The sequence below is a fragment of the Hevea brasiliensis genome, chromosome 10 (genome assembly GCF_030052815.1).
Source record: "Hevea brasiliensis isolate MT/VB/25A 57/8 chromosome 10, ASM3005281v1, whole genome shotgun sequence".
Lineage (NCBI taxonomy): Eukaryota > Viridiplantae > Streptophyta > Magnoliopsida > Malpighiales > Euphorbiaceae > Hevea > Hevea brasiliensis.
Genome location: NC_079502.1, coordinates 87,366,793 through 87,438,881, shown reverse-complemented (window position 1 = coordinate 87,438,881; position 72,089 = coordinate 87,366,793). Strand labels below are relative to the sequence as shown.

Genomic DNA, 72,089 nt, shown 5'->3' with positions numbered 1-72,089 from the left:
CTAAACACCAACACGAGGTTCATTGTATCAGGCTATTAAATTACACATTTTTCCTCAACTACTTAAGCCACATATATTCATCATTCATCTTAAGCTCTAACTTTTGCTTATACCATACAATTTTGCCTGTCCATCTTCATACAAAACCAATAACCAACTAGTTGTGTCACCACTACTTGTCCTATACATTTTCATTAAACATACAACGTTTCTTGTAACATCTCTATGATAGATTTGGAAATTGGTCATGGATAAAACTGAAACAAAGCAGTGGGATTTGCAGTCGTCATTGACCTACAAAAGTAACCTAACACAGAATACTGAAACCGCCAAAACTATGAATTTTCGATACCAATGTACATTACTAAAATATATGTATCATTATCAGTGAGCATTTGGTTGTTTTGGTTTATTTAGTTCAAAATTTAGAAAAACTGAATAAACCATAATTTCTTGAGAGGAAAAACTGATCTGAACCTACTATGAACCAAACTAAACCAAATAATAAATAATTCAGTTTGGTTCATTTTTAATAATAATGATAATATGTTATTTATAATATTCATAAAAAAATATACTATTTCAATCAATTTTATTAATTTTTTTTATTATGAAAACTAAACCTTGAAAACTAAAAACCTAACCAAATTATGATAATAATCTAACAAAAAAAAAAGTATTGTTCAGTTTGGGTTTTGGTTTAAACCAAATAATGCTAAGCATCATCCAAAAGAGAGTCATTTATTACTGCTCACTTTCATTCCAACTACGTATTAAGTCTAGCCACCTAAACATGTATAAATTTGTATCTAGGATCTTCAAAATGCTCTTTCTCTAATTCTTTTAAAACATTTTTCATTTAACACCATGTCAATTATAGTACAAGACTAAAGAGCATTCCTAAGCAATAAGCTATAATCTAAAACCTTAAACTACAGACTGTGTCAATTATAGTACAAAACTAAAGAGCATTTCTCTAAAAAGTTGCAGACATTCTACAAAGCACTTAAGCAATAAGCTATAATCTAAAACTTTAAACTAAAACAAAAGAGCATTCCTAACAAAAGCACTAAAGCATCAAACTGACTTTCAAATTGAAATTCACAATTGTTTATTTAGAATGTCATCCCTAAGCATTTGTGCTTCTATGCAAATTACAAACCTAGATTACATGATACATGCATATTTATTCAAATAAAGTGAATGTCTACCATGAATCTATAAATGCAGCAGTAACAAGTAAAACTTCAACAAAATAACATTTCACATCTCATGAAGAGAGAATTCACATGCAGGTGTTGTTCTCAAAGCAAGTAAAGATGAGGGCAGCAATGAGAGGGAAAGAGCCAGTAGCAAATGGCAATCACTCAGAACATGAGGTAAGCCACAAAACAACAAAAACAGAGATCATGACCCTGAAAGAAGAACTTGAGAATGTGAATGCACAGATGGCCAAACTGCAAACAGACTACTCTAAGCTGCAATATGAATATGCAAAGCTAAACAACAAGCATAGAAATTTCTTGGGCTGGAGTCTCAGTTGGAAAAAGATCAGGAAAACAGCTTTTTTCAATAGAAAAATAGATGGGCCTGAATCCAGTGAAGCACAGCAGATATCTAATCCACTGGCCTCCAAAGTCAACTTTAGAAGACAAACTATGTCATAGATTTATAATAATAAATAAAAAAGATAAATCAAAGTCTCAATTGTGATCAAGTCCATTTAATTCCATATTTACACTGTTTTCTTAAGGTGAGAAATTAAGAAAGTATATAAATCCTTAGTTCACATGTAGATAGGACAATTTGCAGCACCCTGCTTATTAAAGTTCTGATGAAATTCTCATAGTTTCCAAAAGCTAGAGAAAACGGAAAATGATATAAAAGTTTTTCCAATCTTAATTATTTTCTTATGGAATCAAAGCACTCCTAATGTTAATGGCACTTTTGCTAAGGATGTGCATCAAGCGAGACATGCACTAGGCGCAGGGGACAACACCAGCTCCCATAAAAGGTAATGTTAATGGCAGTGTTGTTAAAGGCTCAGGGGAAAGCACCTTTGGAGGCAGGCAAGCTGGAAGTCGAAGAAGAAGAAGAAGAAGAACCCTCTCTTCTTCTCGTGCTTTCCCTCTCTCCATCTCTATCTCCATCTCCTCCCACCCATTTGGGTTTTCTTTTTCAAAGTAAAAAGTATGCCGCTCCCATCTCTGTCTCTCTCTCCCCCCCAACCACATGGGTTTTCTGTTTTTCTGTTTCTTTGTAAAAACACCATTGCTGCCTGCTGCTATCTAAGTAGAGGGAAGACAGCTGTAACGTGGGTTTTTCTTTTGAATTTGCAGCTACAGCCTTCTTCACCTCACATTCAATTTTCATCTGTTGTTGAACCTGTGGCTGTGGGCAATCTCTTTACTAATATAAAACATCTCATCCCTTCATTCTGAGCTTCACTTTTATTCTTTTGCCCTTCTTAAGTCTAAAATATAAGAAAAAGCATAACAGATCTAGAGAATGACAGATTAGCAGCAAAAATAAATGATAAGAAGAAACCTAACATCTTGTGAAACAAAGCTTAACGATCCCATTCCCAAGTCACTTAATCAGAGGAACTAGTGAGCGAGCAGTACCCACAATTTCTTCTCTATCTACTTAAGTCAGCAACAGGTTCATACCTAAACTTAAAACTAGTGCATGAAGATTAAAGCAAAAATACACACAAAATTGCTATTAAAAAAAGAAAAGAAAATAAAAAGAGAGCAACTTCTGAAGAAAAACTCTTCACTCAAGGTTCAACAAGCTTAACAAAAACATCAAATCAAACTAAAATTTCTCTGCGTCATAATTAAAAAAAAAATGAAAAGGAAAACGCTACCTGTTATGCTTTTCATACCCAATCCTTTCTTCCTTCTTCCCATCAAGCCAATGCTTTTTCCCTTCACCATCTTCCATAACACTAGACCTCTTCTGCTTGTTCATTCTCTCCTCCTCCTCCTCCTCCTCCCCCTCCCCAACAATCATCAACGGAAACATATCTGGAGATATTTAAATAAGCCTTTTATAGTCAGGTTTAGCGATTAGTAATCCGCCAAATGTCCTCTTCTTGCCTTCCATGTTAAGAGTACGGACCTCGCCGACCTCGAAGACTCGAAGACGCGCTTGATATCGATCTTGGAGGCGGAGGGGATGGGCTTCGAGGCAACTTCTTTGATGTTGTTGAAGGTTGTAGGAATTAGGAGCTTTGATCGAGAGGATTGCTAAGTGAATTACTCTGCACCCCAGTCTGCTCGTCATCTGTTTGTGCTTTTCTCCTTCTGGCTTCAGCTGTTCAAATAAAATCGAGAAAATGTAACTTCCAAACCCATTAATTTATTAGTTGATTAAAAGGTGAGATTTTTGGAGGTTTTGTCTTACCTTTAAAATTCTTCCATACAAATAAATTTTTCCTCTTTTAAAACACTAGTTACAAGTTACTTTTAGGGTGGCAATAAAATACCGTAAAAATCATCTTAAAAATCATTTTATTATAACTCAAATTTAATTATTATTTTTAAAATTTAAATTCACTTTAAATTTAATTATTATTATTTGAAAAAAATTTAAATTCATTTAAATTTTTTATATTTTTATTAATAATTTATGTAAAAATTATTTTGATTAATAATTTATATTTTAAAATTTTAATAATTTCATAAAATATTTAAATTCAATTTTATATAAAATAAAATATATAAAAATTTATAAATATTTGATAAAAAAATATATATATATTATATTTAATTAAGTATTTATATAAATGGATTCGGATAATGGATACCGAACAAATAAAATTCGAACTCGACCCAAATTATATACTATTAAACACATCGTATTAGGATTAGGATTCGATCAGATTGAGTATTATCAAAATTTGACTCATTCTCATCTCTAATCACTTTAAAAAAATTAATAGCTTGCATCAATCCTTCAACCACATTGTCACGATCTAAATTATGAGCTAGACCGGTACTAAGACTTGAGTCAGTATAAGGCCCCCAAAACCTATAGTAAGCCTAACTAATCTCTAACCCATCCATGAAGCTTATATTTTGAACCAAATTTTAGGAAATTAACTGGGCAGAGTCCGGTCATAACATGAACCATCCAACGGGGAGTTCTTAACTCACTCGACCTGTAATCTCAAAATAAAACTATTTGGGGAGCTGAGCTCAGCCTTAAAATCATCCATAATTCAATATAAAATCAAATGGGAGTCCAACTCCTCATCCAATAAGCCTTTCATCCACACATTTACACATATATAGATTAATAAATTTACAACCCCAAAATAATTAATCTTATAATCCCAAGCTAAATAAAATGGTTCTACACATGCAGAGATCTAGAATTCAAATTTAATAATACAAATTATGGAAATAGAAATTAATGGACTTGCGAGGAAGAAAACAGGTTAAACACAAGAATAAGCTCTCCTATAACAGGAGTGAACAGGAGTGAGTGTTCGACTCATAGAGTAAGATATTGATTTTACTTATAATTTCTATAACAATCTAAGTCTAGTGCATCATAAGAGTGAAATGCATCATCTTCACACATTTCCAAGAAATGAATTCATAATCACATTAAAGACAATCTTGAGTACTCACACACCCGTGTGTCACATCCATACTCACACACATATATATGGGAGCTGATCCCCTACACAGCTTTCTTAGTTCCAACCTCTGCTAGCGAGACCAACTCAAACCCAAACTTTCACTTAATATCAAAATGTGGGGGCTAGCGAGATCAACTCAAAGCCATGGCTACCCCAACTTATTCATAATAAGGATCGGGTCTTAGCGAGTCAACTCCAACCGCGTCTACTCATTATACCCATATCCATATACACACCAACTCACACACACAGCTCCAGATCGCCATAAAATAACAATTATAGCAATATCATCAAGAACAAATGCAATATAAGGCATGTCTAATTTTTACTATACACATATATGTATAAGTGATGCATGGGCATCCCTTGAATATATAATAATATTGAAATTATAAATAAAATCAATATCTACTCACAAATTAACCAATAGTCATTACGGTAGCTGGGCGAAGGAGGAAGGCTGACCTGGCTTACCTAAACATTATATTAAAAATTTTATTAATATTTACTTAAAATAAAATTTTAAAGAATCAAGGGATAATCCTAAATTTTTGTTGAAAATCTGACAGAGTTTCCCCTATATCTAAGACCTACTCAACCTGCAAAAAGATCCAAACAACACTTTTAAATATCAAATTTCCACAACCACATCTCATCAACATCATATTGCTCCTCCTGGGCCCTCAAAAACAATTAATACTCGCAAATTTGGAAAATTATATTTTAATCCCTATAACTAACATTTTATTATAAATCATTCAAACGAGCTCTAAAATTTCTAAAATTTTGCCCTGCAGCCCTTAGCAATATTACAAAGCTAATACAAAGGTAAATATAATTTTCTAACCTCCCACCAATATTTTATGGATTTTTAATCTAAACTCGACACTAGATAATTGAAGAAACTTAGGGTTTAGGTTTACCTACGTCAATTCTGATGCTTGGAACACATCCAAGGCATCTAAAAATGGTGGGATAGCCTATAACTTTGACCCGGTTCTGAAGTAATTCCAGCAGCTTATTTACTCGGCTCGAAATTACAGATCCGGGCGAAAGGTCGATTTTCCACAAAATGAAAGTATCTACGTGAACCTCACAACACCAGGGGTTAGAATAAAATATTTACAAAATTATTTAAGCTCATTAAAAGCTCAAAAAATCACTGCGAATTTTGTGGGACCCACCAAAATTTTGATATCAAAAAATTTTAAAATTTATACTGCCTCGAAGCTCTTATTGTGTGGAGCACACCAGTACTCTCAGAATTCTCGTGCGGTTCTCGGTTTAGGAGAAATTTAGCCCAAAAATCGAAATAGGTTAAAACTTCTCGAGCAAAAATTAGACAAATCACTCAATGAAAATTGGTGTTCTTTATGGAAAGCTCTCAAGGTGTAGATGAGTTTTTGGGCAAGACCCGGTCCAATTGATGGCCAAATCGGCTGAATTTTGGTCAGGAAGGTGAACGGTTGGCGCTGCGCGTGAAAGAGTTTCAAGCTAGATTTTTAGGTGTTTGGGCCGCGGTCGGCAGTAGGGGAGGTATCAGGAGGTGTGCCAGTGAGCTGGGGAGGGTGGGTTGGCGGCTGGCCAGCGAGGAAAGGAGGAAGGAGAGAGAAAACGAGAGAGAGAGGGAGAATGCTAGGGCACAAGGGAAGAAGGGAAAGAAAAAGAAAAATGGGCCTGTTTGATTCATCCGATCCGATCTGATCCGGTTTAATTAGGTCGGCTCGATTCAGAATATCTGAAATTAAATTTTTACTCTGCATTGGGACAAAAAAACAAGGCCCAAAATTTCAAAAAAAAATTTCAGAAAACTCAAAAAAATATTTGGAGTCCAAATATATTTTTAATTTTTCCATATAGTCTTTAAATTAATTTTTAAAAATCAACAAAGTTAATTGTCTTAGAAAATAAACCCGATTTTAAAAATTTTAAAAATTTTTAAATAAATTTCCATAATATTTAACATAATAAAATATTAATATTTACATATAAAATAATTATTTGAAAATTGGGGATGTTACATTCTCCCCCCTTATTGAAAATTCATCCTCGAATTTTATACAAAGCAAAATAAAGAATTATAAGATTACACAGTGAACAAGTACGGGTACTTGTTGCACATGTTCTGCTCTGACTCCTAGGTACACTCTTCTACTGATTGCCTCCTTCACAAAACTTTAATCATAGGAATCTGTTTTAACCTTAGCCGCCTCATCTGAAAGTTCACTATGGCTACTGGCTGCTCCTCGAAAGTTAGTTTTCATTCAACTCCACTATATCAGGTTGTAACATAAGGGAAGGATCAGGTATATACTTCCTAAGCATGGATTGTGGAACACTGGATGGACATGAGAAAGGCATGGTGGTAACTCCAACAGATAGGCCACTGCTCTAACTCTATCAGTAATCTCAAAAGGCCCTATGTATCAGGGTGTTAGTTTACCTTTCTTCCCGAATCTCATAACTCCCTTCATAGGGGAGACCTTCAGAAATATATAATCACCCAATGCAAACTCTACATCCTTTCGCCTAGGGTATGCATAACTCTTCTACTTGCTGAAAGCTATTTTTAGACGTTCTCTGATCATAGGAATCATTTTTTATTTATACTGCACTAGGTCTACCTCATGTACCTTTACCTCTCCAACTTCTGTCCAACACAGAAAGGATCTACACTTCCTGCCATATAGCGCCTCATAAGGTGTCATCCCAATGCTATAATTATAGCTGTTATTATAGGCAAACTTTATCAAGGGCAGCTGATCATCTCATTATCCCCCAAAGTCTAGGACACACATACGAAGCATATCTTAGAGTGTCCGAATTGTTCTCTTTGACTGTCCATCTATTTGAGGGTGGAAGGCTGTACTGAAGTTCAACTGTGTGCCAAGTGCCTCCTGCAGCTTTTTCCAAAACTGAAAAGTGAACTGGTGCCCCCTATCAGATATTATAGAGGCAGAAACTCCATGTAATCTGACTATTTCATGAATATATAGCCTGGAATATTGAGCAATAGAGTAGGTGATCCGTACAGGTAAGAAATGAGCCGACTTGGTCAAGTGATCCACTATCACTCATTTTGAGTCATATCTACATGTAGTACAAGGCAACCCAGTCACAAAATCTATAGTAATCATTTCCCACTTCCACTCTGGAATAGGGATCTCATGCAACTTCCCTGATGGCCTCTGATATTTAAACTTTACCTTCTGACAAGTCAAGCACTTGGATACAAAATCTGCTATGTCTCTCTTCATGACATTCCACCAATACCTATCCTTCACATCATGGTACATCTTGGTGGAGCCTGGGTGGACATTGTAGGGTGTGTAGTGCACCTCTTGCATGATCTTTGCTCTAAGTTTGTCCACATCTGGCACACATGTCCTGAAGCCTTGCATTAGAGCAGCATCTACACCAAACCCAAATTCACAATCTTCTCCCTGTTGTACCCTTTTTACAATTCTCATTAATTAGGGGTCTCTATGCTTGGAAACTTTGATTTTGTCTCGCAAGTCTAGCCTCACCCTAAAGTGGGCTAACAAAGCACCCTCATCTGAAATATCCAGAATCAGAACTTGATCTATTAACTCCTGTATCTCCCGAATCAATGGTCTCCTTTCCACTGATATATGGACTAAACTGCCAGAAGACTTTCTGCTCAAGGCATCTGTCACTACATTTGCCTTTCCAAAATGGTACTGAATGGTGCAGTCATAATACTTTAGAAGTTTCATCCATTTCCTTTGCCTTAGATTTAAGTCCCTCTACTAAAAAATGTACTTTAGGTTTTTGTGATTAGTGTATATCTCACACACTTCACCATACAAATAGTACCTCCAAATCTTTAATACAAAGATTGCAGACGCTATTTCTAAATTATGGGTAGGGTAATTCTGCTCATGCCTCTTTAGTTACCTTGAAGTATAGGCCACTACCTTTCCATGCTGCATTAAGATACACCTAACTCAACACTAGAAGCATCACAGTATACTGTATATCCTTTACCACTTACCCGCAATGTCAACACAGAGGCTGTAGTTAGACATTCTTTAAGCTTCTGGATGCTTTCCTCACACTCGTTTGACCAGAGGAATAGGACATTCAATGAGGCTGCTATTCTGGAGAAATTTTTCACAAAACGTCTGTAGTAGCCTGCTAGGCCTAAAAAACTTCGCACCTCAATGACTATTGTAGGTCTAAACCAGTCAGTTACTGCCTCAATTTTCTTAAGATCCACTTGAATACCTTCACTAGAGACCACATGTCCCAAGAATGAGATGCTCTCTAGCCAAAACTCACATTTTGAAAATTTAACATATAACCGGTGCTCCCTTAAAGTTTGCAACACCATCCTCAGATGCCATACATGCTCTTCCTCAGTCCAAGAATATACCATAATGTCATCCATGAATACAATGATAAAATGGTCCAGGAAAGGCCTAAACACCCTGTTCATCAAGTTCATGAAGGTCGTTGGTGTGTTAGTGAGTCCAAAAGACATCATTAGGAACTCATAATGATCATATCTAGTCCTAAATGCTGTCTTTGGTGCATCCTCTCTTCAAATTCTCAGCTAGTGATAACCCCACTGCAAGTCTATTTTTGAAAAGTACCTTGCTCCTTGTAGTTGATCCAATAGGTCATCAATCCGAGGAAGTGGATATTTATTCTTAACCATCACTTTATTTAACTGTCTATAATCAATACACAACCTCAGAGATCCATCCTTCTTCCTCACAAATAGAATAGGAGCACCTCAGGGTGAAGTATTTAGACGAATGAAACCTTTGTCTAGAAGCTTTTATAGCTACTTCTTCAATTCTTTCAACTCTGCTAATGCCATTCTGTAAGGTGGCATAGAAATGGGAATGGTACTTGGCAAAATGTCTATACAGAACTCTATTTCCCTCTCTAGTGGTAACCCTAAAAGCTCCTCAGGAAACACATCCATGAATTCCCTGAAAACAGGAATATCTATACTTATACCTTCTGCAAATGTGTCCCTTACTAGTGCTAAATAACCTTGACATCTACACCTCAACATTTTCTTAGCACTGATCACTGACACCAGATTATATGGAGCCGTGCGTCTGTTACCATCGAAAATAAACTCTTCTACCCTAAGTATATAGAAATACACCTTTTAATTTCTGCAATCTAGGGTGGAATAATGAGTTGACAGCCAATCCATCCATAAGATTACATCAAAGTCCATTACTGGTAAAGAAACTAAGTCTGCTGGAAGGATCTTTCCATTTACTACCACTGAGCTACTTGAAAAAACCATATCTACATCAATGTTATCACTAAGGCGTAGCTACAAATAAAGGACACTTAGAGTTGTAGAATTCCTACCCAATCTCAGGGCAAAAACAGGGAAAATAAATGAGTGTGTAGCACTCAAATCTATCAAAACACGTGCCTCAAAAGAACAGACTGAAAGAATACCTACCACTACTGCATTTGAAGCTTAGGCATCCTAATGAGTCAAAGTGAAAACTTAGACTTGATCCCTACCTTGAGCTGCAGAACCTTAAAGTTGACTCCTACCTCCTGATCTGCCTCTAAATCCATGTCCTCCTTGTCCACGGCCTTGATGGCCACTGTACTGACTACCCGCTATGCTGTATGTGCTAGGGTGCATCTGACGGGGCACATTACCAATAGAACCTTGTGACCCCATCATGTGCTCGCTGAACATGGGACATTCCCTGGCAAAGTGGCTCTATTGGCCACACCTGAAGCATACGCCAGAGCTCATCAAATAAGGCCCCAGGTGTGATCTGTCATATTATGTGCATGGTGCCAAGGAAGAACCTAAACCAGACTCAGAACTGCTGTAGCCTGAACTCTAACCACTGCTTAAACCATAACCTTGTATGAATCCCCTGGCTCTATATTTGTAGCTTGCTTTCTTATTCCCCCTAATCCTTCTGCTGTGGTGGCTCTGCCTACCACCCATGGTGTGCATCTGTAGAAAATTGGATGACCCTTCAACTCGGTTTTTCTTTACTTTGCTTCTCTCATCTCCCATGTAGCTAATTTCAATTTATCTAGCCCTACCCACCACTACATCAAAGGGTTGATTTGACAGTATAGCCAGATTTGCATACTTTCTGTCTAGCCCCTTTAGGAATCTCTTTACCTTCATGCTTTCTATAGCCACAGCTGTAGGGGCATACCTACTTAGCTCCAAGAATTCTGAAGCATACTAATCCACAGATCTACCATTTTGTCTTAAGGCCTCAAAGGCCTACTACTTTTAGTCTCTGAAGCTTTCTGGTATGAATCTATTGATAAACAATTCCACAAACTGCATCCAAGATAACCCCTCAATATGGGGAAGCACATAGTCAGACATCCATTGTCTAGGAATAAGCCCCAATACATACTGCACGCATTCTATTAACCTCCTATCAGTTAGTTGCAACTCCATCCCTACCTGTCTATAGGAGTCTAAAAATTTATAGGCATTATCTGTCACGTCATAAGTACCAAGCACTAACTTCTTAAAATTTATAATTTGCTTATAAGGTTTTACAATTTGTTATGTGGGCTGCTGCTATTGTAGAGGCTGGACTATGTACTATGCCATCATATCAGTGGTCCTCTGCAGAGTAGCTAAAGTAGCTGCCATTGGATCCATAGGACCTTGGGCTATAAAAGACTATTCCTGAACTGTTGGCTACTGCTCTTCTACTTGAGCAGCTCTAGGTCTCCTACTTCCCCTCATTGGGGCAAGTACCTCATCCTGCACTTCCTATTCTAGCGTTATGGCAGCTCTTCTACTTCTACGCATTTTTCCTGAAATTTAGCAGCATTAGCCCACAAAAATCCAAAACAATATGCTACACATCTCTACAAACTCATAATCACATATAGGTATATGAAGCAGAAACTAGATGCAAGGATGACAGTGCAAGGACGAATATGGACCCTATGCTCCGCATGTGACTCCTAACCAAACTCTTCTTAAGGCCTCAGACATGTATTTCCCATGCATCTGGAGCCTAAGCTCTGATACCATATTTTTCAAGACCCAAATTATAGGCCGAATCGGCATTAGGACTTGGGTTAGCATAAGGGCCCCGAAGCCTATAGTAAGCCTAACTAATCTCTAACTCATCCATAAAGCCCATATTTTGAGCATAGTTTTAAGAAATCAACAGGATAGAGTTTGGCCATAATGTGGACAATTCAACGGGGAGTTTGTAACTCACCGACCGGTAATCTCAAAATAAAACTATTTGGGGAGCTCAGCTCACCCTTATAATCATCCATAATTCAATATAAAATCAAATGAGAGTCTAACTCTCTTATCCAACAAGCCATTCATCCACACATTTATACATACATAGATTAATAAGTTAACAATCCCAAAATAATTAATCTTATAATCCCAAGCTAAATAAAATAGTTCTACATATGTGGAGATCTAGAATTCAAATTTAGCAATGTTAATTATGAAATAAGAAATTAATGTACCTGCGAGAAAAAAAGCAAGTTAAACACAATAATAAACTCTCCTGTAGCCTAGAAAAATAGGGTGAACAGGAGTAAGCATTTGACTCATAGAGTAAGATATTGATTTTACTTACAATTTCTATAACTATATAAGTCTAGTGCATCCTAAAAGTGAAATGCATCATCTTCACACATTTCCAAGAAAATTAAGTCATAATCACATCAAAGGCAATCTAGAGCACTCATACAACCGTGTGTCACATTCATACTTTCACATATATATATATATGGGAGCTGAACCCCTATAAAGCTCTCTTAGTTCCAACCTCTGCTAGTAAGATCGACTCAAAGCCGAACTTTCTCTTAACATCCATACTCACAAATTAACCGATAGTCACTGCAGTGGCTGGGCGAAGGAGGAAGGCTGACCCGGCTCATCTAAACATTATATCAAAAATTTTATCAATATTTACTTAAAATAAAATTTTAAAGAATCAAGGGACAATCCTAAATTTTTACTGAAAATCAGGCAGAATTTTCTCTATACCTAAGACCTACCCAATCTGCAAAAAGATCCAAATAATACTTCTAAATCTCAAATTCCCACAACTACATCTTATCAATATCATATCGCTCCTCCTGGGTCCTCTAAAATAGTCAATACTCACAATTTTAAAAAAATTATATTTTAGTCCATATAACTAACATTTTATTATAAATCATTCAAAAGAGCTCTAAAATTTCTAAAATTTTGCTTTGCAGTCCTTAGCAATATTACAAAGCTAATACAAAAAGAATTATAATTTTTAAACCTTCCATAAATATTTTATGGATTTTTAATATAAACCTAGCACTAGAGAAACTGAAGAAACTTAGGGTTTGGGTTTACGTACTCTAATTTTGATCTTGAAACACATTCGAGGGGTCTAAGAATGGTAGGATAGCCTTTAACTTTGACCCGATTTCAAAATGGTTCCAACAGCTTATCTGCTCAGCCTGAAATTGTAAATCCGGACGACGGTCGAATTTCTACGAAACAAAAGTACCTACGCAAAGCCCACAACACCGGGGATTAGAATAAAATATTTATAAAATTATTTAAGCTTATTTAAAGCTTGAAATATCACTACGAAGTTCGTGGGACCCATTAAAATTTTGATATCAAAAAATTTTGAAATTTATATTGCCTCGAAGTTTTCATCGTGTGGAGCATGCCAGCACTCTCAGAATTCATGTGGGGTTCTCAGTTTGAGAGAAATTTTGCCCAAAAATTGAAATGAGCTAAAACTTTTCAGGCAAAAATTGGATAAACCACTCAGCTAGTGAGCTAGGGAAGGAGGGGTGGTGGCTGCCTGGAGAGGAGAGGAGGAAGGAGAGAGAAAATGAGAGAGAGAGAGAGGGAGAGTGTTGGGGAGCAGGGGAAGAAGGGAAAGAAAAAGAAAAATGAGCCGGTTGATTGATTAGGCCGGTCTAATTCAGGATATCCGAAATTGAATTTTTACTATGCCTTGGGACTAAAAACGAGGCCCAAAATTTCAAGAAAAAAATTTAGAAAACTCAGAAAAATATTTGAAGTACAAATATATTTTTAATTTTTTCACCTGATTTTTAAATTAATTTTTAAAAATCGACAAAGTTTATTGTCTTTAAAAATCAAATTCAATTTTAAAAATTTCAAAAAAATTCCAAATAAATTTCTATAATATTTAATACAATAAAATACTAATATTTACATATAAAATAATTATTTAAAAATTAGAAATGTTACATATATAGTGTGCATTATTCTATTATAATTAAATTAAATTTATGAAATTTAGTTATTATAGCGAAAATAATTTGATTTGATTCGAATTTTAAGTAATAAATTATAAAAATTTTAAGTTTTATTATTGAATTTATTACCTTTGATTTAATAATTTAATTGACTAAAATAATTAAATTTCTATTAATTTATATATTAATAATAATTTTATTAATAATATATTATTTATAATTTTATGATTGTTATAATAATATTTAACTTATAATAAATCTCTAATTAATATTAAATAATATTTATTATTTTTTTTAATAAAAAATATAAATATAATTAATTAATTAATTAATAATATAAAATATATTTTGTATTTTTTATTAATTCAATTAATAATTAAATTTTTTTTTTATTTCAGTTAATTTTAAATTTCTATAAATGTTGATTAGACTTGGTTAATACTTTTAGAGTTAATTTATAACTCTGTTAATTGAAATTTTAATTCGGTTGGATTACGTTAAACTCTGTTCGGCGCGTTTGCTTTCCCTACTAAATGAGCCATGAACATGGGCTTTGGAGCTTTGCGTTCCGCTCAGGTCATGATAATGAGTTAGCATGAAATCACTTAGCTTTTGTTTAATTCCTTTGTTATGCAACAAAAATAAAATAAATTAAATAAAAAATTATTTTTTATTATAGAGAAAGTTGGTAAAAATAAGAGCTTGCAATGCCTATTTTTACTATGTAACAATCGGCTCTTATTAATACTCGACTCAAGGCCTTACATGATTCTAATACTATTAAATTAAAGTTTAGTAGTAATTTTAATATTTATAATTTTTTTTAATTTTTTTAATTTTTTCTTTTTACTTTAAATTAATGAAATTTTTTTGAAGATTTAGAAAGAAATTAAAAAAAAATTAATTTGATTATTCTTTCTTTTTTTCTTCCTCTAATTATTGTCCAAATAAAAAATATTTTTTTTTTAAAGTGTCAATGTTATTATTAATTGTAAATATTCTCAAAATTAATTTAATTTAAAAGAGTATTAGTACTATCAAAATTTTAATTCAGAAGAGGTTTTGTTTTCAAATTTATTAATAACCCATGACACATATACATAAGTTTAATGCATAACTAATTATGGCACGAAGATAGTTTTAAGGTAGTATTTAATATTCTGACTTTAGTTAAAATATTATTTTTTTTCTATTTATATTGTCTAATAAAATAATATTTATACTAATATTTAAAGATTAAAAAATAATTTATAAAAATTTATCTCTCTTAGTTTTTAGAGGTTGAGAAAATATTTTGATTAAGGTCAACAAAATAATACTATTATTTTTATATTTAATAATTAATTCAATAACTATTTTTACCTAATAGTTATGGTTTAAATCACTATATAAATATCTAACAATTAACAATTAATATTTAATAGTTATTAAAATAAATAACAATTAATAGAATAGCTAATATTATCGAATAAGGCCTATATATATTTTCATTTTTGAACAAACTTATTTTCTTAATTAAGTTTAAAGCCATTTTAAAATCAAATTTCCTTGAATTATTACTCTTCAATTATGAATTTCCAATTTCAGTTAATTACTTGTTTAAACACTTTTTTTACAATAATTTTATATATGTAATATGTGTGCACATGAAATTTAAGAAAATAAAACATTAGGTTTTGAATACAAATTTTTAAAATATTCAAAATTCTCTTTGATACATAAAAAATAGACAAAGAATAAAAAAGGCTAACCACAAAGGGTGCATAATAGCTTTGATTTTGTGATTTTATTTGCAATTGTATGGAAACAGCTTTATAAGATAATGGAATTTTTCTATTTTTTTTTTTAAATTATGGATTTATTTTTGATTTTTAAATTAAGTTTTAATTTTTTTTTTGAGAAATTCTAAAATTTTGTATTTTTATATCAACTAAATTAATGAGTTGAGAAAAACTTCTCTTCAAAATTTTAAAAATAATTTAAAAATTTTACTTATTCTTAAACATTAAAATATTATGGAATTTAAAATTAAAAAAAAAGAAGTAAATTTTGAAATTTTTTAGCATTTTTTAACTTATAAAAAATACTTTCTTTTATTATTCTCTTAAAAAATTTTATTTGAAAATGATAGATTTAAAATTTGTTGTGAAAAGCATTTTTTTTATAGTTTTTATTTTTTCTCTAAATAAAAAAATAAAAAATAATATTTATTTTTATATCTCTTCTTATTTGTTCTTTTTTACTAAATAAGAAAAAAAAATCATATCCTTTTTATTTTTCTCAAATTATTTTCATTTCTCTTATTTTCCTTATATAAGACTGGTGAAATGTAAGCCATGCAAAATATAAATGCCAGCCCTTATATCAAAGGGTCCATAGTTCTAAATAATTAAAAGAATTTTTAATTTAATTCAAATGTAAATTTTTACTTATTAAAAAATTTTTATATAATTAATATTTTCAAAATATTTGTTATTAGTGAAATATAATAATTTATCAAATTTAATTTCATTTTATTGATAAGTTACATTTTATAATTTCTTACTAAAAGGAATTATTTTCATAGTATTTATTTCCTCTTAGAAAGTGTCATCAATTTGTATAATTTACCTTATTTAATAAGTATTTCCATTTAATTATTTAATAATATTTACATTATTTAATCATCATTTATTATATTTAATATTAAATAAAAATTTATTTATTTTTTAATTCAGTTAATTATATTCTCAACTTGTATGAAATTATATAATTTCACCTTAAATTTTATTTATATATTTATTTTTCACATTAAACAATACAATTGTATCAACAGAGTAAAATTAAACTGATATCAATAGTTTAGAGTATAATTATTAAAAAAAATAATTATAAAAATTATTAAAATTTGAAATTTTTTGTCATTTCTTTATAAAGTATAAATAAAAACAATTATATAAAAAAAAACTCAACATAAGAATCTATTTAATATTACTATTAAAGTTAATAAATTATCAAGGAAAAAATATATATATTTTTAAATATATTAATTAAATAATATTTAAAATTAAATTTTAACTTTTAAAACACTAAACCAATAAAAATAATTTTAACATTGAAAATGAGTTTTTTAGGTGGTTTTAACGTTTGAAACCTCAACGCCAAACGCCACTTATTTCTTAACCGATCGCCAGTCCATAGATTCCAGACCAGACCGGACCCGCCGCCCACCCACCAACACGAATCTTTGAACCAAACCCTAATAAAATTAATAAAAAAAAGGAAAATCAGAAACTCAAGGAATCTTTTTTAAATTTTGGTCAGAGTCTACGGCCGTGATTGATCTCCCACTATAAAGCCTTCTATTCGTTTCTATTCATTTCAGCAGCCTCCATTGTATTCATTCTCCTTCTTTCTGCTTTCTGCTTTCTGCTTCCAGCTCCTCTCTGAGACTCAGCGGGAGGGAGAGAGAGATAGAGAGAGAGAGAGAGAGCCATGTGTGGAATACTCGCAGTCTTTGGTTGCATAGACAACTCACAAGCTAAACGCTCCCGCATCATCGAATTGTCTCGAAGGTCAAATTTCTTAATTTTCCCTCTTTTTCATTTTTTCTTGCTCGTTCTTTGTTTCTTTTCTTCAACTTTACATTTCGCATTTACTCTGAATCTCATTCAATTTACTCTTTGTTTTTCATTTCTCTTGCATTTCTCTTGCATTTCATACTTTGATGCTCTGTTTGGATCATGGAAAAAAATGGATAATTATGAAATTGCATGAGAAAATTGGCTTTTTTTGTCAGAGTAGATTATCTAATTGAAATTGTTTTTCTCCTGTTCTATTGATTTGGGAAGTATAGGTTAAGGCATAGAGGTCCTGATTGGAGTGGCTTGCATTGTCATGAAGACTGTTATCTTGCTCATCAAAGATTGGCTATTGTAGACCCTACTTCTGGAGATCAGCCACTTTACAATGAGGACAAGACTGTCGTTGTCACGGTATTTTTCTAATTATTATATTTTGTGGGGTTGGCTGAATTTCACTTTTAGAGGTTATAAGAATTTGTATTTAGATACTATATATTTGGAGTTAGTATGATTAATGCTGTTATCATAATTGTGGAGAGATATGAGATTGTAGATGGTGATCCATAGTGGAGGATCTCTACTTAAAAAATTGAGCTGGATAAAATAAGTGTATTAGATGGTAGGAGAGCGTATGAAGCCAGAATAGGTAAGTGTGGACGTTGGATGCAGTTTATTCATGGTTTTGAACTTCCATATTGAAGCTCTTTGACAACTGTAAACTTAAACCTTTTGATATGGCTTTGTCTTGGCAAATGCAATGACATGTAGTGTTGGGCTTTAATTATTAGCACAATGATGAATGGCCATTGCCTTTATAGTTTGAAATAACGTAGGACTTAAATGAGATTGATTTTCACCTCGATAAATTTCCCACATTTTGCTAGATCATTGATTTTATATTTTCTTTTAATGTTATATCATAAAGACAGCCCATTCACATTGAAATCAGCTAAAGGAACTCCTTTTTGAGTCTTCCTGAAGCAGAATCCCACAAGGGGCCAGAAAAATTGTTTTATCCCATAGCAATTGTAAAGATAAAATCTGATTTTAAAGATATGAGAATTTCCTCCAAGCAATAATTAAAGTTACAGCAAAAACGGGAAAATGATAAAATGATATGGACTTTGTCTTGAGTTTGATTCATGGAGCTCCATTTTTCAGGTTAATGGAGAGATATATAACCATAAGCAATTGCGGGAAAAATTGAAGTCTCATCAGTTCCGAACTGGTAGTGACTGTGAAGTGATTGCCCATCTTGTAAGTACCTCAATATTTATAAAGATTACTTTGTATATTTTCTATTCGTGGATTGCTGATGCAGTCCGAGGGTCACACAAACAAGCAAAATAACATATAAGACCTAAGTCACGTCATCTGCATCTTGGAAATTTTCATTTATATCATTTGATGCTTTTGTGTTTTGCCCTAACCTTTTAAACTGAGTTGCACATTATGCAAACCAAACCAAACATATGCAAGTGCAAGGGCTTAAGAAATTACCAAGGTAGTCATTATTCTTTTGTGTTTTTAAGTCATTGCACATGAAATGGATTGTGCTATCTCTCCTCCCCTCCCTCACCCACCACCTTCCCCCCTCTGCCCCCGCCCCCCCCGCGGCCCCCCGCTTCTCTCTCTCTCTCCCTCTCTCTCTCTCTCTCTCCTTCCTTCTAGCCTTTACTTCCCACTTAACCTTTGTCACTTATCTTTGCCAGTACGAAGAATATGGAGAAAGTTTTGTGCACATGTTAGATGGCATGTTCTCCTTTGTCCTTCTTGACACCCGTGACAAAAGTTTCATTGCAGCTCGGGATGCCATTGGTATTACCCCACTTTATTTGGGCTGGGGTCTTGATGGTATGTTAAGTTGCCTTGTTATATGTGCTTCAATTTGCTTTGTTTGCTACTCTAAGAACTTGTCTGGAAGATTTATTCTTTTCATTAATGTTATTGTGTGCTATATGTTGAGTGACACAACTAATAACCAACCATACTGGGACAATAATGCAATGAAAATCTTGGCTTTTTGTGCTATGTAAATTGCAAATTGATAATTTAAAGCTGAAACACCTGAATTGTTAAATCATCATTCCTCAAAATGTAGGAAGGAATAATAAAATGAGATCCTAATGTATCTCAGCTTGTTTTTATCTCATTGATGAATTGTTGGCATGGTTGCTGATGGAAGAGCAGGTCTTTGATGTCCCCTTTTTAAGAATTGGGGCCTCACAATTATGGTTAATATGCTTTTCTCTTATGCCTTTGTAATCATTTATTATTTTTCTTTTTGCTTTATGTAAATTTTTAACGTCTTTTGAGAGATGTTGGGACTGCATCAATGCTAATATTTATTATTCTTCTTTTAAGTGTTACCATCAGTTTGCTTTTGTGAAGGCATGGATGGCATTTTGTCTATTTATTTATGTTATGTGTTGGATATTTCTAAGTTTTTTGTGACTTAAAACCAAGTAGCTGATTAGATTACTGAGGTGATTGATGGCACATGAGTTCTGTTTTAGGTGGATTAATATGCCTATTGGTAGGTATTGTGATGCTTTACCAGGAATATGGATTGGTTTATACTAGAATATAATTTTGTCAACAATACCAAAGATTGAAAGTAAACTTCCTTTTCCCCCTTTTCCTTTAATATTTCATCAAATTATAGGCTTCTTAATCATTTGGTTGCTTTAATAGTTGAAGCAGGGAAGAAGTGAGTTATATATATGCTTGTACAGATACCATGGGGTAGCTTGGTCATTTGGAATTTCAAGATGCACTTAAAGAAGGATAGCTTTAAGAGCTATAGTGTGAATAGGATTTGAAGGTTAAGGGGAAAAATTAACCTGGTAGCTGCAATTCTAAAAGATCTGGTTGCAGATTTCTTATGGCATTGATAAAATAATGAATTATGATTTGTTTTAACTGGTCTAATTGGTAGAGATCATTTTGATAAATATTTGGGAATATGCATATTTCTATATTCATTTAATTATTACTTACTTTTCAGGATCTGTATGGTTTGCTTCAGAAATGAAAGCATTGAGTGATGATTGTGAACGATTCATGTCTTTCCCTCCGGGGCATTTATATTCAAGCAAAGAAGGTTTGTATATGTTGTTAATTTGGGTTGATTGTAAGATTCCTATCGTAGCATGGTCTGTGCTGTTAAATCTGTTCAAGGTTCTTGTGAAGATGAAAGTTTTGAATTTGATAAAATCTTTTTTTTTTTATTACTCCACATTTTTCTGTTTGCGCAATTTGACGCTGATAGAACTGGTTATAGATGCAGACAAATGATAAAGCGACCAGAAGAAAATTTCTGTAAAAAGAATATGTGATAAATGGAACAATCCATGTGTATAATTTAAATTTGTGTCCCCTTACTCACCCTCTCCTAGGAAAGGTGAAAAGGAGGGAAAAGCTTGGGAGGAATGCTTCAAACTTTAGTGATAGGCTAATGGTTTGGGAGACTTTTGTTATAGGATAATGTATTTATTCTGTTTCAAGTATCCTGATCCCGCATTTTTTAATTTATATATTCAATGCCATTACATTTTGTGTTTGTCGGACATCCTTGCAGGAGGACTTAGGAGGTGGTATAACCCACCGTGGTATTCAGAGCAAATACCTTCAGCGCCATATGATCCCCTAGTTTTACGGGAGGCCTTTGAGAAGGCATGTTTTGTACACTCCTCTTTTTTTTAACCTCTTTCTTTCTTTATCTCTCTACATAAACTTGTAATTATTTTGAAAACATGTTGCCTTTCTGGGCAGGGACAAAGCTAGGATTTGTAGGTAAGGGGCATCTTTTTTTTTTAAAAGATAATATAGGTTATATATTAAGTACTCCCACTGTCCCATTTCAAATGTCTTTTAAGGTTTTTGCGCAAAGATCAAGGAAATGATTGGATAACCTCATTTTTCATAAAAAAATACTAATAATTGACTAAGGTACCCTTGTATTTAATTAAGATAGAAAAGGTGATAAAGAGGAGATAAATGCATTGAAGATAATAATAGACAAGGGTAAAATTGGAAAAAAATAATTAATGCTTCCTTAATTTTCTAAAATGGCAAATAGAATGGTAGGAAAAAAATTTCTAAAACAACGCTTGAAATGGGATGGAGGGAGTATTTAATTTTTGCTGAAATAATATCTATCTTGAATAATATTTTTCTTAGGAAGTTAGCAGAAGAAATATTTGTAAAGAATCTATGTGACTATATTCTCGATTTTACATTTATCTATAAAAAACCTCAATTTTAATCTTTGTGATTAAGTCAAATAAATTTATTGCAGAATCATATTTGAAAGTGCATATATTTGACAACTTAAAAAGCACAAAGTAATTTAGAACTATGTGACTCGAAAAATAAAATAGGCATCCAAATAAAATTATTAATGATAATCTAATTTAGCATCCAACAAAAGGAAATACTATTATAAAATTACGAAGAGAATTCATTGGCTATTCAGAAGAATTAAAATATGCAAAACAAATATAAATAACTGAATGCATGATTCATAAAGGAAAAAAGATAAAGTGTTTGACAAGTAAACCATCATAACTTTTATCTATAGAGAAAACAATAAAAAGAATATAGCATGAACACATGCATCTTGGAATGATCCTATCTTATGCTGCCCAACATAATGAATGAGGAGTTATTAACTTAATATCATTTGTCACCATATAATTTAATGTTTTGTAGGACTTCAGTATTCTTTTTATTCTTTCTCTTTTTTTTTCCCCTTTTCAAAGTCCTATTCCTCTTCCCCACCCATCTTTATTTTTCCCCTTTTTGTGTATTTATGTGGTTAGATGATAATATGGGTTAGCTTTAAACATTGTACCAAGTTCATCTCCCCATCTCATTCAAAATTAGATCACAACAAATAAAATCTCTCTTGGGTTTGGCCCTTCAAATAAAACTTTGGGTAGAAGTTCAATTTTATCTTTTGATAGAAGTTTTTATAATAGGTGCGATATTAAGTTTTAGGATAATTAGTAAATGTAATAAAAGGAAAAAGAAAATCTATACTCTCTTCCCATCAACATTGCTTCACCACTTTTTATGGGTTGGGCCGTGAATATTATTTTATGGACATGTTAGCTCCTCCATAATTTTATGGATGCATAATTATTGTGTTTGATTATTTGTAGAATGGGGGGCTTGTAATTATTTTTCTTATTTTATTGGGTTTCACTATAATGCTCTTTCTATTTTAACATATATAGTCTATGATAAATGGACATGGACATGGACATGGGGTGAATTTTACCTATCGTCCCTGAACTTAGCTCTTGGTTCTTTAATCCCTTTAACTTTTTTTTGGAATATGTGGAAGGAAAGGAATAAGAGAGTTTGTGAAGGTGTGGTTATAAGATATTCATTTGTGACAAATGTGTTTGTCCTTCTCACCGTCTCTTGTGATTCCAAAAATTATTATTATTGACAGATTTTGGGAAGGGAAAAAAATGATTTTTCTTATTCATTAATGTTACTAACCAAATATTACTCTCTTTTAATCTATTTCAATTGGTAGGTGATATCCTTCGGCCTATATCTTTATCTAGTACTTTTAAGTTTCTAGGTTCATATAGTTTCTTCTTCCTGCCAATTCCATGCAGGCTGTGATCAAGAGACTTATGACAGATGTACCATTTGGTGTACTTCTATCTGGAGGACTGGACTCATCACTTGTTGCAGCTGTGACTTGTCGTCATCTGGCTGATTCAGAAGCTGCTTGCCAGTGGGGATCACAATTACATACCTTTTGCATTGGTTTGAAGGTCTTGACATTAACTTTAGTATCACTTAGCGGCCTTATGTTGCACATCCCTTTAAATATTTAGGGTGGTTGGCATTTGAAACTGCTTTATTATATTTTTCTAATGTGAGATTTCCAGGAATATAAGATAAGTAAGAGTCCGGTATGTTGTCATGCTCATAGTGACACTGATTACTGTGATAATTTTTATGCAGTATCTTCTAAATGTTACCTTGACCTTCAATGATTAATTATCCACATGATGAGGACATTAACATGGCCTTTGGTATTCAACCTCTATAAGTTGCCAACTCTAAAACATTGAAAGAAAAATTGAATTGACATGACTGTTGATGCATTACAATGTTTTGCAATTGATGGCACTGGTATGTATTAGAAAATAGGGCTACTAGAATCTAAAAATGCCAATATGGTGAGCTACACGTTCACTTGGGGCAGTTGAATGAGATATGAGATAGAAGATTGTGACAGCCTTATGTCCTTATTATGTGGTCTTTCTGCAATTTCCCCAATATTGTTAATTTGTTATGTGCTCTGTATGTTTTTCTTGTCCAAGAAATTGTCTCTGTCCATTCATTTTCTTTTCGTTTCTGCCATTCAGGGTTCTCCTGATCTGAAAGCTGCAAGGGAGGTAGCAGACTATCTCCAAACTCGTCACCATGAGTTTCACTTTACTGTGCAGGTAATGAGTGCCTTTTTTTGCTTGAAAACAAGAATGCATACCTTGCATTTACATTAATTGTTGGTTTTCTTCATCATGTCAGGAAGGAATTGATGCTCTTGAGGAAGTCATTTACCATATTGAAACATATGATGTGACGACTATTAGGGCCAGCACTCCAATGTTTCTTATGTCACGAAAAATCAAATCCTTAGGAGTTAAAATGGTTATTTCTGGGGAAGGTTCAGATGAAATCTTTGGAGGTTACTTGTATTTTCACAAGGCACCTAACAAGGAAGAGTTTCACCAAGAGACATGTCGGAAGGTACTGTTTTTTGTTATTTTTATTTTTTTTTCTCGATTATGAGTGCAGAAGTATGTATGGCCAAGTTATCATATATACTGAATGGGTATGCTTCCTGAAGTATTGTTTTAAGTTGTTGTTTGCGTCTTTGATAATTAAACAGATCAAGGCTCTTCATCTTTATGATTGCTTGAGGGCAAATAAATCGACTTCAGCATGGGGTGTTGAGGCTCGTGTACCCTTTTTGGACAAAGAGTTCATCAACATTGCAATGAGCATAGATCCAGAGTGGAAAATGGTATAACCCTATTGACCTGGGGCTTACATAATGTGCTTTAATGTTTAATCCTTGAGAAAGTACTTTATTATATAATAAGCTCTTATAACTACTAACAGAACAAAATATAATAAAGTAATATAACCTAGTCATTACATGAGCAAGTGCTGAATAAAACCAGACCAAAAGAATTTCTCACCCATCCCATCTAGGGAGGGTGATACAAATATTGAAAAACTCGTAGTCAGGCACAACCTTTTCAAAATGATATATAATCTTACGCATAAGTATATGCATGATCTCATCTTTCATATTCAGGGCTTAAATAATATCGCTTCTGTGGTTTGTTTGTTTTCTAATTTGGCACTTGATGGAAGGTTGCATGCTGTAAAATGTCAGGCATGTTGGGAACTGTTTTGACACTTTACACTATATGCTACTGCTTTAGTAATTTTATTTGCATAAAAATCAAAACTATGTCAATAGAATTGTTGTTGTGCTTTAAAATTGGCAAGTCTTTACTGTCTGTTCATGAATGCTGACAAATTGTTTAGAAGGTTAAATGTTTGAGATTCTCTTCCATTGGTTATTATGATATTACAAAAGTTACTTGCATTTATAATAATCACAGATCAGGCCTGATCTTAAAAGGATAGAGAAGTGGGTCTTGCGCAATGCATTTGATGATGAGAAGAATCCGTACCTTCCAAAGGTTTATATAACTTTCCTCTTCTCCTTTGTTTTATACCATTTAGCAAATTATCTCCTGCTGTTTAGTATCCTAGCATAATTTCTATGGAAGAATTCCTAAAATGTTCTTTTTTTTTTTCACTTGTTCTTAGCACATATTGTACAGGCAGAAGGAACAGTTCAGTGATGGAGTTGGGTATAGCTGGATTGATGGTCTGAGAGACCATGCAAACAAACAAGTATGTGTACCTGGATCTTGTGGAGGGTTTTCATTTTGGATTCTTTATCTCAATTGTGTTGCTGTATTTTTGTTTTTGTAGTATATACTGTCTGTTTCAGTTTGCAGTATATAACTAGTTTATTTACGCCTACCCTTAATGCATGTGACTGATTACTACTTCTATAAATCAACAGGTCACAGATGCAATGTTGATGAATGCTAGCTTTATTTACCCTGAAAATACTCCTACCACAAAGGAGGCATACTACTACAGAACCATCTTTGAGAAATTCTTCCCTAAGGTGTATCACTGTCTTCTGAGTCTATGGGCTTTTATTCTTTACTGGTTCTCTGCAATCTATTGAACACCATTCATTTTCCAGATTGTATTTTATGTGTTTCATTATGCTTCCTTTGTTCTTTCTGTTCAACTCTCAAGATGCTAATTAATTTCCCATTTATGAGAAGAATGCTGCAAGGTCGACAGTTCCTGGAGGACCAAGTGTTGCGTGCAGTACTGCAAAAGCAGTGGAATGGGATGCAGCATGGGCCAAAAATCCTGACCCTTCTGGTCGTGCTGCTCTTGGTGTTCATTCAGCTGCATACAAGGAAACAGTGGATGCCAAGACTGGAAATCTGATGAATGGTTCCCCTCAGACACTAAAAGAAGGGATTGTAGAGAAGACTGCAACAGTTGCTTAATTGAGAACTTCTCAGCAGATGTTGGGATCATATTGACAGTAAAGATGGTGATGACAGAGGTACTCTTTCATTTCTACTTTGTTTCAAGGAGGAGGGTGATCTTGGGCTATGAGCTGGCTGCGCATATTTATATCTAAATAGCCTTTGTAAAGTTCCTCGTTGTTAGAACCAAATCTATGTTTTGCTAGTTTCTTATGTTTATCATATTTGACTTTTAAGGGTAATAAATTTATTTAATGTTATGACTTTGATTTGAGTTTCTTTTTCCATTTTCTTCCGCTCCAAACAAACTTCAAATCATTCACTTCCCTTGTTGTCAATACATATGTGTTATTAAACAAGTTGATTAGATCTCTGCAGTCGACTTTAGCTTACATCGAACCTGAAGATCCATTTTTCTTTGTTATGCAGCTACATTCCATGCTTTGAATGCTAAACCTGAAACTTTGCGTTTCAAGTCCAATATTCCTTTTACGCAGCACCACAATCATAAGTCTCAAAGTCTTGGTATGCTTGTACTATTAGCCACTTCACCGTCAACATCGAAGTTACTTCCAATACTTTCAACGCTTTATCATGTATACAAATACAGGCTCTATGTACATTTTTTAATATTATACATGTAGGGGGAGGGAAGAGTTGAACCGGATCTCCCAGGTCTAATATATATATAGAGCTACTACTGGACTGTGTCTACTGCTACACAGGCTCTATGTATGAGTAAACGTGAATGAAAGATGCCTTTTAACAAATGGGTCTACGTTAAACCAGCTGGTCCACATTGACAATCATAAAATCAGCCATATGCTTGAATATTTACCACCGGCGTATCCCACGAGCCTCTGTTCTGCTTAAAGCAACTATTTCCTCATTACTGAAATACCATAAAAAAATGAAATACCATAAAAAAAATGAAAAGGTTAACCTTTTCCTTTTTCTAATAAAAACTATTACTGAAAGCAAAAAAGCACTCCAGTATTGGTCAACTGCGTTAAATATCATGTGTGCACAGAGAAATTATTCTACACTGAATTTTGTGTTATTTTCTCAAATTCATATGGAATTCACTTGAAAATGTGGAAAGTAGGCCCTATAAGAATTTGATAGTGAGTACATTATAGGGTAAATATTACTCTACTTATGAATATTTTCATAAAAGTTATTAAACTTTAATTTCTTTCATTAAACTTATTGAATTTCAATTTAATTTCATAAAAGTTACCGTAATAAAAAATTAAAGGTTTTTCAAGTTAACTACTGACCTATCAATTATTTTACAAATAAAATTACTTTATTTTATTAATTTCTTAAAAAAAAAAATAGGATGCATAAAACGCATCCAACTACCCTCTAATGCCGTTAAATTCCTCCTTTTTTTTTTCCTACCAACCACCAGTTAGATAATTTTATTTATAAAATACTTAACAAGTTAGTAAGTTAATCTAAAAATATTTAATTTTCTATCATAGTGTCTTTTGTTAAATCAAATTGAAGTCAGTAAGTTTTATGAAAGAAATTAAAATTTGATAATTTTCATGAAAATATTGAGTGACTGCGTGTGATAATTACTCGTACATTTGTGTATCTAATTTCCCTTGTGCATAAGGAAGTAGCACTGTGCATACCTCAACTTCTTTAACTTCAAAGTCTGCAGAATGTGCAAGACAAGGGTTCCCATAGGTCTCTGAGACTGAGCTTGATCCATTTAATCTATGATGGAATAAACAATTATCAATAACCAGTACAGTTGTGGATGTCTAGAAGTGAATCCGCCAAGTCAAATCACTCAAATGGTTGCAGAACAAGTGCATAACAATAATAGAGAAGTATGGGCTCACAGATCTCCATCCAAGTAGAGTGCAAAGGGGCCACCCCCACCCATTGCCAGAAAATCAGTAGAGCACAAAGTGAAATGGCGATTTGCACCTCTTTCAACACTGCCATTAGTGAACAGCAAAAATGAAAGATTCTAAACGACATGTTCAACCCTTCAACTCGTACTCAGCACCCTTTCGGGGAAAAACCTGGGGCAGGCCCCTTGTGTTTGTATGTACCACACTTTTTACTGTTTCTGTTCTTCAATTAAGTTTCCACATATTTTAGATATCCATAAATGTCTTATTGAATTATCAGTTAACATCATGCACTGATTAGATGCTTGAACTGGTATCTTCAAACCAATCTATGTCATGAATTGAATTGAACTTGATCTAAATGTGATGTTCAGACATGACTTATATTCAAGCATTTCCAAGCACTAAAAAGAGAAGTACTGAGGAAAAATATTTTGGACAATAGAAGATCTAGCATCTAGGACAATAATTTATACTGTCCTTCTATAGAAGGATTAGCATCATTTCATGTTGCAACTGAATATCCTATGTCCTTCATGTTGCAGCCATTGGGATCTTAAAGATACAGGGCTGGAAGTATACTATGTGCTTGCAGCTGTGTGCAGTATTTACATCATCGAAAAAAAAACCATGAATGTAAAATACATTTTTGGTCCTTCAAAAAATGCTACCACAAAGGCATTTTAGCCAATCAATTTCCTTTTCATTCACAAAGAAGTAAGAACAATATCAGCAGGGAACACCGATTTTAATCCATTTGCCAATGGAATATACTTGCATGACAACACATCAATGGCTCCTATGACGGATCTTTCAATGTAAGGAATAACATTTTAATACATGGACAAGATCAAAATCAATAATTTTCCATCACAAATCAGAAATCAAATTTGTTGCCTAGGGGCATAGAGATGAAATACCTGCGGGGCGGAATTACCTTGGGAATCAAAGACCAATCATAAATTATTGCAGAGTAACTGTATGACAAGATGTTCCTCAGATAACATGCAAATAGTATAGCTGGCCCCAACTAATTTGGGATTAAGGCTTAGTTGTTGTTGTAAGACAAAAAGGTAATTAAAAAAATTACCAGCAGACTTGGTCCAGGGCAAGCATGCTTCTTCTATATAATGTTGATAGTGATATCCCATGCCTCCACGTACTGCAAAGAACACACACGAGCGCACACACACACACAGAGTGAAAGAGATTCATAAAGACTACCATATTAGTAACTATTAGGAGCAAGCTGTTTGCATTTAAAAAGCTGAGATTCATTTTCAATTTAAAAGTAAACGTTTTTAAACTTGTAAAGCAATTACCAATTCCTCCCTTGTGCAAGTGCTGGACGTGAAGCATAAAGGGCACTTCTTGCTCTCTCTGAAAGAAGCAATGAAGGCTCAGAAACACTTGGAAGATCTCCCAACTCAACGGGCTCTTTCAAAATCTGCGTATGTTTTATTTCCAGTCCATCAAAATTATCATTACTCTCATCACCTAATTTCAAGTCAGATTCACCCTTGCACCCTTGACTTTGATATCCACCAGTTATACCAGCTTGGTAAATAGCTCTAAGAGATTGTTTACCCCTAGAAAGTAAGCCCTTCCTTGTGACACTCTCCTTCCTTACAATTTCAGATGACTGGCCAACCATTTCTGGTGTATTATCCTTTTTCTCATCTGAATTTGAATTATCTCCAGAATCTGAAGATGACAATAAAGAATAAAGGAATGCAGTAAAGGAAGAAGTATCTGACCCATCAACTAAATCCTCATTTTCCTCTTCGTTAATCGACTCTAGCTGACTCCTTTTTGGCTCACTCAGGTCTTCCTATGCAAATAATAAATAAAGAGCCATAGTTTGGCAACTTTCAACAGTATAAACTTATCATTATTACATTAAAATGCTCAAATAAATGGAAGAACACCAAGACTACTTGAATAAGAGTATAATTTATTAAGCTATCTGTCGACACCATATTTTGGTCGATCACCGAAGTCAATGAACTTTGAAAATTGACCCCCAACTGGCATTCTTTGGTTACAAGCAACTTGATTAGGAAATAAACCGATCTCGCATCTAATCGAATGCTTTTCGATCTCTCAACAAAGGAGATCACGCCAATATCAGGTCCCCATGCCATTCAATCTCATTTCCGATCTCTCGTCAAAGGAAATCAAACCAATATCAGGTCTCTGTGCCATCCAGTCTTGTTTCCAATCTCTCCTTTATAAATATTGTGGAAAATCGTTTAATAAAGTTAAGGTTTCAGTCCGACTTAATGGTGTTTCCGATCTTAAGTGTTCAAATCAAGTTTCCAATTTTAATGATTTAAAGTTCTATCTGGTGTTTGGTCTCGGCATAGGCCGATCTCATGGTTACAATGTTCTTCCGACCTCTTATACTTAGATTAATAATCGCTTTTAAGTTCGATGTCCTAATACGTTCAAACAATCAAGCACTCATACAATTTGGATACTTTCCGATCTCATCAAGAAATTGAGCAAAAAGGGATTTCATTTCATTTCAAAATAAAGTACAAGTCATTCGGCTGGAGGATCACCCGCAGCCTGTTCTACATTTCGCTCACCCTCTCTCTCTCTCTCGGGCTCCTCGTCGCTCTTGTCTTCGGCCTCTAGGGCGAGCTCGTTCATCCAGAAGAAGTCCTCTTCAGGATATCGTTTCTTCAGCTAGGCCATAAGGTCATTATGAGCGTTTACATAAGCCTTGGCCTCCTTCGTTGTGCTCTCCTCTTCCTTAGCTCGAAGCTCCTCATCCTTGGCTCGGAGCTCTTCTTCCTTCGCCCGAAGGTCTTCAGCATAACGAGCGAGGTCAGTAGACCAACCAGCTCAAGAGTCTTCGAGTTCTCGTTCCACTTCAATGATCCTCTCCTCATAACGCTTCATTTGATCCTCCATTTTGGCGATGTACTCGTTAGTAGAGGAGAGCTGAGCTTGTCCGGCAGAGGCATCTTGGACCGCCTTGAGGATTTCCTTCTTCAAGCCGTGAGCTTTCTCTCTGAGTATATGCTGGTTTGCAATGGCCTCTATGCCTAAGATCATTGTCTGAGCCAAGATATCATCAAAACTCTCCTCTGCCAACCTGTTCCAATTTTCTTGGAAGCAAATAGAAGCTCCCATGACTTTGGCCAGGCTGGAGTTCCCCCTAGTAGAGCGGTTCCTTTCCAACGACTGGATCAGAAGTTGTGCGCCCTGGGAAAGTGCCCTGACCGTGGGATCGGAAGACTCCCCTTCTACCTGAGAAGAGGTCGGATGAGGAGGGGGAGGTGGAAGCTCTATCTGTTGAGGAGCCGGGGCAAGGACTTCTACCTCAGGGATCGGTTGCTCCTGAGGTTGGGGAGGAGAGCTCGGCACCTCTATTGATTCACGATGAGGGGTCTGAGCATCGACAGTGGTCGCCCCCTTCATCGCCCTCACTTTTCTAGAAACCTCCCTCTTTCGTTTGCGGCTCTCCCTAGAAGCATCACTGCCCGCCATACCTGCATGAAAAAGAAAGTCAGTGAGTTCGCTAAGGTTCAGAGACCAGAGATATGGATAGTACCAGGGCCAAGGTCAGAGAGCTAAAGCTCGTATTCTTCGCCAGTGACTAGCCGCATCATCCAATGCTGCAGTTCGGCCATCATTGCATCTAAGCAAGAGAATTTTTGAGTGGACGCCTGAGACTTTAACTCTCTCACCACGGTGTCTTCGTCCTTATTTAAAGTGATCCTTTTTGGGATCGGAGCGACCAGGTGTTGCCAACTCCGTGGGATCCCCTCAAAGCCGTTCCGAATCTTGCTCCTCAAATTAAAGAACCGGTTCTTCCAATTCTTCAATGAAGAAGGAAGATCGATAAAGAGAGAACAATGGGGCTTAGCTTGGAAGAACCAGAACTCATCATCCTTCCTTCGGGCAAGTCTATGTAGCTCGACAAAGACTTTGGCTGTGGGTTCCAGTCCCTTAGCTCGGCAGAGGCCCCGGAAGGCTATTAGAGTCCGCCAGGAGTTCGGATGCACTTGGGCTACCGAGACATGGTGGAATTTTAGGACAACGTTATAAAATTCGTCCAAGGAAAAGCGGAGCTCGGCCTTCAATTGCTCTTCATACACCATGATAAAATCGCCCTCATCAAAGAAATGGTCGGCCCGATGATCGCCATGGCATTTGATCAGTTCAAAGGAGTCGATCTGCAGATTGTACTCCTGGCTTATAGATTGGAGATCAGCGTCCCTCAAGACTGAAGGCAACTCATCAATTGGCAAGTTGTCTCTTCTCAAAGATGCCCCTCGCCTCAGTCTGGCACTCGAACTAGTTACCGGGATGAGGGCTCTGCTGGCTTGACCAGCCGATCTAATCACGTCACCCTCTTTCGAAGTCCAAAAAACATGGACAGAAGATGGACTCGTAGCTCTCTGACCCTCAGCATCGCTCATTTTCAAAGAAACCAAAGAAGTTTAACTAAGAAAAGATCAAAACCCTTACCGGAATGTGATCGATGTCGGAAAAACTTGAAGAAACGAAAGAATTTCGGAATCACTGGCAAAGTGTTGAAAATGACATAAGGGAGCAACTGACTGACCCTTTCCCTATTTATACCCGTCTGAGCATTCAATGCTCACAGTGTCCCAAGCGACGCATCGGTTAGCGGAATCCGCCAGCTTTCCTGCCACGTCGCAGGAAGATTTCAAAAACACCATAAATAAAATAAAAGGAGATCGGCTGGTTAAGGTCGTCGGATTAAGGTGAATGTTAAGAGTCACAGATTGGCTAAGGGTGATTTAGTTAAGAACCAGATCGGATATGCACATCAGAGATCGAAAAATAACAAATGCAATAATTAAATGATAACTGTCAAATAAAATTTCATTTCATTTCTAAAAGGTCAGATTACATCATTTGGGTGATCTCAAGAGATCGAATTACATCATTAAGAACCTTTAAAGAATAGATTACATCATTTGGGCGATCTCTAAAGATCGGCATTACATCCTACCTAGTAGGGACCTATGTCAAAGCCTAGTTTTATGGCTGAATCAAAAGATGTGTTTGATCAGAAAGCCAGCCATAGGCATCGGATAGATGTGCAGCTCAGATGGAGTGACTATGACTCTCATGGTGATGAGAGGAGTCATCGTCGATGTCATCGACCAGAACCGAGCAGCAATCGGGACACCCATTGTGGTGAGGAGCCAAATGAACTTCAAAAGGCAGTCACCGATATTTAGAGGGAGATTAGCAGTCCTCTCTCCCGAAATCAGTTCACTGATTATATCGGTAGACCGATTTGAGATCGGCACGATCGATATTTTCGATCTGGATCGGTAAATTAGTCCAGTTCTCTCACTGTCATCAGATGTGGTTCTCATGATTCTCCGATCACCGGGATCATAAATTTTCATTTGAGGAACAAAGAGAACAATTAGAAAAAGATCAAAAGCGGTCACCATGGCCGAAATTGTTACCGGAGAAACTTAGACAGGAGAAGTGAAAAATGGGAAGAGGAGAAATGGAATGTGGGAGAAATTCCCCGCTAAGGCATATATATAGGGGGTCTGAGCATTTATTACTTGCGAAAACCGAAGCGGATGCATCGATAACCGAAGAATTAAATGCTTTGACTGAGGCAGCTCGGATAGAGGGGAAGGTTCTAGAATGGGAAAGATCGGGAGAAGGGCCTGATATGAGAGATCGAAAAAGGGTCATAATAGATCGGAAGAAATAAGAGATCGGAATGCACGAAGAGGATAAGATAACTTCCAATAACTCTCCACACAATCAGAGCCGAGGTAGTTAAAGCATTGCAGGCGTGATCAAATCTTCACAGCACGCCTCATTTGCAGAATCGCCCACACTGCTAACAGATGCCAAAAACAGTTATGATAGTCCTGTACATCACAATCCCCACTGTGGATTCTACTTGCAAGGACGAACTCGGAGCCCTTGGATCAAAAACAGATGACAGGTTCGGTGCCTTTTATTCCCAACCCTCAGATCCATCTTGTAAGGCAGGATCCTAAGCCTTGGATTAGGAAGGGAAAGGACGGATATTCTGGGTAGGATCCCAGCCGTCCGTTTTGATTCCCTTTAATTTTCAAACGTCGGATTATGTCCTTTTAAATCCAAACCTTCTGTCTCCCCAAAGGGAGATCTTGACCCTTCATTAGCAGCACCAGTTTCCTATAAATACCTGCATGCTATACTGTAGAGGGGACGGACAAAAAAAAAGGTGGTGGTGATTATAGTGGAAAGGCTCTAAAATCTAATTCAGCCTTGCTGCTTTGCCATTCTAAGCTTGCATGAAAATTGAGAAACTTTAGAAACTAGTTTTCTTGAGTATCTCCATTGATAGAGAGTTTTCGAACCCTAAAATCCTTCATTTTCAGTTTGTTCATCACTCTGCTATACCATTTCTGTTCAGTCTTGTCTTCATTACCCTATCACTTACATATTCTTCTCTCAGTTTGACCCCATTCTGACCAGGTAGCCGTAGCTTCGACTTAACTGCATTTTAGCCTGGTTCTCGCAATCTCAAAGTAAGCATTAGTCTCGGAACCATCAGCTTTAGTAGAAAGAGATGATTCTCATTGATTTCAATTAATCTGTACATGGGTATATATATATATAATTGATTCCTATAATTGTGTTCTACTAATTAGGAAGAAATCCTAAATAAGAAATCCTAAATAGGAATACAGAATACAGATTATACAGAGAAATAATATAGTGATTGACTTTCCATAACATAGTGATTGAATTTCCATAACACTCCCCCTCAAGTTGGAGCATAGATGTTAATCATGCCCAACTTGTTGCAAATGTAGTCAATCCTAGCTCCATTCAGAGCTTTTGTGAAAATATCTCCTAACTGCTCTCCAGTTTTGATGTGTCCTATTGAGATGATCTATTGTTGAATCTTTTCACGAATAAAGTGACAATCAATCTCAATATGTTTGGTCCGCTCATAAAACACCGGATTAGAAGCAATATGAAGAGCAGCTTGATTATCACACCACAATTTTACAGGCAGGGAGGTCTTAAAACCTGTCTCATCTAGTAATTGAAGTATCCACATTACCTCACATACTGATTGTGCCATGGCTCTGTATTCGGATTCAACACTAGATCGAGAAATTACACTCTGCTTCTTGCTTCTCCAAGACACCAAATTTCCTCCAATAAAAAGCGCAATATCCAGTAGTTGACCTCCTGTCAACCTTAGTTTAGCCCAGTCGGCATCTGAAAAACATTTAATATTCAAATGCCCATGATTACCATATAGCAAACCTCTTCCTGGAGCTCCCTTCAGATAACACAAGATTTGTTCCAAGGCTTCCCAATGAGCAACAGTTGGGGAAGACATAAACTGACTTACCACACTAACGGCATAAGCAATGTCAGGACGAGTGACTGTAAGGTAGTTCAATTTTCCTACTAATCTCCTGTATCTCTCTGGATCTTCAAACAACTCACTATCCCCTGCTAACAGTTGTAAAGTTGGAGTCATTGGTGCGCTACAAGGCTTAGCACTTAATTTTCCTGTCTCTGTCAATAGATCGAGGACATATTTTCTTTGAGACAAGAAAATACCCTTCTTACTTCTCATAACTTCGATACCCAAGAAATACTTTAACAATCCCAAGTCTTTGGTCTGAAATTGAGTTTGGAGGAAGGTTTTAAGAGATGAAATACCTGCAGAGTCACTCCCAATGATGATAATGTCATCCACATAGACTACCAAGAGAATTAGACCAGCCTCAGATTGCCTATAAAATACTGAGTAATTGCACTTACTCTTTTGCATACCAAATTCCTGTACTACTTCACTGAATCTCCCAAACCATGCCCTAGGACTTTGTTTCAAGCCATAAAGAGACTGCCGAAGCCTACAAACTTTATCCAACTCCCCCTGAGCAACAAACCCAGGTAGTTGCTCCATATACACCTCCTCCTGAAGATCACCATGAAGGAAAGCATTCTTGATATCCAATTGATGCAAGGGCCAATCATATGTAGCTGCTAAAAAGATAAACAAGTGAATAGAAGTAAGTTTAGCTACAGGAGAAAAAGTATCAGAGTAATCAACCCCATATGTCTAAGCATATCCTTTTGCTACAAGGCGTGGTTTTAACCTAGCCACAGAACCATCAGGATTTACTCATCAGAATACCCATTTGTAACCAATAGCTTTCTTACCAAATAAAGGCAATAGTTCCCATGTACCATTAGCATCTAAAGCCTCCATTTCCTCTTTCATAGCATCACACGGCCGGGATGAGACAAAGGCCTCATCAATGATTAGGATAGGAACAGAGTCTAAAGAAGTAACAAAACACCGAGAACAAGAAGACAATTGATTATAAGAAACAAAAGAAGAGATAGGGTAAGTACATGAACGTTTACCTTTACGAAGAGCAATGGGTAAGTCTAGATTAGAATCATGGTCAGTATGAGGTACAGGATCTCCCAACGAAGTAGCTGGTGGAGGATCTGAGTCAGGAATCTCCAATCTCCTGGAATAAACATGAACAACGGGAGGTCGACTAGGTCTAGAGACAGAAGGAACAGGCTGTGGGAGAGGACTAGACATTGGTTGGACAGTATATATTAAGAGATCATCCTCCTCCCCCTGACTCTCATACACAGATGATGGAGGAAAAAATGGAGTGGATTCAAAAAATGTGACATCTGCAGAAACAAGATAACAATTAAGAGTAGGAGAGAAACAACGATACCCTTTTTGGAGCCGGGAGTACCCAAGGAAGACACATTTGAGAGATTTTGGATCCAATTTAGTAACATGTGGATGAACATCACGCACAAAACAGGTACAACCAAAAATACGGGGTTCAATGGGGAACAAAGATTTTGTAGGAAACAAAGTAGTATAAGGAATATCCCCATTAAGACAGAAGACGGCATACGATTGATAAAAAAATATGCCGTAGAAACTGCATCCGCCCAAAAGTGTTTAGGTACTTTCATTAGAAAAAGAAGAGCACGAGTTACCTCAAGAAGATGACAATTTTTTCTTTCGACCATGCCATTTTGGGATGGGGTATCCATACAGGAAGACTGATGAAGAATACCATTTTGTGTCATATAAGGCTGAAATTGTGCTGAAAAGTATTCTTTGGCGTTGCCACTTCTTAATATGCGCACAAAAATATTAAATTGAGTTTTGATTTCATTACAAAAGGCACAAAAGATAGAAAATAACTCAGAACGATTCTTCATTAAATATAACTAGGTAACACGAGAGTAATCATCAACAAAAGTAACAAAATAACGAAATCCAGTTTTAGATGTAACAGAACAAGGACCCCAAACATCAGAATGAACTAACTCAAAAGGGGATGAAGCCCGTTTATTGACTCTAGACACAGAAGGCAAATGATGATGTTTTGCAAACTGACACGACTCACATTCTAGTACTGATAAAGACTAAAATTGAGGACACAGCTTCTTCATGGTAGACAAAGAAGGATGACCAATCTACAATGAGCTTCAAGAGGTGTTAAGGTACTGGAGCAAACAAGCGACCGCGGTACATGATTTTCCAGAATGTAGAGACCACCTGACTCGCGTCCTCTACCAATAATCTGCTTCGTCGTAAGATCCTGAAACAAACACTGGTCAGGAAAAAAGAAAACAGAACAATTTAAGGTATGAGTAAGTTTACTAATAGAAGTAGATTAAAAGAGAATTTTGGTAGACACAAAATAGAAGATAAAGAAATTGACGAAGTCGGGTTCGCAGTTCCAGAACTCATAACACAAGAAGTAGAATCATCAGCTAAAGTAACAGTAGAGGAAGTGAGATTAGACTGAAAAGCAGATAGAAGACTAGAATTACCTGTTATGTGATCTGTCGCACTAGAATCAATAACCCATTTGGATGAAGAAGACACAAGGCATGTAGTGGATTTACCTGACTCAGCGATCGCAGTGACAGGAGAACTGGTAGGCTTTAGAGATGCTTGATACTGGGAAAATTGTGCAAAATCCTCTGCAGATACCAAAATAGTTTTCTCAGAGGAAGATACTGTAGATTCTCTGCTGCCATATTTGCCATCTGTGATCGCTGATTTTTCCTCTGAAGTTGCGGACAATTATATTTTGAATGGCCAGGCTCATGGCAATAATAACAAATGACTCCTCTTGAGTCCTGATTAGAACTAGCCTCTCCATTACGCTGGTTACTTCTGTTGCCTGTAATTCCTCCTCTACTTCCTCTTTTATTACCCTGTTGTCCATTTGGATTATGGCTAATAAGAGCACTACTGGCAGGCTGTGAAGATTGAGTACTCTCTGTGCGAAGGACCCGTGTGAATGTTTCATGCAAAGAGGAAATCTCAGAACTGGAGAGAATCTGAGATTTAGCAGTCTCATACTCTGAAGGAAGGCCTGCAAGAAAACTCATAACAGCCAGTTGCTCTCGTTGGGCCTGCTGAACTTTCACATCAGGACTAAAATGCAACAATACATTAAGTTCCTCATATACCCGTTTAAAATCCATAAAATAAGCCGTGAGAGACTTATCCTCTTTCTCAGCACGGTAGAATGACTTACAAACATCATAAATACGGGAGATATTTCCTTTACCATAATACAGAAAATCTAAGTAATCCATCAATTCCTTAACAAATTCACAGTGATTAATTAAACTAATTACCTCACTATGAATCGAGTTCCGAAGCTGCAAAAAACAACCGAGCATCCTGCCTTAGCCAAGTTTGTCTGTATCATCAGTGGGTGGATCTTTAGTAAGGTGATCATCCTTATCAATGCTACGCAAATAGACCCTAACAGTCTTACTCCACTCTAGGTAATTCGAATTATTAAGTTTGTGTTCTGTGATCTTAGTCATCACCGGAATCACATCAGAAATAACATTCTTATTGTCTGCCATTTGTTGAGACAAAGAAAACTAACCGAAACGCTAATCCAAAGTGCTTATAGCAACAAAATAACCCAAAATCACAAATCAAGCAAATACCGAAATAGGATCTGAGAGCCAAACCTCAGCAGTCCTTTAATGGTATACTGGATCAGGCAACAGCACACAGTGGTGGAATGAGGGGGTTGAGGCGACACCGGCGATGTTGATCGGGGTTAAAACGGCCGGTCGGCGGCTAAGGTCTCTCCTGAGCTGGGTAGTGAGAATAAATAGTCACCCTAGATTGATGACCTGCTCTGATACCATGTAGAAAGAGATGATTCTCATTGATTTCAATTAATCTGTACATGGGTATATATATACAATTGATTCCTATAATTGTGTTCTACTAATTAGGAAGAAATCCTAAATAAGAAATCCTAAATAGGAATACATAATACAGAATATACAGAGAAATAATATAGTGATTGACTTTCCATAACATAGTGATTGACTTTCCATAACAGCCTTCAATGCAATAATATTTGTGATCTCTAAAGTCAGTTTGATAACTTCGACCTCACACAGATAAGTATCTAGACTGTCACCTTTCCGAACGCTCTCGTTTTACATACTCTGCTTTTATTCTTAAAATTCTCATTAAGTTCAGTTATACTAAAAATCTCCATGCAGATCCTTTAGGCCAATAATTACTCTATTGAGTTTACTCTTTCTATTTTCTAGTTCACGTTATTTATTTGTTCTTAGTTTTTTTTTTTTCCCTTTGAATATAGGTGTTCCGGTTACAAGTAGCTTCTAGGTAATTTAGCGAAGTGTTGGTAACAATATCCTAACGTGATAGGGTCTTTTGAAATAACTAAAATGATCAAAAAATGAATAGGGAATCAGGAAAAAGTCATGAGGTCGGGCTATTAATCAAGTCTAGGAAATAGCATAATAAAGCGGGAACCGAAATAAGTTTGGACCTCAGATTAGTAACCGAGAGAGATCGGATGTAGCTAGCCAAAGAGTTCGGACAAGGTAGTTATATACGAGATCAGTGAAAGACTCAACCTTAAACCAAATATTTTAAGAGGTTGGGGGAGAGTTCTTACTCAATCCTCATTCAAACAAAAACACAGAGATTGGAGGAGAGTTCTTATCCGAGATCCTTCATTAAAAACCTTAAACCAAATATTTTAAGAGGTCGGGGGAGAGTTCTTACCTGATCCTCATTCAAACAAAAACACGGAGATCGGAGGAGAGTTCTTATCCGAGATCCTTCATCAAATTTTAAACCAAACACCTTTAGAGATCAGGGGAGAGTTCTTACCTGATTCTCGCTTACATTAAAACAGGGAGATCGGAGGAGAGTTCTTATCCGAAATCTCCCAACTCTTAATAAATACATATAGAGATCGGGAGAAGTTCCCCGTCCGAGCTCCCTTAACAAAATTCAAACTAAATGACATGACCCCAATACACAAAGAAAATTCACTCAAACACTTATTCACTAAAGGGTTATCTCACGAACTTGTGTTCCTGGGCAACCTAAGATAGGTGAAATATCAAATATCCCTTTATTTTGCACAAAGGATTAACATTATCACTATCCCATTAAATCTCGATATGTTGATTTATTATTGTTCTAACCATTTTTGCTTGTCCCCCTAATTACCTTTTTGATTTATAAAAGAGCATAACATTAAATCTGTTTACCTTCATTAAGGGACGAGACGGGGTGCCTAACACCTTCCCCGCCCGTATATGGACCCCGAACCTAGAATCTTTGTTTTTGAAGTGGTTTATTTTAAATTTATCTTCATGAATGGTTTTCTTTAATTTCCCTCAAAATTAAAGTGGCGACTCCTCACTCTTTTCCACTTCGGTGAAGAGCTTTCGTCCAGGCGACCTCAAAATACCTTGCGACAGCTTGGCGACTCCACTGGGGACTTATTCTTTTTTACCCTGGTTTAGAGGTCCAACAATAGATTTAGTCATACGCTCATATAAATTGAATTCGTAATTATGGGGCGTTTAATTTGCAAAATTCGAAATCTCGATATGTTGATTTATTATTGTTCTAACAATTTTTGCTTGTCTTATTTCACATAGCAACTTTCGTCCAAAAAAAATCCCCCATGAAGGGAAGAGGTAAATATGTCCCTTCACACACTGAGTACTGACACAATGTCCTCACACACACTTTAGCTCTATACCTGGGCTTTCTCACCCTTTAGGAAAGTAGGAGGGAGTCATGTAGTGGTACTCGTGGGTTTTACCCCGTTAGTATCCGTGAAGGCTTCTGCTCAGATTGAAACTTGTTCTATTTACTGTGATACCCGTGGAACTCTCCCGTTAGTATCATGGTGATGGAATGGGGCTCTACTGTTTACAGTAGGGGCAATTTGGGAACCTGTGGCTTTTAGAAAATTAGACCTTGAGCTAAACTATCACAATAGCTGAAAGCCGTAGCAATCTACCTCATAAGCTAGAACTATTCGATTAGATAGCACTTACCCGGTACTAGGATTTTCCCTATTTTAGGACAAAAAGGACATACTTGCTCTCACCCTACTCTATTTGTGTTTTCTCATGTTCTATTTTTAAGGGCAATTTTGAATCATACCGTTAGGAGGATCTGCACATTTTCCTACTTTGATAAATGTGTAGGTATCAGCCCGCCAACAGTATAATTCAAAATTACCTGAATTTATCCTGCTAATAAGTTTTCTCCACAGGCATCACAGAATCAAGGTCTGTAAAAGAATAATCATCAATTTTGACATAGCATCCTAGAGTCAGTTGGCGGAAAAAGTTCCTAGACCAGAACAGAATGCTAAACCATGGTCCGGACCACCTCATAGTTCAGTGCCCCCCGCAAAGTGATATCACCAGGGCAGATACTAGCCTGTTACCCCTAAACAAAGTCGAGGTCAGAATGACCGATCTCGAGGGTCTATCTAGTAGTTGGAGGTCGCTTCCCGATCACGTCAAGGCAAAGTTCGAGGAAAAATACGGAAGGATCGTGACCTTAATACGGGTCAAAGTTCAAGTTCCAGTGCTAAAGGCCATGCTGTCAGTTTGGAACCCCATGTATGGAGTGTTCTCCTTCAACGACATTGATACGACCCACCCTATGGAAGAATATCAGGCGTTACTAGAAATTCCTTATGTGGCACAGAATCGGATCTAGTTACACCTCGAGCATAGGCAGACCTGGAAACAGTTCGCACATATGTTAGTGATTCCCCCCAAAGAAGCAAAGGCAAGAGAAACTATCAAAGGGAACACACACGGGTGGTATTGGACCTACCTCAAGAAGCAGTTAGACTTGTACATCCGAGATGAACAATTGGAGCAAGCTTCATTAGCACTAGCTTTGGGGATCTATGGCCTGATCTTATTCCCCGGGCCTTTGGGAATTATAACCTGCAGTGTCACGAAGATATTCTGGGCAGTAGAAAAGTAGAAGGTCAACCCAATACCGACAATCCTTGCAGAGACTCTGTTGACTCTTACTTACTGTAGACAACAAGGCAAGGGATACATTAAGTACTGTTCTCAATTGTTGCACCTCTGGATCATCAGTCACATGTGCCTTATAGAGACAAAGGAGTTAACTTGGTACTCAGACCAGCCTCTTATTGAGAAAATGACCAAATTAGTAATCAGCCCAAAGGACAAGCTGCAGTGGCAAGAGCGGATTCTAATCTTCAGCAGTCACAACTACTGCTGGAGGAAATTATGGGCCCCAGGTCTACCTATTTTGTTTAGCATGGGGAGTAATTATTCAGTATCTTTAATCGGAGTAACCGGATATACAAGTTATGTCCCAGCATTGGTAATGAGGCAGTTCGGCTCAACTCAGTCCGCACTCAGTATTGAAGAATACCATCAAGGTCACTTCTACCATGAGCTCGGTAGTGAGGAGGAATTGAAAGTTGCCCCCAAATCCTGGGAGAGCATCACTATGATGGAGAGATCGCCTAAAGGTCCAGGTGCTACGGAAGATTATTTTAAATGGAGGGCCAGCAGGGATCAAGGACACCCAGCTGCCGAGCCAACGAAACTCGAAGGTAACATTCCCCATCAGAACTTCCTTTCAGAAGAAGCTAACGCTCGTTTGGTCGACTCTCTACAAAAGGCAGATACCAAGAACCAGCAATTACAAGAATGGGTAAGGCAGTTGGAGGACCAATAGCAAGTCCTTAAAAGAGAGGTAAAAAGGCTCAGGACTGAAAAAGTAGGGTTTGAGGAGCATGAAATGCAATGGGAAAGAGAAAAGATCTTTCTCCAAGATGTAATAAAGGAAGCAGGAGTTCGGAGTAACGAATTGCAAGAAAAAAATGAAGTATCAAGAGATACACATGGAAGAGTATAAACAAGAGGGTAAAAAGAAGAAGCTCGAACTGAAGGAGCAAGCACAGCTTATCAATGATATTCTGAAAGAATGTGCTAAAGAAAGAAAGGAAAAAGAAAGACAAGCTACTCTCTATCAAGAGCTAAGAGAAAATGTTGACCAGCTGGAGAGAATGATAACACAGGGGAAACAAGAGCTCTTGCCAGAATCCGAGTATGCCCTAAAGATGTTCGACCCCACTAGACAAGAAGAAAGGCTTTATGAGTATCTCAAAAGATGTCATTACATTATAAAGAGTCTCCTTGAGGCTAGGCCAATGTAAAGAGTGCTATGTATGAACTATTCGATTAATGAAATAACTTTGGCCCATTGTTTAGCAAAATTGTGAATGAATAGTATGACTCCCATAGGAACTATCCTCGTTAGGGTTATGCGAAAAGTTGAATGCGCCATATGGACAAGTATCATAGACACGCATTCAATCCAGTCATTCACTGTCAGACTATCGAGCGATGCCATGATAAAGTTAATGCAATTATCCTTCTGCAGATCTCATTCTTGGCTTTCAGATGCCACCGTATCCTTTGTCCAAATCAGGACCTTTAGATTTTAACAAAATTCGAAATTCATTAAAAGACCTTTTTTTCTCACACAGAAAATCAACATTGCTTCAAGCAAAGCAAGCCCGACCAAACAAGCAGTTCAACCAAGACGAGTGTACTTAACAAGATCACAAATGAAGAAGCTAATAAAAGACCAGGAACAAGTCTAGAACCTACAGGGACAAGTTTCCAAATTATGAGACCAAGTCTTAGAGCTTATGAAACTGATGAGAGAAATATCCCAAAATAAACCTGCATCAGAGCCAAACTTGCCACTACCTCCCCCACCTCCTACAACGGTTGATTCTTACCAAGCTTCAACCTCTTTTACTTTTTAACCACTTATTCCGGATCCGACAATCACTGTCAATTCGACTCCCTTGAATAATGACCTACCCTTCCCCTACTACCCGGCCGTCTCAAATACCGAGCCACATCCTTCAATCCCGATCCCTTCGGTTCACCCTGCGCCTTATTTCCCAACTGGGGGAATAGCTCATGCAGTAGGAGGAGAAAGTAAAATAAGAAAGAATGAGAAGTTATCTGCTCTAGAAGAGAGATTAAGAGCAATAGAGGGATTGAATATGTACGGTTCAGTAGATGTATCGTCGTTGAGACTGGTACCAGATGTGGTAGTACCACCCAAGTTCAAGGTTCCAGACTTCGACAAATACACCGGAAACTCAGACCCTCGCATTCACTTAGCTAATTACATTGCCAAGATGTCTGCCCTGACAGAAGATGATAGACTCCTGGTCCACTTCTTCCACGAGAGTCTCTCCGAGGCAGCCCTAAGATGGTGTATTCAGTTAGACAGGAGAAAACTATGCTCCTGGAAAGATTTGGCCGACGCCTTTCTGAAACAGTACAAATTTAAGTGTGACGTCACCCCCACGAGGAGAGACCTTCAAAATCTGATGCAGAGAGAAAGGGAAGGCTTCAAGGAGTATGCCCAGAGGTGGAGAGAGAAAGCAGCGGAGGTCTATCCTCCGGTTACTGACAATGAACTTTGCTCTTTATTCATTGAGACATTGAAGGCTCCGTATTTCAACCTCATGATTGGAAACACCTCCAACAGCTTCTCGGACATCATTCAAGCTGGTGAGAGGATTGAAGCTAACCTCAGGTTAGGACAATTGCAGGAGTTGATTGAGAATCCTGCAAAGAAAACTGCCTGTTTTGGCAAAAAAAAAAGAAGGTGATGTGTACTCCATCACCCGACAAACCCAACATTTATTCCTTCAGAATAATTTTAGGCCATGTCCTCCTTTTCATGGCCTGACAATTGCAAACATTTCACCCCCTTTCCCAAGTTATCCTCATCCACGCCCACAATATCTGTCACAAACAGCTTACCAACCCCGACCACCTCCTCAACCTATTCAATCAAGACCACCCCAAAATAATCCTAGACCATAGAGAAACCCTGATCCACCTCTTCCCCTCCCATTCAGCGAAATATACCGATACCTCATCGGTATAAATCAAATAGTGTCAATCCCCCTTGATCCAATTCAGCCACCATACCCCAGGTGGAATGATGCCAGTGCCCGATGTGAGTATCATGGAGGGGCACTCGGACACTCAACTAACAACTGCGGGGCCCTTAGGGGAAGGGTACAGGCCCTGATTAGAAATGGGTGGTTGAAGATCGAAGGGAATGGCTCTCTCCCCAATGTCACTTCAAACCCTCTGCCCAATCATGATACAAGCAGTGGTGTGAACATGATAGAGTCCGGGGATGAAAAGTCAACCGCGGAGATGGATCAACTGATTCCTCACTTTGAGAAAATTTTTATTATGGCAGTGAGGGAAGGCTACCTTTTCCCTCAGGCATTAGGATCAGAAAGGGGTACGGGATGTCCTTACCATGGAGGAGCAGCTGATCATGAGCTGCACGACTGTGAGGGATTCTGGCAAGAGGTCTAGAACTTGCTGTCCCTTAAAATTTTGAGATGCCAAACGAGATCAAAAGTGGAAGGCGAAATAAATGCAGCCAGATTCAGTCAGAATGCCTCCACCTCCAATCCCAGATTAACCTTCTCCGCCACCAATCCACCAACACCACCACCACCAGTAACAGTCATCCCAACCCCGCCTCAGCTCCCTGTCACAAACACTCATGTTGTGCCTTGGAACTACAATTTCCAAATCTTCACTCAAGAAGCATCTAGCAGTACATCAGCTCCTAACCTTACCTATACTCCACCCTTGACACCTCCTAAATCATGCTTCGCCCCCCACGAGCACTTCAGAATGACTTATACCGGACCCTCCGGCAATGCTACTCCCCAATCAAAACCTGAACCTGTCACTACCAGCAACTCCTCCCCACCCAAGCGAGAGATAGAATTTATAACACGGAGTGGGAGATGTTACAGGAATGACGAGAAGCAAAAGAAAAGAGCGAAAGTAAAAATGGGAGAGCCACAAGAGAGCACGGAAGAGGAGGTTGAGAAAGGGGAACTTGCTGGATCAAGTGGAGAAGAGGAGCTGTTGCTTCAAATAATGAAGCAAAGTGAATATGATGTTGTCGAGCAACTGAGGAAAATGCCTGCCCGGATTTTATTGTTGTCATTGATCTTAAGCTCAGAAGTACATCGCCAAGCCCTACAAAAGATTCTGGATCAGGCCTTTGTAAATCCCGATATCACACCGGGGCAATTTAAGAAAATAGTGGGACAAATTCAGGCATCCAGTTTCGTTACTTTCTTAGAAGAGGAGATAGACCCGACTGGTTTGAAGCACACCAAGGCTTTGCATGTGACAGTCAAATGCAAGGGGTGCATAGTCACCAAGGCTCTGATTGACAACGGATCTGCGCTTAACATCTTGCCCAATGCCACCTTGGCAAGGTTACCTGTCGACTGATCAAACATACGTCAAAGTGCCATGGTGGTAAGAGCCTTTAACGGCACAAGGAGGGAAGTACTAGGAGACATTGACTTACCGCTTCAAATCGGGGCATGCGCTTTCAATGTCACATTCCAAGTGATGGACATTGAACCTGCATACACCATGCTGCTAGGGAGACCTTGGATCCATTCAGCAAATGCCGTACCTTCGACCTTGCATCAGAAAATTAAATACATCATGGACGGCAGAATCATCACTGTGAAGGGCGAGGAAGCCATGCTGGTCACCAAGCCGCAATCACTCCCTTATGTGGAAGCAGCTGAAAAGTCCTTGAAAAGTTCTTTCCAGGCTCTAGAGTGGCAAGAAACTATCCTGAGGGATGAAGGAGCTATAGCTATGGTTGCAAAGGTGATGCTTAAGAGCGGATATGAGATAGGCGAGGGGCTAGACGCCACATTACAGGGGATTGTTGAACCCATACCGGCTATCAAGAAGATTGGCCGTTTCGGCCTGGGATTTGAGGAAGATGCTCTTATAGATGGGCGATTTTTGAGGAGGAACATCCTTTGGGATCAGAGATTTGACCAGAGAGTCGGGAAAATGAAGGTTGTCCCCAAAATCACAGATGTCTTCACCAAACCAATCCTCGAGAATCCTGAGAAGGGTAAAGAATCACCCGAAGAACCATCTGTTGATGTCATACAACTGGACTCCCTATATAAAGCCCTGATCTCGCCAATTGATGAGAGGCAAGAACTGGATAATTGGGAAGCAGAGGACCTTTTTGTGCTTAATCTCGAGTAAAGTACATTTTGTTATCTACACTTGATCATTTTGTCCATGGTGATAAGTGCAATGCTGTAAATGGACCCTTTTCTTATGATTCAAATATTAATGAATTAATAGCGCATTTTGCATCCTATTCTCTTTTCCTTTTTCTCTTGAAAATCCATTCTTATAATATATTCCACTTTCGTTTCTTCAGGACCATTCATCAATTAACGCCTAATAATTCAATCGACTCAGAAATTCCTCTTGTTAATTTTGAAATTCCCATAACTGCCATTACTTCAAGTGATTTTGAAGAGGAACTTGCAGAAGAAAGGGGTGAAAGAGACGAACCTTCCCTAGTGCCCTGTGGGGATGAAACGCACACCATAAATCTAGGCACAGAAGAAATAAAGAGGGAACTTAAGGTTGTGGGCAGTGAAGAATTAGAAGATATGGTCAGTTTGCTCAAAGAATTTCGGGACATATTTTCATGGAGGTATGAAGATATGACCGGCTTAGACCCTCACATAGTGACGCACAAAATTCCCCTAATCCCTGGGACAATTCTAGTAAAACAGAAGTTAAAAAGAATGAATCCCGATACCCTGCTCAAGGTTAGGGATGAAGTCAAAAAGCAGTATGATGCCGGATTTTTGGAAGTGGTCAAGTACCCTCAGTGGATAGCTAATGTGGTCCCGGTAATGAAGAAGGACGGGAGAGTCAGGGTGTGTGTTGATTACAGGGATCTCAATAAGTAAGCTTGAAGGATGATTTCCCTCTCCCACACATAGACGTACTAGTAGACAATGCTGCAGGATGATCGTGTATTGATGGGGCATCCGGATACAACCTGATCCCCATGGATGAAGAAGACAAAGAGAAAATCGCTTTCATCACTCAGTGAGGGTTATTCTGTTATCAGGTCATGCCATTTGGGTTAAAGAATGCTGGAGCTACCTACCAGCTCGCTATGGTCACGTTATTCCATGATATGATGCACAAAGAAGTGGAGGTGTACGTGGATGACATGATTATCAAATCCAAGGAGGGCGAAAGTCATGTACAAGTGCTGAGAAAAGTATTCGAAAGGCTCAAAAAGTATCAACTGAAGTTGAATCCAGCCAAATGTGTGTTTGGAGCTAGATCTGGAAAGCTGTTGGGATTCATAGTAAGTGAGAAGAGAATAGAAGTATAGTTCGAGCCATTCAAGAAATGCTATCCCCAAAAACGGAAAGGGAGGTGCGCAGTTTCCTGGAGAAGCTGAACTACATTTCAAGATTTATTTCCAACCTCACTACTAAAGCTGAACCCATCTTTAGACTACTCAGAAAGAACAACACCTCTCAATGGGATTCAATTTGTCAAGAGGCTTTCGAGAAAATTAAGCAGTACCTATCAAACCCACCGATATTGGTCCCTCTAGTAGCAGGAAGGCCATTGATTCTATATATGGCAGTGCAATAGAATTCAATGGGATGTGTTTTGGGGCAGCATGATGATACAGGACGAAAGGAGAGGGCCATTTATTACCTGAGTAAGAAATTCAATAATTACGAGTCAAGGTACTCTTTCCTAGAGAAAACTTGTTGCGCATTGGCCTGGACGACAAATCGACTTAAACACTACATGTTGAATCATAAGACATGGCTCATCTCCCGGATGGATCCCATCAAGTATGTATTTGAAAGCCCGTTTGTGCCAGGTAGGATAGCAAAATGGTAAGTCATACTTTTTCAATATGACATTGTCTATATGGCCAGGAAAGCAGTAAAAGGTAGCATAATCGCTGATCTCTTAGCAGAAAACCCTATCCAAGATTATGAAGCCCTGGATTTCGAGTTCCCTAATAAACATGTTAACGAAGTCAACGGCGAGGAAAAAGAACCAGCAGATGTATGGGAAATGTATTTTGATGGAGTTGTCAATTTGTCTGGTAATGGGATTGGAGCGGTGCTAGTATCCCCTGACGGAAAACACTTCCCAATAGCTATCAAGTTAAGATTTGACTGCACCAACAACGTTGCAGAATACAAAGCCTGTGTGATGGGTTTATAGGTTGCCATCGAAATGAAAGTCAGGAAGTTGGAGGTATATGGAGATTCGGCCTTGATCATTTATCAAGTCAAAGGAGAATGGCAAACCAAGGACCCGAAGTTGATCCGTTATTAGAAGTACCTGATGGAATTGATCAAAAAATTTGAAGAGATTTCTTTCATTCACCTCAGTCGGGACAAGAATCAATTTGTAGATGCCTTAGCCACCCTGGCTGTCATGGCTCAAATAGAAGAGGGCAGACGACTCAAGTATTGCAGATCAAAGTAAGGGGTGAGCCAGCTTACTGTTTCATGGCCGAGGAAGAAATTGATGGCAAACCCTAGTACCATGATATCCAGGTCTACGTCAAAACCAGGGAATACCCTCTAGGGGCAAGCAGAAACGAAAAGAGAATGATCAGGAGACTAGCTTTGGGATACTTCCCTAGTGGTGAAATTCTATACAAAAGGAGCTCCAATGGCGAACTATTGAGATGCGTGGATGCAAAAGAAGCAAAGAAGATCCTTTTTGAGACTTATGAGGGGAATTGTGCAACCCATGCTAATGGACATATGATGGCCAAGCAAATCATGAAATGAGGATACTTCTGGACTACTATGGAGAAAGATTGCATTGAGTACTTTCAAAAATGTCATAAATGTCAAATCTATGCGGATCCGATAAATGTTTCGCCTCACCAATTGTTCAACCTCGTCTCGCCATGGCCTTTTGCAATGTGGGGAATCGACGTGATTGGTCCCATTAACCCCAAGGCATCCAATGGGCATAGGTTTGTCCTGGTAGCTATTGACTATTTTTCTAAATGGGTCAAAGCGACGTCATATGCCCACATCACGCAGAATACATTCCTCAAATTCCTCCGAAATAATATCATCTGCCGACACGGCCTCCCTAGCGAAATCATCACTAACAACGCTAAGAATTTGAATGGTCCAAAGGTCCAAAGTTTATGTGACCAATACAAGATCCGACATCTCAATTCTTCACCATACTGTCCCCAGATGAATGGAGTGGTGGAAGCCGCTAACAAAAATCTCAAGAGGATCATTCGGAAAATGACCATTACCTATAGAGATTGGCATGATATGCTTCCCTACGCCCTTCACGCATACCAGACCTCCATAAGGACATCAATTGGGGTAACTCCATCTCGCTGGTTTATGGAATGGAAGCTGTTTTGCCTATTGAAGTAGAAATTCCTTCCTTGAGGATTCTAAAAGAATCAGGAATTGATGAGTTAGAGTGGATCCAATCGAGGTTGGACCAATTGAATTTGCTGGATGAGAAAAGGCTAGCAGCAGCATGTCATGGGCAACTATACCAGAGGAGAATGGCTAGGGCATTTAACAAAGGCATTCGCCCGCATGAATTTCAACCAGGAGATCTGGTCCTGAAAAAGGTGCTCTCGAATCAAAACGATGCCCGAGGTAAATGGTTGCCAACTTATGAAGGACCTTACGTGGTTAAAAAGGCATTTTCTGGTGGGGCCCTGATCTTGGCCCATATGGACGGAGAAGAATTTCCAAGACCTGTGAACACTGACATTGTCAAAAGGTACTATGCCTAAAAAAAAAAGGAGAGGGGGGGGGGGGGTAGGGATGAAAACCTGAAATGGCGCTCCTAGCAAAATGTGCGAAAGAAGGTGAAAACCCAGAAGGGCGCTTTCTGTAAAATGAGTGAAGGGTGAAAACCCAAAAAGGCACCTTGAAAAAGCAATAAAAAAACTAGGGGTAAAAACCCGAAAGGGCGCCCTTAGAACCAAAATGGAAAAATAGGGAGGGATACTGGACCAGGAAAGGAAATAAAATGACACGGTATGAATATTCGTCAATAGAATACTTGAAATAATGGCAGTTAAGAGACTTCAAAGTCAACTACAAGGAATCTGTGAGATCTATTCTTGTACCTTTCTTTCTTTGAAACTGTACCTTTTTCTCTCGAGCTATAATAAAGTCATCCTTTCATTTTAATCTATCTTCTTCACACATTTGCATTTTAACTTATTGTTTTGCTTACACTCATATTTATCTTTCTTGTATACTTACACTCTAATGCTGTCTTTTGCGCGCTATTAATCTGTTAAAATTTTGTCATAAAATTAGGATTTGGATATTGATAACCTCATGTACTTTGCTAAGAGATTTGCAAGGACTGATCGATAGCAAAAAAAAAAAAAAAAAAAAAAAAACTGGGGGTGAAAACCTGCAAGGGCGCTTCTAGTCAAATATGCAGAGGGGAAAGTGAAAACCCGTAGGGGCGCTTTCTGCAAAATAAGAAGAAAGTCGAGAACAGGAAAGTGATCCGGGTAAGTAAATAAAAAGGGGAAGTCGTAGGTCAAGTCTTGAGACTTGTCGTCCATTAATCGTTTATCTTCGGGATCCTATTAAGTACACTTCATCACGGAAGAAATTCTCGTGTCAGGTTAGGCTTGCTTTGTAAGCATTTTAATTTCCAGCATTTTAAATTCCTGTCATCAACCTCTGGTTCCTTGATCCAAGTTGATTTTAATTTTCGCATTTTAAATCTCTGTCATCAACCTCTGGTTCCTTGATCCAAGTTGATTTTAATTTTCGCTTTTTAAATTCCTGTCATCAACCTCTGGTTCCTTGATCCAAGTTAATTTTAATTTTCGCATTTTAAATTTCTTGTCATCAATCTCTGGTTCCTTGATCCAAGTTGATTTTAATTTTCGCATTTTAATTCTTATCATCAACCTCTGGTTCCTTGATCCAAGTTGATTTTAATTTTCGCATTTTAAATTCTTATCATCAACCTCTGGTTCCTTGAATAAAAAGGGGAAGTCGTAGGTCAAGTCTTGAGACTTATCCTCTATTAATCGTTTATCTTCGGGATCCTGTTAAGTACACTTCGTCGTGGAAGAACTTCTCGTGTCAGGTTAGGCTTGCTTTGTAAGCATTTTAATTTCCAGTATTTTAAATTCCTGTCATCAACCTTTGGTTCTTTGATCCAAGTTGATTTTAATTTTCGCATTTTAAATTGCTGTCATCAACCTCTGGTTCCTTGATCCAAGTTAATTTTAATTTTCGCATTTTAAATTTCTTGTCATCAATCTCTGGTTCCTTGATCCAAGTTGATTTTAATTTTCGCATTTTAATTCTTATCATCAACCTCTGGTTCCTTGATCCAAGTTGATTTTAATTTTCGCATTTTAAATCTCTGTCATCAACCTCTGGTTCCTTGATCCAAGTTGATTTTAATTTTCGCTTTTTAAATTCCTGTCATCAACCTCTGGTTCCTTGATCCAAGTTAATTTTAATTTTCGCATTTTAAATTTCTTGTCATCAAGATCTTGGTCCTTGATCCATGTTGATTTTAATTTTCGCATTTTAATTCTTATCATCAACCTCTGGTTCCTTGATCCAAGTTGATTTTAATTTTCGCATTTTAAATTCTTATCATCAACCTCTGGTTCCTTGAATAAAAAGGGGAAGTCGTAGGTCAAGTCTTGAGACTTATCCTCTATTAATCGTTTATCTTCGGGATCCTGTTAAGTACACTTCGTCGTGGAAGAACTTCTCGTGTCAGGTTAGGCTTGCTTTGTAAGCATTTTAATTTCCAGTATTTTAAATTCCTGTCATCAACCTTTGGTTCTTTGATCCAAGTTGATTTTAATTTTCGCATTTTAAATTGCTGTCATCAACCTCTGGTTCCTTGATCCAAGTTAATTTTAATTTTCGCATTTTAAATTTCTTGTCATCAATCTCTGGTTCCTTGATCCAAGTTGATTTTAATTTTCGCATTTTAATTCTTATCATCAACCTCTGGTTCCTTGATCCAAGTTGATTTTAATTTTCGCATTTTAAATTCTTATCATCAACCTCTGGTTCCTTGAATAAAAAGGGGAAGTCGTAGGTCAAGTCTTGAGACTTATCCTCTATTAATCGTTTATCTTCGGGATCCTGTTAAGTACACTTCGTCGTGGAAGAACTTCTCGTGTCAGGTTAGGCTTGCTTTGTAAGCATTTTAATTTCCAGTATTTTAAATTCCTGTCATCAACCTTTGGTTCTTTGATCCAAGTTGATTTTAATTTTCACATTTTAAATTGCTGTCATCAACCTCTGGTTCCTTGATCCAAGATGATTTTAATTTTAGCATTTTAAATTTCCTATCATCAACCTCTGGTTCCTTGATCCAAGTTGATTTTAATTTTCGCATTTTAAATTTCTTATCATCAACCTCTGGTTATTTGATCTAAGTTGATTTTAATTTTCGCATTTTAATTCTTGTCATCAACCTCTGGGTCCTTGATCCAAGTTGATTTACCTCTGGTTCCTTGATCCAAGTTGATTTTAATTTTCGCATTTTAAATTCTTATCATCAATCTCTAGTTCCTTGATCCAAGTTGATTTTAATTTTCGCATTTTAAATTCTTGTCATCAATCTCTAGTTCCTTGATCCAAGTTGATTTTAATTTTCGCATTTAAATTCTTGTTATCAATCTCAGATTCCTTGATCCAAGTTGATTTTAATTTTCGCATTTTAAATTCTTGTCATCAACCTCTGGTTCCTTGATCCAAGTTGATTTTAATTTTCACATTTTAAATTCTTGTCATCAACCTCTGGTTCCTTGATCCAAGTTGATTTTAATTTTCGCATTTTAAATTCTTGTCATCAGCCTCTGGTTCCTTGATCCAAGTTGATTTTAATTTTCACATTTAAATTCTTGTCATCAACATCTGGTTCCTTGATCCAAGTTGATTTTAATTTTTGCATTTTAAATTCTTGTCATCAACCTCTGGTTCCTTGATCCAAGTTGATTTTAATTTTCGCATTTTAAATTCTTGTCATCAACCGCTGGTTCCTTGATCCAAGTTGATTTTAATTTCGTGCATTTAAATTTTCGAGTTGATTTTAATTTTCACATTTAAATTCCTGTCATCAACCTCTGGTTCCTTGATCTAAGTTGATTTTAGTTCCTAACTTTAACTTCCAAGTCAAATTTTGAGTCTCAACGTTTTTGATACTCCATCACCCAAAATATGGGTCTGAATCTTTATATAATTCCTATATGGGAAAATTTTATTCCTTTCAATAGAAATTATGTAAAGAGGGGGCAGCTGTCGACACCATATTTTGGCCGATCATCGAAGTCAATGAACTTTGAAAATCGACCCCCAACTGACATTCTTCGGTTACAAGTAACTTGATTAGGAAATAAACTGATCCCGCATCTAATCGAATGCTTTCCGATCTCTCAACAAAGGAGATCACACCAATATCAGGTCCCCATGCCATTCAATCTCATTTTCGATCTCTCGTCAAAGGAAATCAAACCAATATCAAGTCTCCATGCCATCCAATCTTATTTCCGATCTCTCCTTTATAAATATTGTGGAAAATCGTTTAATAAAGTTAAGGTTTCAGTCCGACTTAATGGTGTTTCCGATCTTAAGTGTTCAAATCAAGTTTCCAATTTTAATGATATAAAATTCTATCCTGTGTTTGGTCTCGGCATAGGCCGATCTCATGGTTACAATGTCCTTCCGACCACTTATACTTAGATTAATAATTGCTTTTAAGTTCGATGTCCTAATACGTTCAAACAATCAAGCACTCATACAATTTGGATACTTTTCGATCTCATCAAGAAATTAAGCAAAAAGGGATTTCATTTCATTTCAAAATAAAGTACAAGTCATTTGGCTGGAGGATCACCCCCAGCCTGTTCTACATTTCGCTCACCCTCTCTCTCTCAGGCTCCTCGTCACTCTCGTCTTCGGCCTCTGGGGTGAGCTCGTTCATCCAGGAGAAGTCTTCTTTAGGATATCGTTTCTTCAGCTCGGCCATAAGGTCATTATGAGCGTTTACATAATCCCTGGCCTCCTTCGTTTTGCTCTCTTCTTCCTTAGCTCGAAGCTCCTCATCCTTGGCTCGAAGCTCCTCATCCTTGGCTCGGAGCTCTTCTTCCTTCGCCCGAAGGTCTTCAGCATAACGAGCGAGGTCGGCAGACTAACCAGCTCGAGAGTCTTCGAGTTCTTGTTCCACTTCAATGATCCTCTCCTCATAACGCTTCATTTGATCCTCCATTCTAGTGATGTACTCGTTAGCAGAGGAGAGCTGAGCTTGTGTGGTAGAGGCATCTTGGACCGCCTTGAGGATTTCCTTCTTCAAGCCGTGAGCTTTCTCTCTGAGTAGATGCTCGTTTGCAATGGCCTCTAAGCCTAAGCTCATTGTCTGAGCCAAGATATCATCAAAACTCTCATCTGCCAACCTGTTCCGATCTTCTTGGAAGTAAATGAAAGCTCCCATGACTTTGGCCAGGCCGAGGTTCCCCCTAGTAGAGCGGTTCCTTTCCAACGACTAGATCAGTAGTTGTGCGCCCCGGGAAAGTGCTTTGACCGTGGGATCGGAAGACTCCCCTTCTCCATGGGAAGAGGTTAGAGGAGGAGGGGAAAGTGGAAGCTCGATCTGTTGAGGAGCCGGGGCAAGGACTTCTACCTCAAGGATCGGTTGCTTCTGAGGTCGGGGAGGAGAGCTCGGCACCTCTATTGATTCACGATGAGGGGTATGAGCATCGACAGTGGCGGCCCCCTTCATCGCCCTCACTTTTCTAGAAACCTCCCTCTTTCGTTTGTGGCTCTTCCTGGAAGCATCACCGCCCGCCATACCTGCACGAAAAAGAAAGTCAGTGAGTTCGCTAAGGTTCAAAGACCAGAAATATGGATAGTACCAGGGCTGAGATCAGAGACCTGAAGCTCATATTCTTCTCCAGTGACCAGTTGCATCATCCAATGCTGCAGTTCGGCGATCATTGCGTCTAAGTAAGAGAATTTTTGAGTGGACGCCTGAGACTTTAACTCTCTCACCATGGCGTCTTCGTCCTTATTTAAAGTGATCCTTTTTGGTATCGGAGCGACCAGGTTTTGCCAACTCTGTGGGATCCCCTCAAAGCTGTTCTGAATCTTGCTCCTCAAAATAAAGAACCGGTTCTTTCAATTCTTCAATGAAGAAGGAAGATTGGTAAAGAGAGAACAATGGGGCTTAGCTTGGAAGAACCAGAACTCGTCATCCTTCCTTCGGGCGAGTCTATGCAGCTCGGCAAACACTTTGGCTGTGGGTTCCAGTCCCTTAGCTCGGTAGAGGCCCTGGAAGGCTATTAGAGTCCGCTAGGAGTTCGGATGCACTTGGGCTACCGAGACATGGTGGAATTTTAGGACGGTTTTGTAAAATTCGTCCAAGGGAAAGCGAAGACTGGCCTTCAGTTGCTCTTCATACACCATGATAAGATCGCCCTCATCAAAGAAATGGTTGGTCCGATGATCGCCATGGCATTTGATCAGTTCAAAGGAGTCGATCCGCAGATTGTACTCCTGGCTTATAGATTGGAGATCAGCGTCCCTCAAGACTAAAGGAAACTCATCAATTGGCAAGTTGTCTCTTCTCAAAGATGCCCCTCGCCTCGGTCTGGCACCCGAACTAGTTACCGGAATGAGGGCTCTGCTGGCTTGACCACCCGATCTAATTATGTCACCCTCTTCTGAGATCCACGAAATGTGGACAGAAGACGGACTCGCAGCTCTCTGACCCTCGGCGCCGCTCATTTTCAAAGAAACCAAAGAAGTTTAACTAAGAAAAGATCAAAACCCTTACCGGAATGTGATCGGTGTCGGAAAAACTTAAAGAAATGAAAGAATTTAGGAATCGCTCGCTAAGTGCTAAAAATGACATAAGGGAGCAACTGACTGACCCTTCTCCTATTTATACCCGTCTGAGCATTCAATGCTCATAGTGTCCCAAGCGACGCATCGGTTAGCGGAATCTGCCCGCTTTCCTGACACGTCATAGGAAGATTCCAGAAACACCATAAATAAAAAAAAAGGAGATGGGCTGGTTAAGGTCGTCGGATTAAGGCAGATATTCAAAGTCACAGATCGGCTAAGGGTGATTTAGTTAGGAACCAGATCGGATATGCACATCAGAGATCGAAAAATAACCAATGCAATAATTAAATGATAACTATCAAATAAAATTTCATTTCATTTCCAAAAGGTCAAATTACATCATTTGGGCGATCTCAAGAGATCGGATTACATCATTAAGAACCTTTAAAGAACAGATTACATCATTTGGGCGATCTTTAAAGATCAGCATCATATCCTACCTAGTAGGGACCTATGTCAAAGCCTAGTCTTGTGGTTGAATCAAAAGATGTGTTTGATCAGAAAGCCAGCCATAGGCATCGGATAGATGTGCAGCTCAGATGGAGTGACTATGACTCTCATGGTGATGAGAGAAGTCATCGTCGATGTCATCGACCAGAACCGAGCCGTAGTCGGGATGCCCGATGTGGTGAGGAGCCAAATGAACTTCAAAAGGTGGTCACCGATATTTAGAGGGAGATTAGCAGTCCTCTCGCCTGAAATCAGTTCACCAATTATATTGGTAGACTGATTCGAGATTGGCACGATCGATATTTTTTATCTAGATCGATAAATTAGTCCGCTTCTCTCACTGTCATCAGATGTGGTTTTCATGATTCTCCGATCACCGGGATCATAAATTTTCAGTCGAGGAACAAAGAGAACAATCGAAAAAAGATCAAAAGCGGTCACCATGGCCGAAATTATTACCGGAGAAACTTGGATAGGAGAAGTGAAAAATAGAAAGAGAAGAAATGGAATGTGGGAGAAATTCCCTGCTGAGGCATATATATAAGGGGTCTAAGCATTTATTACTTACGGAAACCGAAGCGGATGCATCGGTAACCGAAGAATTAAATGCTTTGACTGAGGTAGCTCAGATAAAGGGGAAGGTTCTAGAATGGGAAAGATAGGGAGAAGGGCCCGATATGAGAGATCGAAAAAGGGTCATAATAGATCTGAAGAAATAAGAGATCGGAATGCACGAAGAGGATAAGATAACTTCCAATAACTCTCCACACAATCAGAGCCGAGGTAGTTAAAGCGTTGCAGGCGTGATCAAATCTTCACCGCATGCCTCATTTGCAGAATCGCCCACACTGCTGACAGACGCCAAAAATAGTTATGACAGTCCTATACATCACAATCCCCACCGTTGATTATATTTGCAAGGACGAACTCGGAGCCCTGGGATAAAAAACAGACGACAGGTCCGACGCCTTTTATTCCCAGCCCTCAGATCCATCTTTTAAGGCAGGATCCTGAGCCGTTGGATTGGGAAGAGAAAGGATGGATATTCTGGGTAGGATCCCAGCCGTCCGTTTTGATTCCCTTTAATTTTCAAACGTCGGATTATGTCCTTTTAAATCCAAACCTTCTGTCTCCCCAAAGGGAGATATTGACCCTTCATTAGCAGCACTCATTCCCTATAAATACCTGCATGCTATACTATAGAGGGGAAGGACAAAAAAAAAAAAAGATGGTGGTGATTATAGTGGAAAGGCTCTGAAATCTAATTCAGCCATGCTGCTTTGCCATTCTAAGCTTGCATGAAAATTGAGAAACTTCAGAAACTAGTTTTCTCGAGTATCTCCATTGATAGAGAGTTTTCGAACCCTGAAATCCTTCATTTTCAGTTTGTTCATCACTCTGCTATACCATTTCTGTTCAGTCTTGTCTTCATTACCCTATCACTTACATATTCTTCTCTCAGTTTGACCCCATTCTGACCAGGTAGCCGTAGCTTCGACTTAACTGCATTTCAGTTTGGTTCTCGCAATCTCAAAGTAAACATTGGTCCCGGAACCATTAGCCTTCAATGCAACAATATTTGTGATCTCCAAAGTCAGTTTGATAACTTCAACCTCACACAGGTAAGTATCTAGACTGTCACCTTTCCGAACGCTCTCGTTTTACGTACTTTGCTTTTACTCTCAAAATTCTCATTAAGTTCAGTTATACTAAAAATCTCAATGCGGATCCTTTAGGCCAATAATTACTCTCTTGAGTTTACTCTTTCTATTCTCCAGTTCACGTTATTTATTTGTTCTTAGTTTTTTTTTTTTCCCTTCAAATATAGGTGTTCCAGTTACAAGTAGCTTTTAGGTAATTTAGCGAAGTGTTGGTAACAATATCCTAACGTGATAGGGTCTTTTGAAATAAGTAAAATAATCAAAGAATGAATAGGGAATCAGGAAAAAGTCATGAGGTCGGGCTATTAAGCAAGTCTAGGAAACAGCATAATAAAGCGGGAACCGAAATAAGTTTGGACCTCAGATTAGTAACCGAGAGAGATCGGATGTAGCTAGCCAAAGAGTTCGGACAAGGTAGTTATATACGAGATTGGTGAAAGACTCAACCTTAAACCAAATATTTTAAGAGGTCGGGGGAGAGTTCTTACCCGATCCTTATTCAAACAAAAACACGGAGATCGGAGGAGAGTTCTTATCCGAGATCTTTCATTAAAAACCTTAAACCAAATATTTTAAGAGGTCGGGGGAGAGTTCTTACCCGATCCTCATTCAAACAAAAACAAGGAGATCGGAGGAGAGTTCTTATCCGAGATCCTTCATCAAATTTTAAACCAAACACCTTAAGAGATCAGGGGAGAGTTCTTACCTGATTCTCGCTTAAATTAAAACAGGGAGATCGGAGGAGAGTTCTTTTCCGAAATCTCCCAATTCTTAATAAATATATCTAGAGATCGGGAGAAGTTCCCCGTTTGAGCTCCCTTAACAAAATTCAAACTAAATGACATGACCCCAATACACAAGATAAATTCACTCAAACACTTATTCACTAAAGGGTCATTTCACGAACTTGTGTTCCTGGGCAACCCAAGATAGGTGAAATATCAAATATCCATTTATTTTGCACAAAGGATTAACATTATCACTATCCCAACCCCCTAATTACCCTTTTGATTTATAAAAGAGCATAACATTAAATCTGTTTACCTTCATTGAGGGACGAGGCGGGGTGCCTAACACCTTCCCCACCCGTATATAGACCCCGAACCTAGAATCTCTGTTTTTGAAGTGGTTTATTTTAAATTTATCTTCATAAATGGTTTTCTTTAATTTCCCTCAAAATTAAAGTGGCAATTCCTCACTCTTTTCCACTTCGGTGAAGAGCTTTCGTCCAGGCGACCGCAAAATACCTTGCAACACTATCAGTTGACAGTTTTAACTCGTAATGGGATACCTTCATGCTTTAGTTTATAGAAGAAGGTACTAAGATAAGCATATAAAATTCTCATAAATCCCCCAATAGTAAACTCTAATAGTGAAATATATTCAGCTTTGATTGGTGAATTCTAGCTAAAAATCAGCCTAATTATTCAAATTATGGCCAAGGATTAATCATATATGAGAAAGGAATAGGCATTCACCCTCAACTCAATAGAACCATAAGATAACGTAGGAAAACACCAAAAAGAAGCATAAATAATGGCTCTAAAAAACACCAAGGATATTTAATCAATTATCTTCTAAGTAGCAGATTAATATAAAATTAGCAAATTTTAAAACCAAAATGAAAAGGCACCCTTCAAGACAAAAGAAGAGAATATGAATGTGCACAACAGAGAGATAGAAAGTGAACGGCCATATCTTGCAGCGGGAGGAGGAGGAGGAGGCTGCTTGGAGGGATTAACAGAGAGAGGGTTGAGGAATCGGACAAAAAAACAGAGAGAGGGTTGAGGGAGACCGTGGTGAGACAAGACACGAAGTGAACTGCTTTGCTCTTAAATGATTTGGCTTTTCCCATATTTATAATTGGTTTTTACTAGAATTGAGATCAGATAATGGATTTCCACCACAGAATCACTTCAAAAAGATTCTTTCTTTACATAAAGAACGTTATAATCCTTTTCTTTCTCTCTTGCTTCTGCCATACCAAGTTGCTCCTTCAACAATGGCTAATTGTGATGGGCACCCCGTCAAGCTCGTAGTAGACACTGTGACACCTGAACTGACCCACTCACGGCGAAGGGCCAACCAACTCAAGGCAACTATTCGGGTTGCGCTTGGATTAAAATCAACCTGGTTAAACTCCGCATCATAAATGATTAACGGTTGTCGCCAAGACGACACCAGCCTATAATGAAGCCCAACGTGCAGTAATAATGTGCAAACGAGAGAATCCGACTCCAACCTTTAAGTGCAACACATCCAACTTTAAGTGCAAACATATCCATGATACTTTGAGAGCATAGCTTGAATCTTAAGCAGTCATTCATACAATTAATTTATAGATCCAAAATGAAAAAAAAATATATATAGTTACTGTAGAGTTCTATGAGACAACATCATTGATAAATAAAACTACAACCTAAAGATAAACCCTGCGGAAAAGGCAAGTAGGAGTAAATCACAACAACGGCTCTTCCTTCCACCTAAGAAAAATTTTGAATATGAATGAAAGTTGGATCCAAAGAGTTCAAATATTTGATGCAATCCTAAGATAAAATGCACACAGGGCACATATTTTCAACTAAAATATTCAATATTCACATAATGAGTTAATCTTGAGTTGCGCACACACAATATAAATAATTATATAATATAATAATATGAAACCTGATCCTCTACATTATCAACCATTTATTTCAAAACTTGACTAAAGAATAAGCTCTATGTATGTATCGTACGTTTGTGTTTGCACTCCAAATTATTTCTAAGTTGATCATTCACAATAAATAAACAATAAAATCATTTACAAAATTATTAAAAGTATGAAAATTTAACAAGATCCTTCCCTTAACCAGGCCACACCAAAACACTTATCCTCACCTTTTGTTTTCACTCAAGGTCACGTCTTTTTTTTTTTATCGGGAGATAAATACACACATGATTCAATGACGAGAATAAATATTTGTTAAAACTATGACAATTTTAACAAGATCGTGATTCTCATATAAGTCACATGCACGTTGTTTACGATCGATATGTGATCGCGAAAGACTTAATAAGTAACTATATTTATTTATACATATAAATGCATGGCATATCAGGATATATAAATAATATTAAAATCATATATATAATCAATATAAAATTGAATGGTCTGACAACTCAGTTGGCTCTTTGATACAAGACATAACACTCTGTAAGTAAAATGCAATTTATGCAATCCAGCAACCTCACAATGGTCTCAAGCCCATAACACTCCACTCCACTCAATGACCGTTTGAAGGCTACTGCGTCAACCTAACTGCCTTCGTTATTACATTTGGTTGTCTAAACTTCTTGGTAGAGAAATTATTTATTGTCCTTGGAAAATTTCAAAAATAATCATGGAGTCCTTATTATAGTTATCTTACTATTCCAATTCAATTCAATTCACTTAATTATTATGTCAAGTTTAGGCGCCGAACAACTCAAAATCTAAGTAAAAGTAACTTTGAGTTTGAAATTGTCTTTGTAAAAATAGACACTTAAAATTTATTCGGAGTGTTTAAAAATATAAAGATCGTCTGTAATATTGACTCTCAATTCTTGTGCTTCCATCTAGAAAATATAGTATTGAATGATGTTGGAATTTTTCCTCAAATGAAAGTACTTACGCGAAACAAACAACGCGATGAGTGAGTGGGCAGATACCAAAATTATTGAAAAAAAAAGCCTGTAAACTCACCTCAGAACTCATAGGCCCTGGAGATTTTTTGGCTAAGGAAATTGCTCCAGTTAGTCTTTATTCAAAGCTCTGAATGAGTAGATTTCGCTAGTGTGATCTTAGTTCGGCCTAAATTTAAGCGAGAAAGGAGCAGGCCAAAAACTTTTTAAGCTCGGGTGGTGAAAACGGGTAACGACGATGAACATGGTTGATATGGATATGAAGCATTCGTAAAGGAACCCGTAGAGCGCAACAACGCCACTGAGATGGTTGGAATTAAAATGTAGGGAGAGAGAGCCTTTTCCACAAAAAAGAAAAGGAAAAAACGAAAAGCAGGCGATTTTTGTTCATGATTTAAACTACTTCTTCTTCTTCGAAATAATTTTTATGTCAAATAAATATTAAAACCTCAAAAAATAAAATTTATAGTGTTGATCAGACTTAAAATATAATTAAAAATAATGAAACTTAAAATTAAACCCCAAAATTAAATAATTTATAATTTTATAAATAATTTATTATAATTTATTTTAAAATTTATATAAATTTAAAATTTGTAATCCTAATTTTAGTCAATTTTTATTTAATTAAGTTTTTTATTGCAAAACAAAATAAAATTTTATAAAGAATAATTTATTAAAATTATAAATATATTTTTTTATAGAAAATCGTAATTTTCATGTTCTTAAAAGAAATCAATTTTTATAAAAAAAATCAGATATTTATAGTTTTTTTAAATATAATTATAATTATAATATAAATAAATTCAAAGTGCTTTTAGTTTTACTCCTCTTCCCTTCTTTTTTAAGATTGATTATAAGATTGGTTTTTTAATTTGTTATTATTATTATTATTTTAAAAGGAAATTGTAATTTTTTTTTATTTTAATTAACATTTTAAAATATTAACATTTAAAACAAAAGTCTAATATAATTACTCCAAAACTAATTAATAATTAGTTTACTATTAAGAAAAATATTATTTTAAAAATATTTAGTATAAATTTTTAAATTTTAAATTTATTTTTAATAATAAATTTTATTTTAATTTTATTTTTAATTATAAATTTTAATATAATGAAATAATTCTTTTAAAAAAGTTAAATTATATTTAATTTCTTTTAGAAAAAAAGGAAAAACAATTTGAACTTTTTAACTTCTCAAACAAAATTTCAAACGGTGCTTGAGGCTCCGCGTGGACTGGAGTGGATAGTGGAGACTGTAGAGTGGTTAGCGTTATGGACCCCAGCGCTTGAAATGTTTGATCTAATGATGAGAATCTAACGATGAGAATTAGAAGTAGGTAAACACGTGTCTTACAGATGATTTTTTTATTTACTAAAATGTCAAACACGGAGTATTGTGATGATTGCCCGAAATGGTGAAACGTGAACATGGGCGCAGATCACGGTAATTTTTTTTTTATTTTCTAAAAAAATCTATTCATATAATAAATTAATTAAATTATATTCTTTTCGTTTTATTTTAAATAATATTTTTAGAAAATTCTTTATTTTATTTATTTTTTAAAAAATATTAATTATATTATATTTTTTTAATTTTATTTTTATTTATTATTATTTCTAATACATTTCTTTATTCTTATCCCTTTTTTATATTTCAAAGGTCTTACAAAATTATGTTACTCAATTATCATAATTCTTTTATTTCTTTAATTTTTATACAAAAATTTTAAAAAACAAATGAAACGTGATTATCTATAATTTTAAAATAATTAAAAATTAAATAGTACATTTATTTATAATTATATTATTATAAAATAAATTATTTTGTGGCAACAAAATTATAAAAAATGAAACGATAAGATTCAGGCAGACCAAGCAAGATTAGTTCATCGTTTTCGATTCTTAGCAAACTCTTCGAAGACAATGGCGACCCTTAAAGTTCCTGCCCATGTTCCACCTCCATCTGAGGATGCTGAGCAGCTCCACAAAGCTTTCCAAGGTCTTCTGTGTCTTCAATGTTTTGCTTCTTTTTTTTTTCCTCCAATATCCATATCATCTGATTTCTTTTAGTGCTGAATGCATTATTCTGCGATAGATCAAGTGCAGTCTATGATTATTTAGATAACCTTGTACCTGTTCTGTTTACTGTTAGATCTCTGTATGCTTATCTGCATTGTTGGGTTTTGATTTGAGTTTGGTTTTTGAGAAATATCACTTTCCTATTCCGCCTTTCTTTCCTTTCTCTTTCATTTCTTTTTTGCCAATTAATTAAAAAAAGGAAATGGCTACATTTCATGCTGTGATAGGTCTTTTTTAATTTTCCTGTTTGGATGGCAATTTTAATCTGTTTGGAACCGATAGATCCAATTGCAAAACATTTACTTTAGGCTTACTGTTTATTATATGGCTTATTGGCTTTGACCCAGAACAAGAAGTATTATAGAATAACATGGAGGGTTGAATATTGATGCAGAACTGGTCTCAATCAGAGTTGAATGAAGAAAAAGTATCCATATAGTCAATAGGCATAGTTGTTGTTGTTAACTAGCATTTTTACAGTTGTCTTGAAATATGATCATCCAAATTTCTGTGTATGTTAAATTAATTCATTGTTAGATATCTGGTTTTCAGTGAAATAGCATGATCTTTATGAATTGATCTGTTAATTGATGTCTTAATTTGGGGTGGTGATTAGTTTATTCTTCAAAAAAAGAATAAAAAAAACTTTTCTGTGACATTTAGCTCCTCTGTATTGAACAGACTGATTCTAAGATGTTCTGATCCTGTTTTGCAGGATGGGGTACAAATGAGTCTTTGATTATCTCCATTTTGGCTCACAGGAATGCTCCTCAGCGCAACTTAATTCGACAGACTTATGCTGAAGCTTATGGGGAAGATCTCCTTATAGCTCTGGACAAAGAACTTTCCAGTGACTTTGAGGTCAGATTTTGATGCACCTAATTTTTGTTCAAATAAGAATGCTGTAAATTGATGGTAGATCCCCTTTTCATTTAAAAGGGGAATTAAGGTAGCATGGCCTTGACATTTTGTCCACTAAAGCCTTTTTTTTTTTTATTTAAATTTGGGTATCTAATGCAGAGGTCTGTATTGTTATGGACTCTGGATCCTGCTGAGCGAGATGCGTATTTGGCTAATGAAGCCACAAAGAAGTTCACTTCAAGCAATTGGGTTCTCATGGAAATAGCTTGCACTAGGTCTTCTGTTGAGCTATTTAAGGTGAGACAGGCATATCATGCTCGTTATAAGAGATCCATTGAGGAAGATGTTGCATATCATACAACTGGAGACTTCCGCAAGGTAATGCTATCAACCTTTCAAGTACTCTTTGTTATTCTTTTGGGAGATTTGGCCTCATATGCATGTTGGTCTATTAAAGAAAAATTAAGTTATGCTGAGTATTAGTGATTTATCTAAAATCATATGGATAAATGTGAATTGATTTATCAAATGCATTACTTTTTTTGCATACTCTCCTTAATGCAAGCCAATTAGTTTTTATAAGCCTTCTTTGGAATTGCAAAGAAGCATACTCTCCTTATTTGCATGCTCTCCTTATTTTTGGAATTGCGACAAGTAAGCATAGAATAGAAAACATGTATTACACCAGTTTTTATAATTATAATTTTCTTTATAAGCCTTCTTTGCATTTTTTTTCTTCCTTCTTTGTAGAACCTTTTCATTTTTTGCTTCAAGTTGATTTGCTGTGCAGCTGTTGGTTCCTCTTGTGAGTGCATTCCGATATGAGGGACAAGAGGTGAACTTGACATTGGCAAAATCAGAGGCTAAGATACTTCATGAGAAGATCTCAAACAAAGCTTATAATGATGATGAGATCATCAGGATCCTGTCTACTAGGAGCAAGGCACAACTTAATGCGACACTAAATCACTACAACAATACATTTGGGAATGCCATCAACAAGGTATTAACATCCAATAATGATCTTTAGCATTTGTTCCTATAGACCATCGCCAAATTCTTTCCACAGCACATCAAGTTTTTCATCTTTAGCTTTTGTGTTAATATATCAAGGAATTCTCGTGCAGAATTTGAAGGTTGACCCTAAAGACGAGTTCCTCAAATTACTGAGAGCAACAATCAAGTGTTTGACCTGTCCTGAGAAATACTTTGAGAATGTTCTGCGTCTGGCCATCAACAAGCTGGGGACAGACGAATGGGCTCTTACTAGAGTTGTTACCACCAGGGCAGAGGTGGATATGCAACGTATTAAAGAGGAATACCATCGCCGAAACAGCGTTCCTCTGGATCGTGCCATTTCTGGAGACACTTCTGGAGACTATGAGAAAATGCTACTTGCCTTGATTGGCCATGGGGATGCTTGAGCCATTCCTTCTGGATACAGAATAATTTTATCATTGTATGAAATGTTGTCTATGCTGTTCCTAGTGTGAGTTATCTTCTGCAGGTGGATGGATGTATTGCTAAATTTGGTTTCTTTTTTTCTGCAATGTTTTTTGTACCAGGCATCATGGAAGTGTGGAATGGACCAAGTGGGTGTTTTGTGTTAAATATAAAATCAATATGTTAGGGATTGAGCTGTAATAACCTGAAAATTTAAAATATAAATTTTATATTTTTTTATATAATATTTAAATATTATTTTGTTATTTTAATATATTTTATAAAATTATTACGAAGTTTTGAATTTAATCTTTTGAATTATTAAATTTAGATTATAGTTTTATATTTTAATTTTTTTTAATTTAATATACTTACTACTATTATGATTAATAATATTGTTATGTTTAATTAATTTATTAGGAGTTTATTTTAAATATTAATAATAATTAAATATTATTTTAAATTGGATTTAATAAAGTTATTTTAATAAAATATTATATATTTTAAAAGTTAAAAATATTATATATATATATATATATTAAAAAAAAAAGTTGAAAAGTTGAAAAGTTGATGAAAGTGACAATTGCTGCTTGGGTAGCGTGGAAGTGTAGCATGCAACTCTTTCACTTACTCTTCTTCCTTTCTTCACTTTTTTCGGTCGGCGAAGGACATCATTGCCAACGATGAAGACTGAGGAGTCTACAGCACACTCTAGCTAGCGTCAGCGGTAGCGGGCAAGGCGGTAAAGGGTAGCAATGGATGCTGATTTCGAAGAGAGAGAGAGAGAGAGGAGAGAGAGAAATTTAAAGCGAGATTATGGCCGTTTCAGCCATCGTTCAACTCGATTCTGGTGGCATTGGCTTCCCCTTGCTACTAGCTTTCTTTTCTGACTATTGGAGCTCGATTTGGTGGTCGGAGGAGAGAGAAAATGAGTCCTTTTTAAGCTTTTCAGTCACTTTTTCAGCAATCCGATCATTGGATTAGAAATTCGAAATCACCGATAAACTCAGCGTGGCAAAATCTTCGAGATGGGATCGACCCCACTTTGATTGGACATTATTTGAAAAAGACAATTATCGAATAGTTCATATCGTTTGGTGAGATTTTTAACTTTTTGATGCCTGAAAATTAAATATAATTATATGATAATTATTAATAATTTTTTGGCTTTGTTTAAGTGCGATCGGATTGATGATAGCCCACCGACTCCTAGGATCGAGTTTTCTGCCAAATCTGACTGCCCGATGGCTCGTCTTTGAACATAATCAATATTACAGTCGATCCCAGCATTTTCAGACGTCCCAAACGCATTCTAGGTAGCAAAATTTGCAAAAGTAATCTCTTAAGTTATATAATTTTTACCTTGGTTAAGCTAACTGATAAATTTATAAAATATTTCTGACTTAGTAAAATTAAGTAAAATGACTTTAATTAATAAAAAAACGATGTAGAGGATCTTTAAGAATATTTTTATAATTTTTGAAGTGCTAAAAATAATTATTTGGACTATAGAAGAGTTAGGGACCCAAGTTAAAGTTTGAAGAATTAGACCTAGATTATGATTCTTGTAGATTCCGGATGGGCATTGTAATTATTGTTGTGGGCCTAAGGCCTTGTGTGTCGTTGATGTTGTGTTTTTCATGCAAGGGGGTCAGGTCCAGTTATAAGGGAGACTCTGCTGAAATTTCGGCAAGACCTTAATATTTATTTTGATTTTATAGTTTAAATTAATTATTTAATTTTGTCAGTCTTTTGATAGAGATCGGTGTGTATGTTTAGGTGATCGGTACTAGCCGTTTTCTCCTTTCAGCCGGACCAGCTGCAGTTCAATTGATCAGTCTGTGAGTTGGATATTGATTATTTTTGCAATTTCAATATTAATTATACATCTCTAGCATGCTCATGTATTTTATAAATATTTAATTATGCACATGTATAGTTAATATATTATGGGCATTTTGATTGCTGTATATTTAATTATTATTATTATTTATTTGTAATTGCCGCCCTAAGGATAATTTTGAGTTCTGTGTGCGTGTGTTAGCATGTGTATGGTGTAGATATGGATATGAATATGGGTAGGACGAGTAGAATGGTTGGAGCTTGACTCGCTAGGACCTAATCTTTTTTGTGGATAAGTCGAGTACGGCTTTGAGTTGATCTCCCTGACTCCTGCACTTAGATTATTAAGTGAGAGTCTAGCTTGAGTTGACCTCGCTGGCAGGTATTGGATTAAGAGAGTTGTATAGGGGGATTGGCTATCATATATATATATATATATATATATATATATATATATATATATATATATATATATATATATATATATTGATGTGATACACTGGGTGTATAAGTAGCTCCAAATTAACTTCTTGTGTGAAAATTGGGTGAATTATTTGTTTTATGTATTGGATGTGCATTTCAGGGTAGAATTGCACTAGTGTTAAATAGTTATAGAAATTGCACTTATAATCATTAGTTAAACTCTCTGAGTCGAACGCTCACTCCTATTTAAATATTTTTCCCATGTTGCAGGAGAGCGTGTTTATTTCTTCAAGTCTAACCTACATTTTCCCTCCGTAAGTTGTACTTCTTAGTTTAATAATTTCTTGTGTCTTCTTATTTATTTATTTATTTAATTATCTGTTTAATAATTAGAACTTTGCTATGACATTAGGTTATGTATTTTTGGTATTAATAAATGAAAAATTCTTTTTACAATATTTAAATAGTTTGTAAATGATGGTATTAGGATTGAGTTGAACTCTCTTAACTTTAGTTTCTGATAGTTATCGGGTTGAATTGGCCTAAATAAAATAAAATATTTTATTTTATTTACATGTTGGGCCTTAATTTTGGCCCCGATTATGGATTTAGAAATAGTAAGGCTTACTAAAAGCCTTAAGGGCTTTATGCTGGCCTAGGTCCTAGTGCCCGTCTGGCCCGTGGGATCGGATCTTGACAAAGTTGATATCAGAGCCTAGACTCTAGATTCATAGGAAAGTGTGCACCTAGAGTTGTCACGTACGGAGTATAGGATCCTGTTTCGTCTTCTTCTATAATTTCTTATTTCTAGACTCTACATTATTCCTTGGGTAGTATAAGAGTACTTCAGTTCAGTGTCTCAATTTACATGGAGTGCATGGTGATGTGAACTAGAGTTAGCAGATGTATTGAGGTTTGCCATGGGGATATGTACTCCAAAAAGTTCTTTGTTTTTGTCAGCATAGGGCTAACTAGCGTGCCTATCTAGTGCAAGGCATGGGCATATAAAAGTGAGTTATGGCAGTATAGTTACCCTAGGTAGGGGTGAGGGTACCACTGTTGGCAGTCATCAGTGGATAGCCCAGTCAGAGTAAGTTTATGGTATCAGTGGGTTCAAGAGATATAAGAGATCGAGAGACCTGGTCTGTTGGAATGTACGGTAATAACTATGCAATATTCTCGATATTTGTACTGTAAGTTGCAGATTACAGCACTGACATAGGATTATTGTGTAGAGCTGCGTGCTTTCCCTTGGAGCACCATGATAAAGGTGGTTGCAGAAAGCCTCTGTTTTGGTACAGTTATGCCAAAACAGATTTCTATTTCTATAGAAGAATTTGGAACTCCTAGTTAGGGGTTTAAATCCCTGAGCTAAAGTATCAAAGATTATAATTAGGTGGTAGCTAGAGTCAATGACTTGGTCACTCTCACATGAGCTAGAGTTATATCAGGAGTTGTCATAAGACTAGAAGTTTCAGTTTAGTTGCAAAGTAAAGGTAACACTTATAGAGTGAGACCATCTGGTCTTCGGTATAGGAACTTGGATAGTTTTTGCAATGCGATGGATGTTTTACCTAAAGTTTAGTAAGAATAGTATATCCTTTGTGTGTCAGCGAGGTGTAAAGTACAACCTTGCTGCCTAAAGGAGATCGGAGGCTAGGAATAACGGTCATAGCCTATGATTATTCCTAGCCTATGAGATGATGTTTTAAGGAATTTTAGAGTATAATAAAAGAGTTGATAGCCTTATATAATTGTGGTAATGTAGTAGGTGCAGTACCTCTCTTACTATTAGATGTGTTACAAAGTATAATAATGTCCTTTAAGAAAGACAGCAGATTGCTATTGGTGTTGGTGACTAACTGAATGGCATCCCAATTAGGACTGTAAGCTGTCATAAAGAGTTATTGATTCAGGTACCCTAAAGAGGACACAAATCCTACTATGAGAATCATAAGTGATAAGATCATGAAGTACATAAAGCTTTTGAGTTAATGATAGATTTAGATACCCAATACCTTAAGTTTGGCTAATTAAGTTGAAATGAGAAAATAGAATCCTTGTAAATGTAACACCCCTATTTGTATAGCCTGGTATATTTCACTGTTCCGGTGACCAGTGTCGGTCCGGACAATTAAGGGATTAAAACCACATCTAAGACAACTAAATAAGCCATAAACACAAATAATTAGTAATTGCCAATTAGTTAAGTATAAACAAGAAAAATAGAACATAAGAAGTTAAACTAGCCGAGAGTCACAGCGATGGGTGACCTTCTTGCGAACGACTGCGAAGTCAATTTAAACTTAAATTTCGAACCGTAAAATATGACGTTGCGGTCCTTAGGACCATTACGAACACAGTGGAAAAAAGAAAATCATGAAAAAGAACTGTTAAGTCAGTCAAATAATTAGGTCAGAGAGCTGAAAGAAATACTAAATTATTTACAAACTGGGATGAACCGGCGAGGGGCAATTTGGTCAATTGACCCCGAGAGCTG

At 36.7% G+C, this 72,089-nt stretch overlaps 4 protein-coding genes and 1 pseudogene across 23 annotated transcripts in view; 3 read left to right on the top strand and 2 right to left on the bottom strand.

Moving 5' to 3' along the window:
- Positions 1-1,795, top strand: part of LOC110643562 (BTB/POZ domain-containing protein DOT3) — a 4,917-nt gene extending 3,122 nt beyond the window's left edge. For all 4 annotated transcript variants that reach the window (XM_021796003.2, XM_021796002.2, XM_021796005.2 and 1 more), the window contains one exon: positions 1,296-1,795. In XM_021796003.2, the coding sequence (XP_021651695.2) occupies positions 1,296-1,667 (372 nt within the window). In that variant the 3' untranslated portion in view covers positions 1,668-1,795. The remainder of the gene's footprint in view (positions 1-1,295) is intronic.
- Positions 1,796-2,865: 1,070 nt separating this feature from the next.
- LOC131169388 (uncharacterized) lies at positions 2,866-3,461 on the bottom strand (annotated as a pseudogene).
- A 13,781-nt stretch (positions 3,462-17,242) lies between these two features.
- On the top strand, positions 17,243-26,347 carry LOC110643567 (asparagine synthetase [glutamine-hydrolyzing] 3). Its single transcript, XM_021796015.2, has 14 exons — positions 17,243-17,448; positions 17,730-17,868; positions 18,619-18,714; positions 19,170-19,311; positions 20,465-20,560; positions 21,038-21,132; positions 23,091-23,252; positions 23,853-23,933; positions 24,016-24,237; positions 24,380-24,514; positions 25,125-25,205; positions 25,336-25,422; positions 25,598-25,705; positions 25,872-26,347. Exons 1-14 carry the CDS (start codon positions 17,369-17,371, stop codon positions 26,103-26,105), a joined length of 1,758 nt encoding a protein of 585 aa, XP_021651707.2. The 5' UTR covers positions 17,243-17,368; the 3' UTR covers positions 26,106-26,347.
- Positions 26,348-26,634: 287 nt separating this feature from the next.
- Positions 26,635-63,328, bottom strand: LOC110643568 (uncharacterized). Of its 17 annotated transcripts, none has more exons than XR_009151784.1 (5): positions 62,998-63,328; positions 61,736-61,756; positions 29,716-29,789; positions 27,731-29,638; positions 26,635-26,979 (listed from the first exon to the last, which is right to left on the bottom strand). XR_009151784.1 is itself a non-coding variant. In XM_058154309.1 (5 exons), the coding sequence occupies exons 1-3, from the start codon at positions 63,007-63,009 to the stop codon at positions 29,277-29,279; spliced, it is 546 nt and encodes a 181-aa protein (XP_058010292.1). In that variant the 5' UTR covers positions 63,010-63,327; the 3' UTR covers positions 26,635-26,979; positions 27,731-27,815; positions 27,944-29,276. The 17 variants fall into 17 exon arrangements, 8 of the variants coding, with proteins under 8 accessions (XP_058010292.1, XP_058010296.1, XP_058010294.1 ...); XM_058154309.1 differs by having other exon boundaries at positions 27,731-27,815; positions 27,944-29,789; positions 62,998-63,327; XM_058154313.1 differs by having other exon boundaries at positions 26,635-26,952; positions 27,731-27,815; positions 27,944-29,789; positions 62,998-63,327.
- Positions 63,329-64,777: 1,449 nt separating this feature from the next.
- On the top strand, positions 64,778-67,510 carry LOC110643566 (annexin D2). Its single transcript, XM_021796014.2, has 5 exons — positions 64,778-64,940; positions 65,736-65,881; positions 66,041-66,259; positions 66,672-66,884; positions 67,009-67,510. The coding sequence occupies exons 1-5, from the start codon at positions 64,865-64,867 to the stop codon at positions 67,303-67,305; spliced, it is 951 nt and encodes a 316-aa protein (XP_021651706.1). The 5' UTR covers positions 64,778-64,864; the 3' UTR covers positions 67,306-67,510.
- The last annotated feature ends 4,579 nt before the right edge of the window (positions 67,511-72,089 follow it).

Coding starts and splice junctions, on each gene's coding strand:
- LOC110643568 (XM_058154308.1), bottom strand. Junction 29,790..61,735: donor TGGAAGGAAGAGCCGTTGTT/GTGATTTACTCC, acceptor TTATTTGCATAG/GAAGACCTGAGTGAGCCAAA.
- LOC110643567 (XM_021796015.2), top strand. CDS start 17,369: ATGTGTGGAATACTCGCAGTCTTTGGTTGCATAGACAACTCACAAGCT. Junction 23,253..23,852: donor CCTTTTGCATTGGTTTGAAG/GTCTTGACATTA, acceptor TCTGCCATTCAG/GGTTCTCCTGATCTGAAAGC. Junction 25,706..25,871: donor TTGAGAAATTCTTCCCTAAG/GTGTATCACTGT, acceptor ATTTATGAGAAG/AATGCTGCAAGGTCGACAGT.
- LOC110643566 (XM_021796014.2), top strand. CDS start 64,865: ATGGCGACCCTTAAAGTTCCTGCCCATGTTCCACCTCCATCTGAGGAT. Junction 64,941..65,735: donor GCTCCACAAAGCTTTCCAAG/GTCTTCTGTGTC, acceptor CCTGTTTTGCAG/GATGGGGTACAAATGAGTCT. Junction 66,260..66,671: donor CAACTGGAGACTTCCGCAAG/GTAATGCTATCA, acceptor TTTGCTGTGCAG/CTGTTGGTTCCTCTTGTGAG.